This window comes from Hordeum vulgare, chromosome 2H (assembly GCF_904849725.1).
Source record: "Hordeum vulgare subsp. vulgare chromosome 2H, MorexV3_pseudomolecules_assembly, whole genome shotgun sequence".
Taxonomy (NCBI): domain Eukaryota; kingdom Viridiplantae; phylum Streptophyta; class Magnoliopsida; order Poales; family Poaceae; genus Hordeum; species Hordeum vulgare.
This window is the reverse complement of record NC_058519.1, coordinates 531,238,655-531,310,743: the sequence shown is the minus strand read 5'-3', so window position 1 is coordinate 531,310,743 and position 72,089 is coordinate 531,238,655. Positions and strand designations below refer to the sequence as shown.

At 45.8% G+C, this 72,089-nt stretch overlaps 1 protein-coding gene across 3 annotated transcripts; it reads left to right on the top strand.

The window, feature by feature from the left end:
• Positions 1-29,846: 29,846 nt before the first annotated feature.
• Positions 29,847-51,261, top strand: LOC123427033. Of its 3 annotated transcripts, none has more exons than XM_045110965.1 (10): positions 29,847-30,075; positions 38,885-40,072; positions 40,166-40,845; positions 44,871-46,143; positions 46,270-46,607; positions 49,127-49,315; positions 49,840-49,949; positions 50,171-50,262; positions 50,356-50,411; positions 50,832-51,261. In XM_045110965.1, exons 1-9 carry the CDS (start codon positions 29,913-29,915, stop codon positions 50,382-50,384), a joined length of 4,062 nt encoding a protein of 1,353 aa, XP_044966900.1. In that variant the 5' UTR covers positions 29,847-29,912; the 3' UTR covers positions 50,385-50,411; positions 50,832-51,261. The 3 variants fall into 3 exon arrangements, with proteins under 3 accessions (XP_044966900.1, XP_044966901.1, XP_044966899.1); XM_045110966.1 differs by lacking the exon at positions 50,832-51,261 and having other exon boundaries at positions 29,848-30,075; positions 38,885-39,274; positions 39,359-40,072; positions 50,356-50,703; XM_045110964.1 differs by lacking the exon at positions 50,832-51,261 and having other exon boundaries at positions 29,848-30,075; positions 50,356-50,703.
• Positions 51,262-72,089: the final 20,828 nt, after the last annotated feature.

Sequence of the window (72,089 nt, the reverse complement as noted above, 5' to 3'; positions counted from 1 at the left end):
CTCTTAATTCTTGTCACTTTGGGCCCGAGTGCCATGATTTCAGATCTGAACCCATTATGTTTTCATGAATATATCTGTGTTCTTGATCATATCTATGAGTAGTATGCACCTATTATAGTCCGGAACTGGCAATCCCAATGGTGACAGCTTGGGACACCAAAGGGGATAGACTATAATTTGAGGATTCCATGTATCCATTGATTGTTAATGCTTTGTTCTGGTGCTCTTTGACAGGAGCACCTTAATCTCCATAAGTTCCTTTTGGCCCCGTTGGTAGCGGGATGGTAGGACAAAAGATGTTGTGCAAGTTCTTATTGCAAGCACGCACGACTAACTTGGGATACATGCCTACTGTTTGATGTTTTCCTAGATGATCATTACTTTTCTGTGTGCCTTGCCCCAAGTTAAATACATGATATTTCTCATCCATGACCAACCATCCATCTCCCTAGCCTACAGTGTTTTAATCCCACTGGTTACAAGTTGCTTTGCTTTTGCTATTTTACTTTCGTTGCTTTGCCACCATTATTCCCGTTGCCACCATCACTTCCATATCACCGTTGCTACTAATATTTCATTGCAAAGCAAGTATCTTTCACGTGCGGTTGAATTGACAACTCAACTGTTAAAGCTTATAAATATTCTTTGGCTCCCCTTGTGTCGAATCAATAAATTGGTTTATCCTACCCGCGAAGACTGTTGCGATCCCCTACACTTGTGGGTTATCACCAGTATGGCTACCATCGCTGCCTGATCGGCGGGACCTTTCCATTTGTAACGGGTCGTGTCGTTTGTCCCATTATAACGCCATAAGGGGCGTGTCCTTTGTTGAAGAGGTTGGACACATCGAGTGATAGCAGCGGCCATGACGTCAATGATGGTCAACTTACTATGAGATGACAGCCTCACCTTGGTAGCGAGGCCCTTTACCTCGACGCTCTCTTCTTGGGAAGGGCTCTTCGGTCGCTAGTTACATCGTTTCTTTACAAGAGGAATTGAGTATTCGGTAGACCACTCCGAGCTAGATTGAATAGGGGGACGCACTCAATATAAAAACATTCAAAGGTCCACTCCTCGGAATCCTTCTTTGGGGTCCCAATGAGGTACCCGTCCCGGCTATACGCCATACTTCGGCTCCGCCCACCCCCCGGGTACGGGGAACAAGGCTGGTTTTTTCTGTTGGAATTATGCCCTAGAGGCAATAATAAATATAGTTATTATTATAATTCCTGTATCAAAATAATCGTTTATTATCCATGCTATAATTGTACTGAATGAAGACTTATATACATGTGTGGATACATAGACAAAACACTGTCCCTAGCAAGCCTCTAGTTGGCTAGCCAGTTGATCAAAGATAGTCACGGTCTTCTGATTATATACAAGGTGTTGTTGCTTGATAACTGGATCACGTCATTAGAAGAATCACGTGATGGACTAGACCCAAACTAATAGACGTAGCATGTTGATCGTGTCATTTTGTTGCTACTGTTTTCTGCGTGTCAAGTATTTGTTCCTATGACCATGAGATCATATAACTCACTGACACCGGAGGAATGCTTTGTGTGTATCAAACGTCACAACGTAACTGGGTGACTATAAAGATGCTCTACAGGTATCTCCGAAGGTGTTCGTTGAGTTAGTATGGATCGAGAGTGGGATTTGTCACTCCGTGCGACGGAGAGGTATCTCGGGGCCCACTCGGTAATACAACATCACACACAAGCCTTCCAAGCAAGGTGACTTAGTGTAAGTTGCGGGATCTTGTATTACGGAACGAGTAAAGAGACTTGCCGGTAAACGAGATTGAAATAGGTATGCGGATACTGACGATCGAATCTCGGGCAAGTAACATACCGAAGGACAAAGGGAATGACATACAGGATTATATGAATCCTTGGCACTAAGGTTCAAACGATAAGATCTTCGTAGAATATGTGGGATCCAATATGGGCATCCAGGTCCCACTATTGGATATTGACCGAGGAGTCACTCGGGTCATGTCTACATAGTTCTCGAACCCGCAGGGTCTGCACACTTAAGGTTCGACATTGTTTTATGCTTATTTGAGTTATATGGTTGGTTACCGAATGTTGTTTCAGTGTCCCAGATGAGATCACGGACGTCACGAGGGTTTCCGGAATGGTCCGGAAATGAAGATTGATATATAGGATGACCTCATTTGATTACCGGAAGGTTTTCGGAGTTACCGGGAATGTACCGGGAATGACGAATGGGTTCCGGGTGTTCACCGGGGGGCAACCCACCCCGGGGAAGCCCATAGGCTTTGGGGGTGGCGCACCAGCCCTTGGTGGGCTGGTGGGACAGCCCAAGAGGGCCCTATGCGCCAAGGATAGAAAATCAAAGAGAAAGAAAAAAAAGGAGGTGGGAAAGGAGAGAAGGACTCCACTTTCCAATCCTAGTTGGACTAGGATTGGAGGAGGACTCCTCCTCCCCTTGGTGCGCAGCCCTTAGGGCTCCTTGAGCCTCAAGGCAAGCCTCCCCTCGCTCCTCCTATATATATGGAGCAATTAGGGCTGATTTAAGACAACTTTTTAAAGGAAGCCCAACCACATACCTCCACGGTTTTACCTCTAGATCGCGTTTCTGCGGAGCTCGGGCGGAGCCCTGCCGAGATCAGATCACCACCAACCTCCGGAGCGCCGTCATGCTGCCGGAGAACTCATCTACCTCTCCGTATCTCTTGCTGGATCATGAAGGCCGAGATCATCGTCGAGTTGTACGTGTGCTGAACGCGGAGGTGCCGTCCGTTCGGCACTAGATCGTGGGACGGATCGCGGGACGGTTCGTGGGACGGACCGCGGGACGGTTCGTGGGACGGTTCGCGGGGTGGATCGAGGGACGTGAGGATGTTCCACTACATCAACCGCGTTCACTAACGCTTCTGCTGTGCAATCTACAAGGGTACGTAGATCGGAAATCCCCTCTCGTAGATGAACATCACCATGATAGGTCTTCGTGCGCGTAGGAAAATTTTTGTTTCCCATGCGACGTTCTCCAACAGTGGTATCAGAGCTAGGTTCATGCGTAGATGTCTTCTCGAGTAGAACACAAAAGTTTTTGTGGGCGGTGATGTGCGTTTTGCTTCCCTCCTTAGTCTTTTCTTGATTCTGCGGTCTTGTTGGATTGAAGCGGCTTGGACCGACATTACTCATACGCTTACGAGAGACTGGTTTCATCGCTACGAGTAACCCCCTTGCTCAAAGATGACTGGCAAGTGTCGGTTTCTCCAACTTTAGTTGAATCGGATTTGACCGAGGAGGTCCTTGTATAAGGTTAAATAGCGATTCATATATCTCCGTTGTGGTGTTTGCGTAAGTAAGATGCGATCCTACTAGATACCCATGGTCACCACGTAAAACATGCAACAACAAAATTAGAGGACGTCTAACTTGTTTTTGCAGGGTATGCTTGTGATGTGATATGGCCAACGATGTGATGTGATATATTGGATGTATGAGATGATCATGTTGTAATAGATAATATCGACTTGCACGTCGATGGTACGGCAACCGGCAGGAGCCATAGGGTTATCTTTAAACTAACGTTTGTGCTTGCAGATGCGTTTACTATTTTGCTAGGATGTAGCTTTAGTAGTAATAGCATGAGTAGCACGACAACCCCGATGGCGACACGTTGATGGAGATCATGGTGTGGCGCCGGTGACAAGAAGATCGTGCGAGTGCTTTGGTGATGGAGATCAAGGAGCACGTGATGATGGCCATATCATGTCACTTATGAATTGCATGTGATGTTAATCCTTTTATGCACCTTATTTTGCTTAGAACGACGGTAGCATTATGAGGTGATCTCTCACTAAAATTTCAAGACGAAATTGTGTTCTCCCCGACTGTGCACCGTTGCTACAGTTCGTCGTTTCGAGACACCACGTGATGATCGGGTGTGATAGACTCAATGTTCACATACAACGGGTGCAAAACAGTTGCACACGCGGAACACTCGGGTTAAGCTTGACGAGCCTAGCATAAGCAGACATGGCCTCGGAACACATGAGACCGAAAGGTCGATCATGAATCATATAGTTGATATGATTAGCATAGGGATGCTTACCACTGAAACTATACTCAACTCACGTGATGATCAGACTTGAGCTAGTGTAAGTGGGTCATGAACCACTCAAATGACTAGAGAGATGTACTTTTTGAGTGGGAGTTTAGCAAGTAATTTGATTAAGTTAAACTCTAATTATCTTGAACATAGTCTAAGTCCACTTTGAATATATTTGTGTTGTAGATCATGGCTCACGCGACAGTCACCCTGAATTTTAATACGTTCCTAGAGAAAGCTAAGTTGAAAGATGATGGAAGCAACTTTGTAGACTGGGCTCGTAATCTTAAGTTGATCCTACAAGCTGGGAAGAAGGATTATGTCCTTAATGCTGCGCTAGGAGATGAACCACCCGCTACGACTGACCAGGATGCTAAGAACGCTTGGTTAACACGTAAGGAGGACTACTCAGTAGTTCAATGTGCAGTCTTGTATGGCTTAGAACCGGGACTTCAACGTTGCTTTGAGCGTCATGGAGCATATGAGATGTTCCAGGAGTTGAAGGTTATCTTTCAGAAGAACGCCCGGATCGAGAGGTATGAGACCTCCGATAAATTCTATGCTTGCAAGATGGAGGAGAATTCGTCTGTCAGTGAACATGTGCTCAAAACGTCTGGGTACTCAAACCGTCTAGCTGAGCTAGGGATTGAACTCCCGCAAGAGGCTATCACTGACAGAATTCTTCAATCACTGCCGCCAAGCTATACGGGCTTTGTGTTGAACTACAACATGCAAGGGATGAACAAGTCACCCGGCGAGTTGTTTGCGATGCTGAAAGTCGCAGAGTCTGAACTCCGTAAAGAGCATCAAGTGTTGATGGTGAATAAGACCACTAGTTTCAAGAGAAACGGCAAAGGCAAGAAGGGCAATTCAAAGAAGAGCGGCAAGCCTGTTGCCAATCCGACGAAGAAACCCAAAGCTGGACCTAAGCCTGAAACAAAGTGCTATTATTGCAAGGGTATGGGTCACTGGAAGCGCAACTGCCCCAAGTATCTGGCTGATAAGAAGGCGGCCAAAGAAAAATCAGGTATATTTGATATACATGTTATTGATGTGTACTTAACCGGCTCTCGTAGTAGTGCCTGGGTATTCGATACCGGTTTTGTTGCTCATATTTGCAACTCGAAATAGGAACTGCGGAATAGGCGAAGACTGGCGAACGATGAAGTGACGATGCGCGTAGGAAATGGTTCCAAGGTTGATGCAATCGCCGTCGGCACAGTTTCACTTCAGTTACCATCGGGATTAGTTATGAACTTGAATAATTGTTATTTAGTGCCTGCGTTGAGCATGAACATTATATCTGGATCTTGTTTATTGGGAGACGGTTACTCTTTTAAGTCAGAGAATAATGGTTGCTCTATTTCTAGGAGTAACATCTTTTATGGTCATGCACCCAATGTGAGAGGATTGTTCATATTGAATCTTGATAGTGATACACATATACATAACATTGAGACCAAAAGAGTTAGAGTTAACAATGATAGCGCCATGTTTTTGTGGCACTGCCGCTTAGGTCATATTGGTGTAAAGCGCATGAAGAAATTCCATACCGATGGACTTTTGGAGTCACTTGACTTTGATTCACTTGACACGTGCGAACCATGCCTCATGGGCAAGATGACTAAAACTCCGTTCTCCGGAACAACGGAGCGTGCCAGTGACTTATTGGAAATCATACATACCGATGTGTGCGGTCCGATGAGCGTGGAGGCACGCGGAGGATATCGTTATTTTCTCACCTTCACTGACGATTTGAGTAGATATGGTTATGTCTACTTAATGAAGCACAAGTCTGAAACATTTGAAAAGTTCAAGCAATTTCAGAGTGAAGTTGAAAATCATCGTAACAAGAAGATCAAGTTACTACGGTCTGATCGTGTGGGTGTATATCTGAGTTTCGAGTTTGGTGCTCACTTAAGACAATGTGGAATTGTTTCACAGTTGACACGGCCCGGAACACCACAGCGTAATGGTGTGTTCGAACGTCGTAATCGTACTTTATTAGAGATGGTGCGATCTATGATGTCTCTTACCGATTTGTCGTTATCGTTTTGGGGTTATGCATTAGACACAGCTGCATTCACTTTAAATAGGGCACCATCAAAATCCGTTGAGACGACACCATACGAACTGTGGTATGGCAAAAGGCCAAAGTTGTCGTTTCTTAAAGTTTGGGGATGTGATGCTTATGTCAAAAAGCTTCAGCCTGAAAAGCTGGAACCCAAAGCGGAAAAGTGCATCTTCATAGGTTACCCAAAAGAGACAGTTGGGTACACCTTCTATCTCAAATCCGAGGGCAAAGTGTTTGTTGCTAAAAACGGAGCTTTTCTCGAGAAGGAGTTTCTCTCGAGAGAATTGAGTGGGAGGAAGATAGAACTTGAGGAGGTTGTCGAACCTCTCATCCCTCTGGATGGTGGCGCAGGGCAAGGGGAAACCCCTGTCGTTGCGACGCCGGTTGAGGAGGAAGTTAATGATGATGATCGTGAAACTCCGGTTCAAGTTCCTATCGAACCACGCAGGTCGACGAGACCACGTGCTGCTCCAGAGTGGTACGGTAATCCCGTTTTGTCAATCATGTTGTTAGACAACAATGAACCTGCAAATTATGAAGAAGCAATGGTGGGCCCAGATTCCAACAAATGGCTAAAGGCCATGAAGTCCGAGTAGTCTGGACTTTGGAAGTACTACCTGAGGGCCGCAAGGCTATTCAGAACAAGTGGGTCTTTAAGAAGAAGACGGACGCTGACGGCAATGTGACCGTTTATAAAGCTCGACTTGTGGCAAAAGGTTTTTCACAAGTTCAAGGAGTTGACTACGATGAGACATTCTCACCCGTAGTGATGCTTAAGTCCGTCAGAATCATGTTAGCAATAGCTGCATTTTTCGATTATGAAATCTGGCAGATGGATGTCAAAACGGCGTTCCTTAACGGTTTCCTTAAGGAAGAGTTGTATATGATGTAACCAGAAGGTTTTGTCGATCCTAAGAATGCTAACAAGGTGTGCAAGCTCCAGTGATCCATTTATGGATTGGGGCAAGCATCTCGGAGTTGGAACAAACGCTTTGATGAGGTGATCAAAGCATTTGGGTTTATACAAGTGGTTGGAGAATCTTGTATTTACAAGAAAGTGAGTGGGAGCTCTGTGGCGTTTCTAATATTATATGTAGATGACATATTGATGATTGGAAACAATGTAGAGTTTTTGGAAAGCATAAAGGATTACTTGAATAAAAGTTTCTCTATGAAGGACCTAGGAGAAGTTGCTTACATTCTAGGCATTAAGATCTACAGGGATAGATCGAAACGCGTGATAGGACTTTCACAAAGCACATACCTTGATAAAGTTTTGAAAAGGTTCAAAATGGAACAATCCAAGAAAGGGTTCTTGCCAGTTTTACAAGGCACGAGATTGAGTAAGACTCAGTGCCCAGCAACTGATAAAGATAGAGAGCATATGAGCACCATCCCCTATGCTTCAGCCATAGGATCTATCATGTATGCAATGCTGTGCACTAGACCGGACGTTAGCCTGGCCATAAGTATGGCAGGCAGGTTCCAGAGTAATCCAGGAGTGGATCACTAGACGGCGGTCAAGAATATCCTTGTTGGAATTATGCCCTAGAGGCAATAATAAATATAGTTATTATTATAATTCCTGTATCAAGATAATCGTTTATTATCCATGCTATAATTGTATTGAATGAAGACTCATTTACATGTGTGGATACATAGACAAAACACTGTCCCTAGCAAGCCTCTAGTTGGCTAGCCAGTTGATCAAAGATAGTCAGTGTCTTCTGATTATGAACAAGGTGTTGTTGCTTGATAACTGGATCACGTCATTAGGAGAATCACGTGATGGACTAGACCCAAACTAATAGACGTAGCATGTTGATCGTGTCATTTTGTTGCTACTGTTTTCTGCGTGCCAAGTATTTGTTCCTATGACCATGAGATCATATAAGTCACTAACACCGGAGGAATACTTTGTGTGTATCAAACGTCGCAACATAACTGGGTGACTATAAAGATGCTCTACAGGTATCTCCGAAGGTGTTCGTTGAGTTAGTATGGATCAAGACTGGGATTTGTCACTCCATGTGACGGAGAGGTATCTCGGGGCCCACTCGGTAATACAACATCACACACAAGCCTTGCAAGCAATGTGACTTAGTGTAAGTTGCAGAATCTTGTATTACGGAAGGAGTAGAGAGACTTGCCGGTAAACGAGATTGAAATAGGTATGCGGATACTGACGATCGAATCTCGGGCAAGTAACATACCGAAGGACAAAGGCAGTGACATACGGGATTATATGAATCCTTGGCACTGAGGTTCAAACGATAAGATCTTCGTAGAATATGTAGGATCCAATATGGGCATCCAGGTCCCGCTATTGGATATTGACCGAGGAGTCTCTCGGGTCATGTCTACATAGTTCTCGAACCCGCAGGGTCTGCACACTTAAGGTTCGACGTTGTTTTATGCGTATTTGAGTTATATCGTTGGTTACCGAATGTTGTTCGGAGTCTCGGATGAGATCATGGACGTCACGAGGGTTTCCGGAATGGTCCGGAAATGAAGATTGATATATAGGATGACCTCATTTGATTACCGGAAGGTTTTCGGAGTTACCGGGAATGACGAATGGGTTCTGGGAGTTCACCGGGGGGGCAACCCACCCCGGGGAAGCCCATAGGCCTTGGGGGTGGCACACCAGCCCTTAGTGGGCTGGTGGGACAGCCCAAGAAGGCCCTATGTGCCATAGGAAGAAAATCAAAGAGAAAAAAAGGAGGAGGTGGGAAAGGAAAGAAGGACTCCACCCACCAAACCAAGTTGGACTCGGTTTGGGGGGGAGACCTTCCCCCCTTGGCTCGGCCGACCCCCTTGGGGCTCCTTGATCCCCAAGGCAAGGCCCCCCCTCTCCCACCTATATATACGAAGGTTTTAGGGCTGATTTGAGACGACTTTTCCACGGCAGCCCGACCACATACCTCCACGGTTTTTCCTCTAGATCGCGTTTCTGCGGAGCTCGGGCGGAGCCCTGCTGAGACAAGATCATCACCAACCTCCGGAGCGCCGTCACGCTGCCGGAGAACTCTTCTACCTCTCCGTCTCTCTTGCTGGATCAAGAAGGCCAAGATCATCGTCGAGTTGTACGTGTGCTGAATGCGGAGGTGCCGTCCGTTCGGCACTAGATCGTGGGACTGATCCCGGGACGGTTCGCGGGGCGGATCGAGGGACGTGAGGACATTCCAGTACATCAACCGCGTTCACTAACGCTTCTGCTGTACGGTCTACAAGGGTACGTAGATCACACATCCCCTCTCGTAGATGGACATCACCATGATAGGTCTTCGTGCACGTAGGAAATTTTTTGTTTCCCATGCGACGTTATCCAATAGCGGCATCATGAGCTAGGTTCATGCGCAGATGTCTTCTCGAGTAGAACACAAATTTTTTTGTGCACGATGATGTGCGTTTTGCTGCCCTCCTTAGTCTTTTCTTGATTCCGCGGTATTGTTGGATTGAAGCGGCTTGGACCGACATTACTCGTACGCTTACGAGAGACTGGTTTCATCGCTACGAGTAACCCCGTTGCTCAAAGATGACTGGCAAGTGTCAGTTTCTCCAACTTTAGTTGAATCGGATTTGACCGAGGAGGTCCTTGGATGAGGTTAAATAATAACTCATATATCTCCGTTGTGGTGTTTGCGTAAGTAAGATGCGATCCTACTAGATACCCATGGTCACCACGTAAAACATGCAACAACAAAATTAGAGGACGTCTAACTTGTTTTTGCAGGGTATGCTTGTGATGTGATATGGCCAACGATGTGATGTGATATATTGGATGTATGAGATGATCATGTGGTAATAGATAATATCGACTTGCACGTCGATGGTACGACAACCGGCACGAGCCATAGGGTTGTATTTATACTAACGTTTGTGCTTGCAGATGCGTTTACTATTTTGCTAGGATGTAGCTTTAGTAGTAATAGCATGAGTAGCACGACAACCCCGATGGCGACACGTTGATGGAGATCATGGTGTGGCGCCGGTGACAAGAAGATCGTGCCGGTGCTTTGGTGATGGAGATCAAGGAGCACGTGATGATGGCCATATCATGTCACTTATGAATTGCATGTGATGTTAATCCTTTTATTCACCTTATTTTGCTTAGAACGACGGTAGCATTATGAGGTGATCTCTCACTAAAATTTCAAGACGAAATTGTGTTCTCCCCGACTGTGCACCGTTGCTACAGTTCGTCATTTCGAGACACCACGTGATGATCGGGTGTGATAGACTCAACGTTCACATACAACGGGTGCAAAACAGTTGTGCACGCGGAACACTCGGGTTAAGCTTGACGAGCCTAGCATGTGCAGACATGGCCTCGGAACACATGAGACCGAAAGGTCGATCATGAATCATATAGATGATATGATTAGCATAGGGATGCTTACCACTGAAACTATACTCAACTCACGTGATGATCGGGCTTGAGCTAGTGTAAGTGGATCATGAACCACTCAAATGACTAGAGAGATGTACTTTTTGAGTGGGAGTTTAGCGAATAATTTGATTAAGTTAAACTCTAATTATCTTGAACATAGTCTAAGTCCACTTTGAATATATTTGTGTCGAGATCATGGCTCACGCGACAGTCACCCTGAATTTTAATACGTTCCTAGAGAAAGCTAAGTTGAAAGATGATGGAAGCAACTTTGTAGACTGGGCTCGTAATCTTAAGCTAATCTTACAAGCTGGGAAGAAGGATTATGTCCTTAATGCTACGCTAGGAGATGAACCACCCGCTACGGCTGATCAGGATGTTAAGAACGCTTGGTTAGCACGTAAGGAGGACTACTCAGTAGTTCAATGTGCGGTCTTGTATGGCTTAGAACCGGGACTTCAACGTCGCTTTGAGCGTCATGGAGCATTTGAGATGTTCCAGGAGTTGAAGTTTATCTTTCAGAAGAACGCCCGGATCGAGAGGTATGAGATCTCCGATAAATTCTATGCTTGCAAGATGGAGGAGAACTCGTCTGTCAGTGAACATGTGCTCAAAATGCCTGGGTACTCAAACCGTCTAGCTGAGCTGGGGATTGAACTCCCGCAAGAGGCTATCACTGACAGAATCCTTCAATCACTGCCGCCAAGCTATAAAGGCTTTGTGTTGAACTACAACATGCAAGGGATGAACAAGTCTCCCGGCGAGTTGTTTGCGATGCTGAAAGTCGCAGAGTCTGAACTCCGTAAAGAGCATCAAGTGTTGATGGTGAATAAGACCACTAGTTTCAAGAGAAACGGCAAAGGCAAGAAGGGTAATTCAAAGAAGAGCGGCAAGCCTGTTGCCAATTCGACGAAGAAACCCAAAGCTGGACCTAAGCCTGAAACAGAGTGTTACTATTCCAAGGGTATGGGTCACTGGAAGCGCAATTGCCCCAAGTATCTGGCAGATAAGAAGGCGGCCAAAGAAAAATCAGGTATATTTGATATACATGTTATTGATGTGTACTTAACCGGCTCTCGTAGTAGTGCCTTGGTATTCGATACCGGTTCTGTTGCTCATATTTGCAACTCGAAACAGGAACTGCGAAATAGACGAAGGCTGGCGAAAGATGAAGTGACGATGCGCGTAGGAAATGGTTCCAAGGTTGATGCAATCGCCGTCGGCATAGTTTCACTTCAGTTACCATCAGGATTAGTTATGAACTTGAATCATTGTTATTTAGTGTCTGCGTTGAGCATGAACATTATATCTGGATCTTGTTTATTGCAAGACGGTTACTCTTTTAAGTCAGAGAATAATGGTTGTTCTATTTCTATGAGTAACATCTTTTATGGTCATGCACCCAATGTGAGAGGATTGTTCATATTGAATCTTGATAGCGATACACACATACATAACATTGAGACCAAAAGAGTTAGAGTTAACAATGATAGCGCCATATTTTTGTGGCACTGGCGCTTAGGTCATATTGGTGTAAAGCGCATGAAGAAACTCCATCTGATGGACTTTTGGAGTCACTTGACTTTGATTCACTTGACACGTGCGAACCATGCCTCATGGGCAAGATGACTAAAACTCCGTTCTCCGGAACAATGGAACGTGCAAGTGACTTGTTGGAAATCATACATACCGATGTGTGTGGTCCGATGAGCATAGAGGCACGCGGCGGGTATCGTTATTTTCTCACCTTCACTGACGATTTGAGTAGATATGGTTATGTCTACTTAATGAAGCACAAGTCTGAAACATTTGAAAAGTTCAAGCAATTTCAGAGTGAAGTTGAAAATCATCGTAATAAGAAGATCAAGTTCCTACGATCTGATCGTGGGGGTGAATATCTGAGTTTCGAGTTTGGTGCTCACTTAAGACAATGTGGAATTGTTTCACAGTTGACACCGCCTGGAACACCACAGCGTAATGGTGTGTCCGAACGTCGTAATCGTACTTTATTAGAGATGGTGCGATCTATGATGTCTCTTACCGATTTTGCCGTTATCGTTCTGGGGTTATGCATTAGAAACATCTGCATTCACTTTAAATAGGGCACCATCAAAATCCGTTGAGACGACGCCATACGAACTGTGGTATGGCAAAAGGCCAAAGTTGTCGTTTCTTAAAGTTTGGGGATGTGATGCTTATGTCAAAAAGCTTCAGCCTGAAAAGCTGGAACCCAAAGCGGAAAAGTGCGTCTTCATAGGTTACCCAAAAGAGACAGTTGGGTACACCTTCTATCTCAAATCCGAGGGCAAAGTGTTTGTTGCTAAAAACGGAGCTTTTCTCGAGAAGGAGTTTCTCTCGAGAGAATTGAGTGGGAGGAAGATAGAACTTGACGAGGTTGTCGAACCTCTCATCCCTCTGGATGGTGGCGCAGGGCAAGGGGAAACCCCTGTCGTTGCGACGCCGGTTGAGGAGGAAGTTAATGATAATGATCATGAAACTCCGGTTCAAGTTTCTATCGAACCACGCAGGTCGACGAGACCACGTGCTGCTCCAGAGTGGTACGGTAATCCCGTCTTATCAATCATGTTGTTGGACAACAATGAACCTGCAAATTATGAAGAAGCAATGGTGGGCCCAGATTCCAACAAATGGCTAGAAGCCATGAAGTCCGAGATAGGATCCATGTATGAGAACAAAGTGTGGACTTTGGAGGTACTGCCTGAGGGCCGCAAGGCTATTCAGAACAAATGGATCTTTAAGAGGAAGACGGACGCTGACGGCAATGTGACCGTTTATAAAGCTCGACTTGTGGCAAAGGGTTTTTCACAAGTTCAAGGAGTTGACTACGATGAGACATTCTCACCCGTAGCGATGCTTAAGTCCGTCAGAATCATGTTAGCAATAGCTGCATTTTTCGATTATGAAATCTGGCAGATGGATGTCAAAATGGCGTCCCTTAACGGTTTCCTTAAGGAAGAATTGTATATGATGCAACCCGAAGGTTTTGTCGATCCTAAGAATGCTAACAAGGTGTGCAAGCTCCAGCGATCCATTTATGGACTGTGCAAGCATCTCGGAGTTGGAACAAACGCTTTGATGAGGTGATCAAAGCATTTGGGTTTATACAAGTGGTTGGAGAATCTTGTATTTACAAGAAAGTGAGTGGGAGCTGTGTGGCGTTTCTAATATTATATGTGGATGACATATTGTTGATTGGAAACAACGTAGAGTTTTTGGAGAGCATAAAGGATTACTTGAATAAAAGTTTCTCTATGAAGGACCTAGGAGAAGCTGCTTACATTCTAGGCATTAAGATCTATAGGGATAGATCAAAACGCCTGATAGGACTTTCACAACGCACATACCTTGATAAAGTTTTGAAGAGGTTCAAAATGGACTAGTCCAAGAAGGGGTTCTTGCCAGTTTTACAAGGTACGAGATTGAGTAAGACTCAGTGCCCTGCAACTGATGAGGATAGAGAACATATGCGCTCCGTCCCCTATGCTTCAGCCATAGGTTCTATCATGTATGCAATGTTGTGCACTAGACCGGACGTTAGCCTGGCCATAAGTATGGCAGGTAGGTTCCAGAGTAATCCAGGAGTGGATCACTGGACAGCGGTCAAGAATATCCTGAAGTACCTGAAAAGGACTAAGGAGATGTTTCTCGTGTATGGAGGTGACGAAGAGCTCGCCGTAAAAGGTTACGTCGATGCAAGCTTTGACACAGATCCGGACGACTCTAAGTCGCAAACCGGATACGTATTTATTCTTAATGGGGGTGCGGTAAGCTGGTGCAGTTCCAAGCAAAGCGTCATAGCAGATTCTACATGTGAAGCGGAGTACATGGCTGCCTCGGAGGCAGCTAAGGAGGGTGTCTGGATGAAGCATTTCATGACGGATCTTGGAGTGGTGCCAAGCGCACTGAATCCAATAACCTTGTTCTGTGACAACACGGGTGCCATTGCCTTAGCAAAGGAACCACGGTTTCACAAGAAGTCCAGACACATCAAACGACGCTTCAACCTCATCCGCGACTACCTCGAAGGAGAGGACGTAAATATATGCAAAGTGCACACGGATCTGAATGTAGCAGACCCGCTGACTAAACCTCTTCCACGGGCAAAGCGTGATCAACACCAGAACTGTATGGGTGTTAGATTTATTACAATGTAATTCGCATGATGATGTGAGGGCTAGATTATTGACTCTAGTGCAAGTGGGAGACTGTTGGAATTATTCCCTAGAGGCAATAATAAATATAGTTATTATTATAATTCTTGTATCAAGATAATCGTTTATTATCCATGCTATAATTGTATTGAATGAAGACTCATTTACATGTGTGGATACATAGACAAAACACTGTCCCTAGCAAGCCTCTAGTTGGCTAGCCAGTTGATCAAATATAGTCAGTGTCTTCTGATTATGAACAAGGTGTTGTTGCTTGATAACTGGATCACGTCATTAGGAGAATCACGTGATGGACTAGACCCAAACTAATAGACGTAGCATGTTGATCGTGTCATTTTGTTGCTACTGTTTTCTGCGTGTCAAGTATTTATTCCTATGACCATGAGATCATATAACTCACTAACACCGGAGGAATACTTTGTGTGTATCAAACGTCGCAAAGTAACTGGGTGACTATAAAGATGCTCTACAGGTATCTCCGAAGGTGTTCGTTGAGTTAGTATGGATCAAGACTGGGATTTGTCACTCCGTGTGACGGAGAGGTATCTCGGGGCCCACTCGGTAATACAACATCACACACAAGCCTTGCAAGCAATGTGACTTAGTGTAAGTTGCGGGATCTTGTATTACGGAACGAGTAAAGAGACTTGCCGGTAAACGAGATTGAAATAGGTATGCGGATACTGACGATCGAATCTCGGGCAAGTAACATACCGAAGGACAAAGGCAGTGACATACGGGATTATATGAATCCTTGGCACTGAGGTTCAAACGATAAGATCTTCGTAGAATATGTAGGATCCAATATGGGCATCCAGGTCCCGCTATTGGATATTGACCAAGGAGTCTCTCGGGTCATGTCTACATAGTTCTCGAACCCGCAGGGTCTGCACACTTAAGGTTCGACGTTGTTTTATGCGTATTTGAGTTATATGGTTGGTTACCGAATGTTGTTCGGAGTCCCGGATGAGATCACGGACGTCACGAGGGTTTCCGGAATGGTCCGGAAACGAAGATTGATATATAGGATGACCTCATTTGATTACCGGAAGGTTTTCGGAGTTACCGGGAATGTACCGGGAATGACGAATAGGTTCCGGGAGTTCACCGGGGGGGAAAACCACCCCGGGGAAGCCCATAGGCCTTGGGGGTGGCACACCAGCCCTTAGTGGGCTGGTGGGACTGCCCAAGAAGGCCCTATGCGCCATAGGAAGAAAATCAAAGAGAAAAGAAGAAAAAAGGAGGAGGTGGGAAAGGAAAGAAGGACTCCACCCACCAAACCAAGTTGGACTCGGTTTGGGGGGGGGAGACCTTCCCCCGTTGGCTCGGCCGACCCCCTTGAGCCCCAAGGCAAGGCCCCCCCTCTCCCACCTATATATACGGAGGTTTTAGGTTCGACGTTGTTTTATGCGTATTTGAGTTATATCGTTGGTTACCGAATGTTGTTCGGAGTCTCGGATGAGATCATGGACGTCACGAGGGTTTCCGAAATGGTCCGGAAATGAAGATTGATATATAGGATGACCTCATTTGATTACCGGAAGGTTTTCGGAGTTACCGGGAATGACGAATGGGTTCTGGGAGTTCACCGGGGGGGCAACCCACCCCGGGGAAGCCCATAGGCCTTGGGGGTGGCACACCAGCCCTTAGTGGGCTGGTGGGACAGCCCAAGAAGGCCCTATGTGCCATAGGAAGAAAATCAAAGAGAAAAAAAGGAGGAGGTGGGAAAGGAAAAAAGGACTCCACCCACCAAACCAAGTTGGACTCGGTTTGGGGGGGGAGACCTTCCCCCCTTGGCTCGGCCGACCCCCTTGGGGCTCCTTGATCCCCAAGGCAAGGCCCCCCCTCTCCCACCTATATATACGAAGGTTTTAGGGCTGATTTGAGACGACTTTTCCACGGCAGCCCGACCACATACCTCCACGGATTTTCCTCTAGATCGCGTTTCTGCGGAGCTCGGGCGGAGCCCTGCTGAGACAAGATCATCACCAACCTCCGGAGCGCCGTCACGCTGCCGGAGAACTCTTCTACCTCTCCGTCTCTATTGTTGGATCAAGAAGGCCGAGATCATCGTCGAGTTGTACGTGTGCTGAACGCGGAGGTGCCGTCCGTTCGGCACTAGATCGTGGGACTGATCGCGGGACGGTTCGCGGGGCGGAGAGGGACGTGAGGACGTTCCACTACATCAACCGTGTTCACTAACGCTTCTGCTGTACGGTCTACAAGGGTACGTAGATCACACATCCCCTCTCGTAGATGGACATCACCATGATAGGTCTTCGTGCGCGTAGGAAATTTTTTGTTTCCCATGCGACGTTATCCAACAATCCTGAAGTACCTGAAAAGGACTAAGGAGATGTTTCTCATGTATGGAGGTGACGAAGCGCTCGCCGTAAAGGGTTACGTCGATGCAAGCTTTGACACAGATCCAGACGACTCTAAGTCGCAGACCGGATACGTATTTATTCTTAATGGGGGTGCAGTAAGCTGGTGCAGTTCCAAGCAAAGCGTCGTAGCTGATTCTACATGTGAAGCGGAGTACATGGCTGCCTCGGAGGCGGCTAAGGAGGGTGTCTGGATGAAGCAGTTTATGACAGATCTTGGAGTGGTGCCAAGCGCACTGAATCCAATAACCTTGTTCTGTGACAACACGGGTGCCATTGCCTTAGCAAAGGAACCACGGTTTCACAAGAAGACCAGACACATCAAACGACGCTTCAACCTCATCCGCGACTACGTCAAAGGGGAGGACGTAAATATATGCAAAGTGCACACGGATCTGAATGTAGCAGACCCGCTGACTAAACCTCTTCCACGGGCAAAGCATGATCAACACCAGAACTGTATGGGTGTTAGATTTATTACAATGTAATTCACATGATGATGTGAGGGCTAGATTATTGACTCTAGTGCAAGTGGGAGACTGTTGGAATTATGCCCTAGAGGCAATAATAAATATAGTTATTATTATAATTCCTGTATCAAAATAATCGTTTATTATCCATGCTATAATTGTATTGAATGAAGACTTATATACATGTGTGGATACATAGACAAAACAATGTCCCTAGCAAGCCTCTAGTTGGCTAGCCAGTTGATCAAAGATAGTCAGGGTCTTCTGATTATATACAAGGTGTTGTTTCTTGATAACTGGATCACGTTATTAGAAGAATCACGTGATGGACTAGACCCAAACTAATAGACGTAGCATGTTGATCGTGTCATTTTGTTGCTACTGTTTTCTGCGTGTCAAGTATTTGTTCCTATGACCATGAGATCATATAACTCACTGACACCGAAGGAATGCTTTGTGTGTATCAAACGTCACAACGTAACTAGGTGACTATAAAGATGCTCTACAGGTATCTCCGAAGGTGTTCGTTGAGTTAGTATGGATCGAGACTGGGATTTGTCACTCCGTGGGACGGAGAGGTATCTCGGGGCCCACTCGGTAATACAACATCACACACAAGCCTTGCAAGCAATGTGACTTAGTGTAAGTTGCGGGATCTTGTATTACGGAACGAGTAAAGAGACTTGCCGGTAAACGAGATTGAAATAGGTATGCGGATACTGACGATCGAATCTCGGGCAAGTAACATACCGAAGGACAAAGGGAATGACATACGGGATTATATGAATCCTTGGCACTAAGGTTCAAACGATAAGATCTTCGTAGAATATGTAGGATCCAATATGGGCATCCAGGTCCCGCTATTGGATATTGACCGAGGAGTCACTCGGGTCATGTCTACATAGTTCTCGAACCCGCAGGGTCTGCACACTTAAGGTTCGACGTTGTTTTATGCGTATTTGAGTTATATGGTTGGTTACCGAATGTTGTTCAGAGTCCCGGATGAGATCACGGACGTCACGAGGGTTTCCGGAATGGTCCGAAAACGAAGATTGATATATAGGATGACCTCATTTGATTACCGGAAGGTTTTCGGAGTTACCGGGAATGTACCGGGAATGACGAATGGGTTCCGGGTGTTCACCGGGGGGGGCAACCCACCCCGGGGAAGCCCATAGGCTTTGGGGGTGGCGCACCATCCCTTGGTGGGCTGGTGGGACAGCCCAAGAGGGACCTATGCGCCAAGGATAGAAAATCAAAGAGAAAGAAAAAAAAGGAGGTGGGAAAGGAGAGAAGGACTCCACTTTCCAATCCTAGTTGGACTAGGATTGGAGGAGGACTCCTCCTCCCCTTGGTGCGCAGCCCTTGGGGCTCCTTGAGCCTCAAGGCAAGCCTCCCCTCCCTCCTCCTATATATATGGAGCAATTAGGGCTGATTTGAGACAACTTTTTAAAGGCAGCCCGACCACATACCTCCACGGTTTTACCTCTAGATCGCGTTTCTGCGGAGCTCGGGCGGAGCCCTGCCGAGATCAGATCACCACCAACCTCCGGAGCGCCGTCACGCTGCCGGAGAACTCATCTACCTCTCCGTCTCTCTTGCTAGATCAAGAAGGCCGAGATCATTGTCGAGCTGTACGTGTGCTGAACGCGGAGGTGCCGTCCGTTCGACACTAGATCGTGGGACGGATCGCGGGACGGTTCGTGGGACGGTTCGCGGGGCGGATCGAGGGACATGAGGACGTTCCACTACATCAACCGCGTTCACTAACGCTTCTGCTGTGCGATCTACAAGGGTACGTAGATCGGAAATCCCCTCTCGTAGATGAACATCACCATGATAGGTCTTCGTGCGTGTAGGAATTTTTTTGTTTCCCATGCGACGTTCTCCAACATTTTTCTCCATAATTCAAAATGGGCCTCGCAACCTAGAAACATCTCGCAAAGGGCAACGTAGCCCGAGATATGCATAATAGATCGAGGGGTAGGATGATGGAATTGGATCTCGTAAAACTCTAGCAAGCCCCTTAGGAAGGGGTGAATGGGGAAGCCCAAGCCTCATAAGAGAAAGGGCACGAAGCATACCCTCTCTTCCTTGCATTGATCAAGTAAGTTCTCCGCAAAAGCCTCGTTGTTTACGAAAGTTAATCCAGGACGAGTAGATGCAAGACCTTAAGCAGGAGATATCCTTGTGCTTCAAGGTCGCTCAATCAAAGACGGGAGTCTGAACAGCTTGCCCAGTTGCCTGGGAGGGGGCATGAGGAGGAACTTGGGACGCTTTCCATGTCTCCGAGCTCTCTAGTTTTTGGTCTCTTGAGGGTTGGGGAACAGGGTGCGTTGCTCATGGCATGCCCCGCATATTTATTGAGCATTTTCATTTTGACCCATGAAGGGGATTTTTGTAAAAAATATTGGACCGCTCGCGTCCTGTTGGCACGCGGGAATCAAGAGGTGTCATTAACCTTAAGCTATAAAGTTGATACTAGGGGCCCCGCGATGTTTCGTCAATCAGAAAATCATCAGTGGTCGAACTACTAACTACATTACATAGGAGAATCAAAGAACTCGCCCCGCAAGCCGGAGAATTTAGACATGTGGAGCTGCTGGGGATCATGGACCCCAGTGTTGGAGGCTAGTTCCGGGGCTACTGAGCGAGTCCAGGACTAAGGGTCCTCGGGCCACCGTCCTATCTCTTATGGGCCGGACATGTGGGCCCCTCTTTGGCTTTTACTTGAATACCGAGCTATAAGGCAACCCCGTATTCAGGAAGGAAATCTTTGTTGCCTTGGTGTCTCCTCCAAGTCAAGATGGAATAATAGGCGTGTTTATCTCCTGATGGCAACCAACCATGTGTAACCCCTACATACCTCTAGTCTCTATATAAACTAGAGGGTTTTAGTCTGTAGGACACAAAACCATCATTTAGGGTTTAGTTCATCTGATCTCGTGGTAGATTAACTCTGTAATCATCATACACACATCGATACAGTCAAGCAGGACGTAGGGTTTTACCTCCTCGAGAGGGCCAAACCTGGGTATACCGTCCATGTGTTTCTCATTCCCCATTGATCCAAGATCCACAGCTTAGGACCCCCTACCCGAGATCCGTCAGTTTTGACAGCAACAGTGAGCATCAAATGATACATGGTGATAAAAGAGCATATCCACACATGAAAAACCTGCATTGGTGCAATAAATGGGACTCACAATAGAGCTTCTATTCCGAGAGACAATCAAATTAGGTATATTAGAAGAACATGTGTTGTCACTCGGAATGTGATGGCAATTTGTGACTTTGATATGCATTTTCACATATGCTTTAATTGGACAACCTGGTTCCATGCATGACACAATGTCTATTTCATGAAATGAACATGGACAAGGACACATTCCACATCTTCCAAATGGTGAGCGTTTCTATTAGTTACAACTCATTTCATTTATGCTACAACTAACATTCATTGTTTCCTTTGTTCTTCTTAGACAAGTACTATCTTGTAGATGGTGATTATCCTAATAGGAAAGGATATCTTGCACCGTACAAAGGCGAAAGATACAACATTCCTGACTTTAATAGAGGTGTCACTCCCAATACCCCTAAATAGAAGTTCAACAGGATCCACTTGTCCAAGCGCAATTGCATAGAGAGAACCTTTGGAGTGTGGAAGATGAACTTGTAGATTCTGCTCAAGATGCCAAGCTACTCTCATTGAAACCCAAAGATGATTGTTGTCACTACTATGACAATACACATTTATGTTCACTTTCATGATGAAGAAGATATTCACTTTCTTCGATGTGACAGGGACCTAGACTATGTGCCAACAATTGTAGAATGATACATGAAATATGTTGTTCCTCCAAATGCATTTTATACATTGACTATAACTAATATTGACAAAAACATGGATGTGTTTAGACAAGATCAAGCTACTTCCATTGCTCTACGTTGTTAATGCATGGTTGATGTTACATACATGTATGAGGCCCTTTTGATTTGCAAACTTTATGGAAAATGTGAGACTGTTGTTCTATGAAATGCGTGTGAGACTTGATGTTCAAACTGTGATCCAAATTTTCATATTTGTTTAAGAATTTATGTAGTTGCAGAACTGTGATTTCCCCTTATGAATGTTCCCTATACATGCTAAAATTGCTTCTGTAACACACAAATCAAAATGTGTGATGATAGTCGCATCAGCCAACTCAAATTTGGGCCGGTTGTCGTGCTATCATGTGATTTGGCCAACTACAACTGTCAGATCTGATCCCTTCTCATTTCTCCATCCATTTTGTTAACACACGCGTTTGAAAAAAGGGAGTCCCCGTGTTTATCGGTCGCCATGTTCACCTCCTTGCCGCCCACGCTCGCTAGTGACTGATACGTCTCCAACGTATCTATAATTTTTGATGGTTTCATGCTATTATCCTGTCAAACTTTGGATGTTTTGTATGCCTTTTATATCTTTTTGGGACTAACTTATTAACTCAGTGCCAAGTGTCAGTTCTTGTTTTTCCGTGTTTTTGACCCTTTTTAGAGGAGGATTTTAAACGAAGTCCAAACGGAACGAAAATTCCAAAAAGATTTTTTCCGAAACAAAAGAAGATCGGGGAACTTGAGAACCAAGGCAGGGGGCCACCAGGGACCCCACAAGCCCCCTAGCCGCGACCAGGGGGGCCGCGCCTCCTAGGCTTGTGGGCTCCCTGGGCCACCTCTGCCCTAGGTCTTTCGCCTATATATTCCCAAAAATTCCAGAAAAAATCAAGAGATCATCGAAAGTACTTTTCCGCCGCCGCAAGCTTCTGTCTCCGCAAGATCCCATCTGGGGCACGTTCTGGTGCCCTGCCGGAGGGGGGATTCAGATACGGAGGGCTTCTTCATCAACACCATGACCTCTCCGATGATGCCTGAGTAGTTCACCATAGACCTACGGGTCCATAGCTAGTAGCTAGATGGTTTCTTCTCTCTCTTGGATCTTCAATACAAAGTTCTCCATGATCTTCATGGAGATCTATCCGATGTAATCTTCTTTTGCGGTGTGTTTGCCAAGATCCAATGAATTGTGGATTTATGATCAGATTATCTATGAATCTTATTTGAGTTTCTTCTGATCTCTTATATGCATGATTTCATATCCTTGTAATTCTCTTCGAGTTGTGGGTTTTGTTTGGCCAACTTGATCTATGATTCTTGCAATGGGAGAAGTGCTTGGTTTTGGGTTCATACCGTGCGGTGACCTCACCTAGTGACAGAAGGGGTAGTGAGGCACGCATCGTGTTGTTTCCATCAAGGGTAAAAAGATGGGGTTTTCATCATTTGTTTGAGATTATCCCTCTACATCATGTCATCTTGCTTAAGGCGTTACTCAGTTCGTCATGAACTCAATACACTAGATGCATGCTGGATAGCGGTCGATGTGTGGAGTAATAGTAGTAGATGCAGAAAGTATCGGTCTACTTGTCTCGGACGTGATGCCTATATGTATGATCACTGCCTTAGATATCATCATGACTTTGCGCGGTTCTATCAATTGCTCGACAGTAATTTGTTCACCCACCGTAATTTTGCTATTTTGAGAGAAGCCTCTAGTGAACACTATGGCCCCCGGGTCTACTTCACACCATCTTTTCAGCCTTACTCTTTTACTTCGTTGCACTTTCCGCCTTCAAATCTCACTTTGCAATCAATCTTGAAGGGATTGACAACCCCTTTAGAGCGTTGGGTGCAAGCTCTTTGTGTTTGTGCAGGTACTCTTGACTTGACGAGATTCTCCTACTGGATTGATACCTTGGTTCTCAAACTGAGGGAAATACTTACCGCTCCTGTGCTGCATCACCCTTTCCTCTTCAAGGGAAAAACCAACGCAAGCTCAAGAGACGACAGAAGGTTTCTGTCGACGTAGCAGTGACCCCGAGCCATTCATGCTCGCCATTTTGCTGCTTGTTCTCTCCGTTCACCCGTCCCAACCACGCTCATCCCTACTGCTCCCCCATGCAGCTCACCTGTCGATTGGTTCCAATGCGTGGTCTCCATGGTTGCAACATCCCCGTGTTGCCGCTTCCACTCGTCGTCGTCATCCGCTCACAACACCATGATACCTAGAAAAAAAACCTAGTCCAAAGACAAAACTCCATTAGTTTGCCATCAACATTAAAAACATGGTGGATCCAACAAAAAAATCCCCGGTTCCAGCAAAAATTACGCTGCAACCACCGGTTCAACATAAACTCTAACCTATCCTCGTAGCAAAAAGTCTTACCAGTTCCAAAAAAATATATTATCAGTTCGAGCAAAAACTATGTCGACGTCATCTAGTTCCAGCATTGGTCACTAGCGGTTGCAGCTCTTTCACCACCCGGTCCCAACAAAAATGATCTATTGTTGCTGTTGGGGAACGTTGCATGGGAAACAAAAAAATTCCTACGCACACGAAGACCTATCATGGTGATGTCCATCTACGAGAGGTGATTAGATCTACGCACCCTTGTAGATCGCTAAGTGGGAAGCGTTAAGAAACACGGTTGATGTAGTGGTACAGCTTTGTGATTCAAATCACCGTCATCCCACGATCCCTCCCGTGACCCGTTCCGATCTAGCGCCGAACGGACGGCACCTCCGCGTTCAGCACACGTACAACTCGATGACGATCTCGGCCTTCTTGATCCAGCAAGAGAGACGGAGAAGTAGATGAGTTCTCCAGCAGCGTGACGCGCTCCGGTGGTGGTGATGATCTACTCCTGCAGGGCTCCGCCCGAGCTCTGCAGAAATCCGATCTAGAGGCAAAACTATGTGGAATAGGTTTGAGTTGCATGTGGAAAAGTTGTGTCTCAAAAGCCCTAAAACCACCAATATATATAGGAGGAGGGGAGGGGCTAGCCTTGGGCACAAGGGCCCCAAGGGTTCACCGGCCGAAGGGGGAGGAGGACTCATCCTCCAATTCGGTTTGGGAAGGAGGAGTCCTCCTCTTCCTTCCCACCTCCGTCTTTCCTTTTTTTTTCTTTCCTTTGGTTTTTTCACTTGTGGCACCATAGCCCTCTTGGGATGGATCCACCAGCCCACTAAGGTCTGGTGTTCCCCCCTAAGCCTACTGGGCTCACTCCCGGGTGGGTGGGCCCCTCCCGGTGAACACCCGGAACCCATTCGTCACTCTTGGTACACCACCGGAAATGCCCAAAACTTTCCGGTGACCAAATGAAACCATCCTATATATCAATCTTCGTTTCCGGACCATTCCGGAAACCCTCGTGACGTCTGTGATCTCATCCGGGACTCCGAACAACATTCGGTAACCACACATATAACTCAACTATACTAAAACATCATCGAACCTTAAGTGTGCAGACCCTGCGGGTTCGAGAACTATGTAGACATGACCCGAGACACTCCTCGGTCAATATCCAATAGCGGGACCTGGATTCCCATATTGGATCCAACATATTCTCCGAAGATCTTATCGGTTGAACCTCAGTGCCAAGGATTCATATAATCCCGTATGTCATTCCCTTTGTCCTTCGGTATGTTACTTGTCCGAGATTCGATCGTCGGTATCTGCATACCTATTTCAATCTCGTTACCGGCAAGTCTCTTTACTCGTTCCGTAATACAAGATCCCGTGACTTACACTTAGTCACATTGCTTGCAAGGCTTGTTTGTGATGTTGTATTACAGAGTGGGCCCCGAGATACCTCTCCGTCAGACGGAGTGACAAATCCCAGTCTTGATCCATACTAACTCAACAGACACCTTCGGTGATACCTGTAGAGCACCTTTACAGTCACCCAGTTACGTTGTGACGTTTGATACACACAAGGTATTCCTCCGGTGCCAGTGAGTTATATGATCTCATGGTCATAGGAATAAATACTTGACACGCACAAAACAATAGCAACAAAATGGCACGATCACATGCTACGTTCATAGTTTGGGTCTAGTCCATCACATGATTCTCCTAATGATGGGATCCAGTTATCAAGTGACAACACTTGCATATAGTCATAAAACTTTGACTATCCTTGTTCAACTGGCTAGCCAACTAGAGGCTTGCTAGGGACATTGTTTTGTCTATGTATCCACACATGTATCTATGTTTTCATTCAATACAATTATAGCATGGATAATAAACGATTATCTTGAAACAGGAAATATCATAATAACTATTTTATCATTGCCTCTAGGGCATATTTCCAACAGTTGCAACACGGAAACCCGTTGTCTTCACCGTCGGTAGCTACTGGTTGCAACAAGCATGGCCTCTGGTTCCAGCATCTTCGGACTATGGTTCCAGCAAAAAAACTTCTAGTTGTAGCACCCGACCCGTCTCCATCGCTGACAACTCCTAGTTGCAGCAACATGGTTGTTGGTTCCATAATTATCGGACCCCCGGGGTCGCAAGCTCCCTGGCAGGCAACACCGCCGCCCCTGTTTCCCCCTAGCAGAGCCTCCTCCTTAGCTGGTCGGCGAAGTAAACCAAGCAACACGAAAAAAGCAACGGCCATGGCCGAGCCTCCTATCATGTCTCATTGGATAAGAAAAAAGAATGAAGGGGAAGAAAACGACATGTCATGCGAAGGAAGGAGAGGCTGGAAGGAGATAAGGTCGGGGGAGTTAAGCAGCGTGTGGGGCCAAAACGACGGGGCCAACGTGGCACAACAAAAAGCGTCAAGTCCGTGTAGATCATGCGTTAGCCGACCGAAGCTTCGGCCGACCAGGCGATGGGAAACGTTTCCCAATCAGAATAGTAGTGGGAAAAGGCCATCTCTATCACTTGAAGGACCCAACAATGGGAAGAAAGCAAAGAAGAAGGGAGGATTCTCTATTACCAACTTCCCCCATTATTCTATCCACATTGGTTCATTCATATTTCCCGATTTAGTGCCATCGTTCTTCAAGGTGCGAGAGGATTTGAAGCATACCTACTACCCCCTCCACAAAGCTTAGTTCAGAGTTGCCTCAACGCGCTCGAGTAATATGGGAAAATCAAGGCTAGAGAGGTCTTCGAGCCAACTTCAGGAAGAAAAACCAAGTGAAAGAAGGAAATTCCAAGGTGAACGATGCGTGCTCGGGTCATGATATCACCGATTTGAGAAACGTGAGTCTAGCATGACATAAACCCAAACCCTGACACTTTTGATACTTCTCATCTCGGGAAAAGTCACAGAAGAAAAGAAAAATGAAAGCCTTTACTCGTGAGTCCACCAGTGGGTTGGCCATAGACAAACAATGCCAATCACCGAACAGATTGTTCGCTATCCAAGGAGACCTCCTATTGGGCGCATAGGCGTTGGGAAGAGTGGTAGCGCGCACCCCTCGCTCCGTGAGAGCGCCCGTTTGGGCCGGCGTATGTCCGAGCGCTCTATTATTTATTTATTTTTATTTTTTGGTATTTGTTTTTTCTATTTAAATATTTCATGATTACAAAAAGTTCTAAAATTTATAAAAATATGCATTTTTTAAAAATAATTATCAAGAAGTGATAAAAAGTTTGCAAATTCAAAAAAAGGTTTGTAATTTTAAAATATATTCATGAATTCAAAAGATGTCCACGATTTCAAAAACATGTTAAGAAATTAAAAAAATCACGGTTTAAGAGAATGTTCATGAATTTGTAAAAGATGTTCACGAATTTAAAATGTGTTCATCAAATATAAAAAATTCTCATGGTTTTAGAAAAGGTTTACGATTTAAAGAAAAATATTTTGTGAATTCAAAAAAAATGTTCACAGTTGAAGAGAATGCTCATGAAGTTAAAAAATGTTCACTATTTTGACAAATTGTTCATGAATTTTGAAAAAACACGATTATTAAAAATATTCACTAATATCTAAAGAATACACAATTTTGAAAAAAGTTCGTGTATTTAAAAAAAATCATGATTCCAAAAAATATTCACAATTTTAAAACAACTACACGAATTTAAAAGGTTTTACCAACTTGAGAAAAACAACGAATGTAAATGAAAAAGTAAAAGAGAAAACAAAACAAAAACAAAAACAAAAACAAATAAATAAATAAATAGAAAAATAAACATAAAAGAAAAACATGAGCCATCCTCTCCAGGTCCACTAAAAAAAAAGAAATCGCTCGCTCCACGAGTCCACGAGAGAAGCTGGCTGCCGGAGCTTTCACTTTTTCCCTTTTTGTGTGATGAAATTAAAGGGGCCGAACGAAGTTGAGGATCTAGCAGTCGTAGGCGACTACTGAACAGACCCTCACGCCAACTCATAAGCAGGTGATGGGGTCGTGTCCGAGCATGTTCTGGGATGTGGTGGTCATGCGCCCAATGCGCGGACGCATCCTTCCGCCACATCCTGTTCGCCATGGTCAATATGCTCATATATTCATATTTATCAATGTTTTAGATAAGTTTGCACGTCCAAATATCAATTGTCTCGAATAAAAATAATTTTACAACCCAATCGAAATTGTTTCGAATAAAATATTTTTACAACCAAATCGAAATTGTCTTGAATAAAGATAATTAACCAATACATCTACTGGTTTTCAATGTGATCCGACAAGTACTTAACCAAGTCATTAGAGTTGCAAATGAGTGTGACAATCACGGATTTCATGATGAAATTGGATAAACTGCTCAAACGTGGCCGGCTCTTGGTGCAGGGGGCTCAACATTGTTACCTTGAAAATCAAATCCTTGGTCGAAAATGGAGTCATCATGATCGTCGAGGGTGCAGGGGCTCAACATTGTTACCTTGAAAATCAAATCCTTGGTCGAAAATGAAGTCATCATGCTCGTCCTCGACGATCATGTTGTGCATGATCACACAAGCAGTCATCACCTCCCAAAGCTTTCCTTCATCCCATGTCAATGCAGGGTTTCAAACGATACCCCACCGGGATTGAAGCACACCAAAAGCACGCTCCACATCCTTTCTAACACTCTCTTGCATTTGGGCAAATCTCTTTCTCTTCTCTCCTTGGTGGTTTGAGATTGTCTTCACAAAAGTTGACCACTGAGGATATATACCACGAGCCAGGTAGTATCCCTTGTTATAGTGGTGGCCATTGATCTCAAAGTTGACAGGTGGGGAGTGGCCTTCTGCAAGCCTAGCAAACACACGGGAAAGCTTTAGCACGTTGATATCATTGTGAGAATCGGCCATGCCGAAGAAAGAATGCCATATCCAAAGATCGTGCGAAGCCACCACTTCTAATATGACAGTGCACGCTTTCACATGCCACTTGTACTGGCCCTGCCAAGCAAATGAACAGTCCTTCCAATCCCAGTGCATACAATCTATGCTGCCAATCATGTCTGGAAAGCCTCTATCGGTGTTGATCACCAATAGCCTTTCTGTGTCAGTGCCATTTGGCTGCATCAAGTACTCGGGGCCAAACACCGTTACCTCAACCTTGCAAAAGTTGTACATTGACAACAAACATGTGAACTCGTTCATGCGCACGTGCTCATCCACAAGATCGCCTGGAATTCCATATCCAAGCATGTGACTGGCGGTGGTGCGTTTCTAATAAGAGGAGAATCCAAGCTTGTCAAGGGCATCCGTTTTGCACTCAAAGAATGGGTCATGCTGAACCACTCCCTCATGGATGCGATTGAACACATGCCTTGACATAAAAAATGGCGACGAAATTTCTCCGGTTTGAAGAGTGCGGTATTCTCAAAGTAAATCAACATAGAGCAAGGCGTGGCCTCTCTTTCTCTCGCGGTTCAGGTTGGATGCACGGCTAGACAGTGACCCATGTACCGAGGCCGTTGCCTTTGAATGTGGTCATGAACGACTAGTGCAGCCACCACAAGTTTGTCATCCGAGGACGAATCATCTGATGAACAAATGAATGGTTGAAGAAAAAATCATCTCTATTGTTCATACCTCTGTGAGCAAAATGTCAAATACCTTGCGGTCGTGATGACAAAGAGGCCAAGAATCACCTCGAGGCAACGGGGCGGATGGCAGCCGACTACAACGAGGAGGCGGATAGGCGATGGACGTCGGATGGACAATGTCGAGCAGCGACGATGCGGCCGGATAATAATGTTGGCGCCGACGGCGGGGTTGGGCGGGGAGGGGCCGATGAAGGCTTGGAGGGAATGAATCGGCAAAGTCCCTGACACGCGCGCAGGGGAGGAAAAGGACATGCGTCTCCGTTTCTCCCAAACGTCGCACACGGGCTGGGTCGCGCGCTGAGTTTGGCCTCAGATCTTCAAAATTTTCGTTGGCTGTCTCTCTTCCCACGCTGCTGCCGACCCACCTCCATGCCCAAACCCTAGACCCCCCCCCCCCTCTCTCTCTCTCCATCCCCGGCCACCTCCGCGACCGGCCGTAGCCGGCCATGGAGAGCCTCTTCATGCAGGTCTTCGAGCGCCGGGACTGGGTCATCGGGCAGATGCGCCAGCAGGTCGACTCCCACGCCGAGTCCCTCGCCTGCGCCTTCCTCGCTGCTGGCCACCGCCCCCCGCCGTGGCTCCTCCCCTCTTGCGCCGCCGGTCTGCAAGGTGCTTATCCTCCTCCCCTCCCCCCCACCCTCCCTCTTCCCCTGTTGGAGCCTTTTTCCTCCTTGAACAATGATTTGACCTCACAGAGGACATCAGGAGCTACTCCAAATTTGCTCATAAACTGGGTCAGTATGTCGTATGGAAACTTCTTACCTAATTTTGAAAGGAATTTCATATCAACATAGGCTACTCAGTTGTCATGCTCAACAACCGAATGCAGCAAAGTAAAAGAAAAAAAAACAATTGATGCCTACTTACTGTTATCCGGATTTTTTTGTCCCACGCTGAAAAAGCTCACATAAATAGCTCTTCAAAACCAAGTAGTGCTCTAAAAACTGAAACATTTTGTGTGTTTTCAGAGTTGATGACTTGCTAACATTTCTCTGTGATCTAATTGCTGGCCACATTAGCCTACTGGCATGATGAAGGCAGAGTCACTTCGCTTCAGTTAGCTATGTTGCTTGCTTGGATCTTCCGATCTGTGTTGGCATTAGCAAACTTTTGATAAGTGTTGTCGATAAGCAAAACACATTTTGTAAGAAATGTAGCGATGTCTTAAGAACCTGATGCGTTGGTTTTACTGCTGAGAGCCATTCCTCAACAAAGCTGCTTCAGAGTATTGCTTATTTGTTGTGTATAGATTGAAGAGCAGCAGGTAGTAGCTAGTGTAGACACACCATCAGAAACACAAACGGACAGACAATGCTATGTATATCTCACCCAAATCACACGATGCACCTGCTCCAGCGCGGCTGCTGTCTCCCATGCCTCTCGGGTTGCAGTTCCTAGTATTGTAGGTGCCACAAAATGCAAAGATCCCTTGGAACATGGACAGTTACATTAAACATTAATCAAACATGGATGGTCAAGTCAAATGTAGGTGGCTGGGTTGTTTCTCAGCAACTAATATGCAAGAACATATTAAAAAAGAGATCAATGAATACACTTCAATGTGCAAATGTTGATTCTTGAACAATTAAGATTGAGACAACAGTTTGGTAGAGGCTACGGTTCTACCAGGTCTCGGACGTAGGTTGTAGGGGTGGAAGTGCGGGCTGCGAGGTTGGGAACGCCGGCGCCGGCGGTTGGGTGCCGTCGCGGCGTGAGAGAGAGAGAGAGACGGCTAGGGTTTGGGGCTCCCGTCTCCTGAGGGAGACGACAACAGAATACTGTTTATTGTCTGCTTAATATCGAAGGGGTACATGTGTTTATATAGGAGGACAACCTCCACTAAACCCTAGATAACTTGGACTCTAATATAACTTGGACTTCTAATATAACTTGGACTCTAATATACCTAAGATAACTAGGGCTAAGACCGTAACTAACCCTGCCCATTGGGCCTCCTCCGTTGGTACGTTGTACCGGTCATAACATCTCTCCCCGCCTTCTCAAACAGCTCGTCCTCGAGCTGAACATCTGGAAACTGCTGGCGAAAATCGTCGAGCTTCTCCCAAGTCGCTTCCTCCTCTCGCAAGCCGGTCCACTGTACCAAGACATGCCAGACGCCGCGACGCTGCTGTGCCTGCAGCACCTTCGCCACCTATGCGGAAGCTGGAAGGAGGCGGCCATCCGAAGTAGGAGGAAGGGCCCACGTCGCTGCAGGAGGGTCCCCGCGGTAGGCCTTCAGTAAGCCGACATGGAAGACGTCGTGGAGGCGAGAACCAGCTGGCAGCTCCAAGCGGTATGCGAGTGTGCCGACACGCTCCAGCACACGAAAGGGACCGGCGTAGCGAGGTCCCAATTTGCGCTTGGAGTGCGGGTCTAGAGACTGCGTGGTCCTGTGGAGGAGGTGCAACCACACCCAATCGCCCACCGTGAACTCCACCTCGCGATGATGAGCATTGTAGTACTTCCGAGCCAGCTGCTGTGCTTGGAGAAGACGCTGGCGCGCCTCAGCCAGAATGTCGTCGCCGGTGCGGAGTAAGTCGCCCGCCGTCTTGGACCGAGCCGTCCCAGGCTCGTAAGGGAGCATCGCCGGAGGTGGGCGCCCGTAGACCACCTCGAAAGGCGTGGTGCGCAGGGCGGAGTGATAGGAGGTGTTGTAGGAGTACTCCGCCCACGCCAACCAGTCCACCCAAGCTCGTGGACGATCACCGGTAACACAGCGAAGGTACATGACGATCACCTTGTTCACCACCTCGGATTGGCCGTCTGTCTGAGCGTGGAAAGCCGTGCTCATGCGGAGCTTCACGCCCGCCAGTCGAAAGAGATCCTGCCAGACATGTCCCGTGAACACGGGATCACGATCGCTGACGATGGATGAAGGAAAACCGTGGAGGCGGACGATGCCGTCGAAGAAGGCCCGCGCCACGGAGGCGGCTGTATATGGATGACCCAGGGCAATGAAGTGCGCGTACTTGGAGAAGCGGTCAACCACCGTGAGGATGACAGACTTGCCGCCCACCTTGGGAAGACCCTTGACGAAGTCCATGGAAATATCCGCCCATACCTGGGAGGGTACGTCCAGCGGCTGCAGTAGACCCGCGGGTCGTAGTGTCTCCGTCTTGTTCCGCTGGCACGTCACGCACGACCGCACCCAGTCGCGGACCATCGCGCCATCACCGGGGATGTAAAAATCAGCACGGAGACGATGGAGAGTCTTCTGCACGCCCTCGTGCCCTGCAGAGTGCGCCAAGGTCAGGACCTGGTGGCGCAGGTCGCCATGGTCGGGCACGAAGATGCGGCGGCCATGTAGGAGCAGCCCCTCGTCCAAGCGCCAGGGCGCGTCCAGCTCGCCGGCGTCAAGGCGCTGGCGCAGGCCCTGCGCGTCCGCGGCCGTCGAAGTTGCCCGGCGAATGTCGTCGATGAAGGCAAAAGATGGCCCGGAGCGGATGCACATGATAGTGCCAGCCATGGCGAAGTCGTCCGCGACATCCTCAGTGTCGCGGCGGGACAAGGCGTCGGCGACCGTGTTGAGACGGCCGGGGCGGTACTCGATGGTGAAGTCGAAGCCGAAGAGCTTGCTGATCCACTGGTGTTGCGGAACGGTGGAGAGGCGCTGGTCCAACAAGAACTTGAGGCTGTAGTGGTCCGTGCACACACGGAATGACCGGCCCCAAAAATAAGGCCGCCAGTGGCGCACCGCCTGAACCAGCCTAATAAGCTCGCGCTCGTAGGCCGCGAGCTTGTGATGGCGAGTGGCGAAGGGGCGGCTGAAGAAAGCGAGCGGTCCCTCGCCCTGGTGGAGGACGGCGCCGAAGCCGATGCCAGAGGCGTCGCAGTCCACCACGAACGGCCTATCAAAGTCCGGCATCTGGAGGACGGGTCCCGTCGTTAGCGCCTGCTCGAGAGCCTCGAATGCCGTAGTTGCCTCCTTGTCCCAGGAGAAGGCGTCGCGTCGAAGGAGACGCGTCAATGGCGCGACGATGAGGCCGAAGTCCCGGATGTACTTCCGGTAGTAGCCGGCGAGGCCCAAGAAGCCGCGGAGCGCCCGCGGTGACCGCGGGGTCGGCCACGCGGCGACGGCGGCCATCGCTACCCCGTCCGCCGAGATGACGTGCCCCAGGTACGCGACGGAGGTCGTGCCGAACGAGCACTTCGAGCGCTTGAGGTGAAGACGATGCGCTCGAAGCTCGTTGAAGATGATGGCCACGTATTGTAGGTGCTCTGCCCAAGATGCACTGTAGATAAGAATGTCATCAAAGAAAACAAGCACAAAGCGGCGCAAGTATGGGCTGAACACGTCGTTCATCAGGGTCTGGAAGGTTGCCGGCGCGTTGGAGAGGCCAAACGGCATCACCAGGAACTCGAAGTGGTCATGGTGAGTGCGGAATGCCGTCTTCTCGATGTCGTCAGGTGCATGCGCACCTGATGGTAGCCCGAGCGAAGGTCGAGCTTGGTGAAGAAGCGCGCTCCGTGTAGCTCGTGCAAGAGCTCATCCACGACGGGGATGGGGAACTTGTCCTTGGACGTCAGGGCGTTGAGGGCGCGGTAGTCGATGCAGAAGCGCCATGTGCCGTCGGGCTTGCGCACAAGGAGCACCGGGGCGGAGTACGGCGATGTCGAAATCCGGATGATGCCCAGCGCGAGCATGACCGCCACCTGACGCTCGAGCTCGTCTTTCTGCAGCTGAGGGTACCGGTACGGGCGCACGGCGACAGGTGCCGTGTCCGGCAGCAAGTGGATGCGGTGGTCACAGGGCCGCGCGGGAGGGAGGCCCTGTGGCTCGTCAAAGATGTCGCTGTGCTGCTGCAGGAGGTCGGCCAGGAGGGGATGCGCCTCGTCTAGTGCGGCCGCCATCAACTGGAGCTGCGGAATCGCGGCGCCAGAGCCGCCGATGCCTGTCCACTGAACGCGACGGCCCCCTCGCACCAAAAGATGAGGGACAACACATCGAGGTCCCAAAGGATGGGACCGAGAGTGAACAGGAAGTCGATGTCGAGGATGAAATCGTAGCAGCCCAGGTCGATGCCGACGCAGTCGATGGAGAACGGCTCGTCGCCGATGAGGACGGGAACCTGCCGCGCCACCCCCTGGCAAGCAAGGTGGTCCCCGTTGGTGACGGTGACGCTGAACTTCTCCGAGCCTGCCGGTTGGAGTGCGAGGCGGCGCATGGCATCCCCGGGCAGGAAGTTGTGCGTCGACCCCGTGTCTATGAGCGCGGTGAGACGCTCCCCGTTGATCGTCACCGGAAGCAGCATCGTCTTTGCCGTCTTGATGCCAGCCATGGCATGAAGGGAGGCGACGAAGGCGGTCGCATCGACCGGCCCGTAGGTCGTGACGCCGGCCTCGGAGAGTGTGGTGGCGTCGAGCTCCGCGGTGAGGGCCTCCACCTTCGCGTCGTCGACGGTCTCCAAGTAGAACAGGCGGGCGCACGTATGACCCGGCGTATACGTCTCGTCGCAGTTGAAGCACATGCCCTTGCGGCGCCGCTCGAGCTGCTCGGCCGACGTCAAACGCCAGAAGGTGCGTGTCGGCGCGGGGGCAGTCGCAGTAGTGGCCGGCAGGGCGGGGCGGGTCGGGGGACGCTTGCCGCGGCCCGGGAACGCCTGCTGCAGGGCGTTGGCGCGCTGCTCGTACGCGCGTGCGCAATACATGGCCGTCTACAGGTCCTGGGGGTCGCGCATCTCGACGTCGATGCGGATGTGGTCGGGAAGGCCGCCGACGAAGAGCTCGACGCGTTGGCGAGCTGTGACGTCAGGCGCATGGCAGGCCAACGTCTGGAAGCGGTCGGCGAAGTCCTGCACCGAGGTGGTGAAGGGAAGGCGACCGAGCTCGGCCAGGCGGCTCCCACGTATGGGGGGGGGCCGAACCGGAGGAGACACAGGTCGCGAAAGCGCTCCCATGGAGGCATCCCGCCCTCGTCCTGCTCGAGGGCGTAGTACCACGTCTGGGCGGCGCCACGGAGGTGGTAGGAGGCGATCCACGTGCGGTCGGACGCCATGGTCCGCTGCCCCCTGAAAAACTGGCCGCACTGATTGAGCCAGTTCAGGGGGTCGACGATGCCGTCGTAGGTGGCGAACTCCAGCTTGGTGAAGCGGGGTGGCTGCTGCACGTGTGGCGAGGCCGCGTAGGCGCCCTCGTGACGACCCAACGCGGCAGAAGGAGAGTGCTGCGGCACCACGGAGCGCCCGACGTACGGGTCAGTGGACCCGCCGAACCCCCCGAAGGTGGGGGCGGGTGGCTGCAACACCGTCGGCTGTAGCGGCGCCGTCGTGTAGGTCGGCGTGTCGATCCACGTCGGTAGCGGGGACGGCGACGATGGCCACCGGACCTGGGTGATCGGCAGGCCCTGCGGCGTGACGGTGGCCGGGGGCGGTGGTGGCGGGGTTGCGTATAGACCCTGGAGGAAAGTCTGGAGGTTCGAGACCGCCAGGGTGAGGTCGCGGATCGCCGGTGACATCTTCGCCGGGGAGAGGACGGAGGCGGCTTCGGCCGCCAGGGCCGCGGTACCGGAGGCGGCCGAACCTGAGGTGGCCAGCGACGGGTGCGGCGGCGGCGGCTGTTGCGAGGTGGCGGGGAAGGCGGTGGTGGTGGGAAGGTCCGATAAATTCATCGAACCCAAGCTACCTGATACCAAATTGGTAGAGGCTAGGGTTCTACCAGGTCTCGGACGTAGGTTGTAGGGGTGGAAGTGCGGGCTGCGAGGTTGGGGACGCCGGCGCCGGCGGTTGGGTGCCGTCGCGGCGTGAGAGAGAGAGAGAGACGGCTAGGGTTTGGGGCTCCCGTCTCCTGAGGGAGACGACAACAGAATACTGTTTATTGTCTGCTTAATATCGAAGGGGTACATGTGTTTATATAGGAGGACAACCTCCACTAAGCCCTAGATAACTTGGACTCTAATATAACTTGGACTTCTAATATAACTTGGACTCTAATATACCTATGATAACCAGGGCTAAGCCCGTAACTAACCCTGCCCATTGGGCTTCCTCCGTTGGTACGTTGTACCGGTCATAACACAGTTACTATCAGGATGAGCTTGCAAACATCAATTGGTTGGCCAGTAACGTCAATTGCTTATCCATTGATATGCGTGTCTTGTCATATGCAGATTTTACCTAGCCATATCACACACAGCAAGGGAAGCTTAAGATATAAACTGTAGGCAAGGAAGATGAAGCATCACAACCACATGTTCTTGATCGCCTAACTTTCGGTGTCACTACCAGAAAAAACCTACACATACAAAAAAGCCGCTACACGGCTGCCGCCATGTCCACACAGCCATGGATGCTCTAGATCTCAGGCTCAGCTCACCTTCCTCCTGCTTAACCGTCCAGTTGCAGTGCCGGCCAGGCAGCATGACACTGCCAATGCGTGCTGGTGATCAGCATCAGGGTGAACTCGCCGTCAACAAAATGATCTTTCCCCTGTTCTTTCAGCGGGAGGTATACTTTCCCAAAACTGAACATGCAGACTTCTCATGTCAAAATATTTGGACCCACACAAGGATTATTTTTTGGACTTCATTGGCGCATGTATACATTTTATTTTTCGTCAAGTAGCTGGTGGAATCAGGTTCCTTTAATCTGAATAAGAAAAATACAAAAGTCGTTTATCACTCTATCCAATTTTTCACCACAACTATATGGTTCCTGTAGGTTCGGGCTTATTTTGAAAATAGTAGCATCATTATTTGCAACGTTCAGTAGCTCATTGCCTCTATATGGATTGGTCTTTTGGATATGTTTTCTGCTCTTTAAAATTTATTCACTATAACCCTCATATAATGTGTGAGAAATCAGACAAAATATTTTTAGACCTTGAGAAGCATATTAACAAATAGGTGGCTAGCACAAACTTGCAGAACAGAACATAATGTATGGGAGAGTATTTTTAGACCTTGAGAAGCATATTAACAAATAAGTGGCCAGCACAAACTTGCAAAACATATCATACTGTATGAGAGAGAGAGAGAGAGAGATGGTGCTGCAACGTTCGTTACACATGAATATTTCTTGTGGACATTCTATCAAATAGATGTCCTACAACTTGATGCAAAAACAAATCTCTTATGAATGGGTAGAATAACGAACAAAAGGAGCAGCCGGAGCTTTCACCAGCAGGAGACGGGGAGGAGGAGCTGCGCTCGTCACTGGGGTGGAGCCGGGAGGTGTGTATGCCAACGTGGTTGGGGCGGCGCGACGCGACGCAGGGAGTGGAGCCAGGGAATCGTGTGGACAGGAGGAGGCGCACATCGCCGGCCGTGGTGGGTTAGGCGTCGGGGCAGGGAGATGAGGTAGGTGGGGGATGGACGGGTGCGGGGTTGGGGATTTGGGTTGGGTCTTCTTTTCTTCCACCACAAAACGTAGTTTTACTTACCACGGGCAATGTGGGGGGTAAAATTTTCCAACTTCAAGGGCAATTTGATGACGGACGAGCAGAAGCACTAATCCCTTTATTAGTAGGTATATATATAGATATAGATACGTTATCTTGGCAACATATACTGCAGTTGCACGGAGCAGAGTGGAAGATAAGTACCAAAAAGAAAGAAGAGAAAAACTTGCCAGTAATTGTAATATTATTGGCTTATTTGATAAATAGTGAAATGTATGCTTGGTCACTATTAGAAAAATACTATGCTATAGTGTACTGCAACTTTGCAGAATGTAATTAAAACACTTTGAAGGCAAATATGTCTACCTGAAAAGACAACTAAAGGAAGCAAATCTATGTGGAAAGAAATTCCTGTTGAGATTCAGACATCTTTAGACAGGTTCATCACTGATCCCAGTATTTTAAACCCATCACAAATCTCATTTTCAAGGAGTTCTCTTGGTCATTTGGGTTACTGAGAGGGTGTTTGGTTGGGCTTCCAGCCAGCTTTCGTCTACCGGCTTCTAAGCCAAAAGCTCCTATTTAGGGGCTTCGGGCTGCAGCTGTGGCTTTCGGCCTTGTCACAGCCGGAGCCGAAAGCCACAGCTGCAGCCGGAAGCCCCTAAATAGGAGCTTTTGGCTTCGAAGCCGGAAGCCGGAAGCTGGCTGGAAGCCCAACCAAACACCCCCTGAGTAGTCACCGTAAATCCTGTGAATAGTAGACAGCATTGTTTTCGTCCAGGATTAGCCGTTCTGTTTTGCTGGACATTTTTTTTTATGTGTTGCATTGGGGAATTTCGAGAGTGCCAATTTGGTGCTGTTGATCCTACCTCTTGTTTGTTTATTAGAACCCGAGAGGGGCACACCTGCAGGGTGTGGGCTATAAACGTTCATGAGTTGCTTACTGATTGGCCAGTGATTCAGAAATTCACCGATTCGTTGATTATTTAGCCTTTTGTTCACCATTAATATCTGATTTTTTACTCCCTTGCACATTGCTTTTGACATCTTTTATTCGTCAACTGAACTGCTCGTTTTCTTGTAGAGCTAAATGGCAAACCGATTGTTCCGGGGTTACTTTTCGCTGGAAGCCAGATTACTACACCAGCAACCAACAGAACCGTCTTTCAGCCACCAGCTGTTCCTTGTACTTCACTCAGAAACGTGGGGGTTCCAAATGGATATGCTGGTCTAGACTCTATTTGTGATACCATGGATACTAACCAACATGAAGTGTCTCAGCAAAAGCAGGTTTCAGTTGGCCAGGAGACTGTTGAGCCTAGTTCTGAAGTCAACATGTTCTCTGTGGTAAAGCGTTCCAGGTCAAGACAGCGTCATATTGAAGATCGCTCGCGTGAGAAGGGTCAAGCGACAAATAGTGGAATCAGGGATGTTATGCAAGACATGATGCAGAGTTCTGAACTTGCAACTGCAGGTTTGAACAAAACAACTGCATCATTATCCTCCAAACCATGTGGTGACGGTGAAAACAATGCTATAACAACGGCCTCTTTGCCAGGTCAGGAAAAAGGTTTTTATGCCAATCAGGATAGATCAACTGAATTTGTCAAGTGCAGTAAAGATGGTGATCTTGGAAATCAAGGAGTTAAGTTAGATTGTTCTCAGAACCAGATTGTAAGTTCTGATAATAATGTCAAGGTTTCTGTTAGAAGTTCTTTCGGAGTGCAAGTTACAGGCACTGTGTGCCATGCACTCCCTGAAACTTATCTGTCGGTTGAGCCGAAAAAACTTCAATTCGATGGTGTCGAATCAGTTTGCATGAATCCTGCAAGTGAACAGACGATGCAGCAACCAGTATGTGCCCTGGAAGGTGCCAATCTTGATCTTGCTGTGGCACATCCCTTAAATGAAGACCCATCTTCTACCAGCTATTCTCAAGTTCCTCAGGAGCAACATCTGTTGGCCAGAACATCTTTAGAATTCAAGGAGACTGATATGGAGACTCCCATGAGCCCCACTTCCCCGGTTACACAGAATGAGACGCTCAATGGAAAGGCAGCATATGATGCGGTCAAATGCCATTCAGGAAAGCTGAGCGATGTGCAGATAAAATTCTCAGCTTTGACCAAAGCATGCAACATTTCTGTCAGCAACAAAAAGGCTGAGTCTGAAGTGCCAGAAGTTATGAGCAGTGTTTCAGCTAGAAGAACCAGCGAAATGCACTCAACTGAAAGGAACAGTATGACTTCAGCCGAAGATCTGCAACAAAATGGTACCATGCTTGCTATTTGTAGAATATATTTGCTAGTTTTTTTTGCAGCACAAGTTATTGTGCCATGTCCTTACATCGTTTCTTATCTTGCAGGAACGGAACAAGACACCTGTCTTATTGAGAATGTTGTTAAAGAAAATGTTAATTCATGTACAGCAGAAAACGATAAACGGAAATCTTCACAGCCTTCTGTTCAATACTTACCTAGTGCATCACATGAGAAAAACATTCTACTCGGGTCAGACAGAAGCAGTGTTGCTTGTGACCAGAAGAGGTCACTTCAAGATGGAGTTGAAGCAAGTGATAGTTTGTCATCTAAAAGGAGAAGAATAAGGCGCCGATCAGACTTTGACCTTTCCGGGACTCCTTGCACAAATTCATCGTCTCTGAACCACCAACATGACATTTCTGGTCATATGTTAACCTCGACAAATTTCTCAGAGAAATCCCATCCTTCAGGTCCTTACTTCACAAGGAGTTCAGGATCCTGCAAGAGCATGTCTCTGGTGTCAGAGGGGGAGAATGCTGCAAGTGATGTTTATGGAAATGGGAATTTTTCATGTGGAAGAAGAAATAAAACTAGTCTATTAAATGGCGTTCTTGGTAACTCTCCAACCGCAAGCACTAGCAGGAGTGCACTGGAAGGACTGGTCTTCAAAATTTCTCAAGAACAGAAACAAAATAAGTTGGAAGTTGAGTTTCTGACAGCAACTGCTGCTTTGCCTTATTGCTCTGACATCCTATCTCATAATGAGGAAAACTGCACACAGCAGGTATGTGCTCAGCAAGTGTACCAGACTACCAGTTCCCTTTCCTCTCTGATTTCTTTATTCTGGAAGAACAGGTTGTATTTTTCGTTGCAAAATTGTATGTCATGAAGTAGTAAACTAGTGGTAATGCTTAGTCTGGCTGCATTATTGGTGGAGCCTTTTCTTTGGAAGCTTTGTTCTGACAAATTCGAATCCAGTCACGTAGCTTCTCTATCTCCTGTTTTTATTTATGGGATAGCCGATAGGAATATTCATGGGTATTTTGTCACCATTTTGTACTGATGAGTGATTAACATACAAACTAGATTACCCTTTGCGTCAAATGGCGCAAGGCTCAAATTTGACCCAGAGTTATTTGAAACAATTTGACTTTCTTGGTTACATTTGGGTTTAGCAATCACTTAGGTTCTGGTACTTGTAACAACATTTTATTATCTCTTGTAGTTTACACATTAAGAAAACTCTTTGTCAAATGGCGCGAGGTTTCAATTTAGACCCATAGATATTTGCAGATGAAGGCTTAGTAGTGTGAACAATACTTTGAAGATGGTAAAAAATAAAGACACTTTAATTTAAATAGTAAATTTGTGCCTAATGTAAAACTGTGGCAAATCATTCTTTTGAACCAGTTTAAGGCGTGGAATCCAAGCTCCAAAATAGAACATAGCTGAATACTTAATGTATAGCAATACTCTACAATAGGAAAACAAATAGAACCATGCAGGAGAGTTTCATGTGTTGTAGACAACCCCCAATTACAAATAAACTAAAACAAAACACTGAAAGATACAACCAGAAAATTACATTATGAACAAACAGCCAGCAGGCACCTCAATACAGCACTTGCAGGAATATTTTACAAATAATCAATTCCTTGTATCTACCTTGATTCGACAAAAGATTGTCTGAACTAAAGTGTAGTTGTTCTGAAGAATCAATTCCTTTTTATCTCTAGCAAGTTTTTGCCTGAAAGATCGATGACCACCATTGCGAATCCTACACAGTTGGGTAATGTGTGAGTTAAACTGAAAGATTTGTGGTGATTCTTAAAAAGGAACACATAACAGAATATGGAATTTTAAATAATGGGTAAACATCCGTTTAAATTTACTTTCTGCATAAAAGAGCTAGTGTTTACAATAATAAGAAGTAAAGATCCCCCCTGGTAAAGAAATATAAGTGTTTAGATCACTAAAGTAGTGATTAAACGCTCTTATATTTCTTTACAAAGGGAGTACATATGATGTTCCAAAAATGCATGGGTTACTTATCAGTCCCTTAGTCAATGGAAAGGAACCAATATAAGGTTAGACTTTTTGGTGACCTGTTTGCACCTAAGATATATAAACGACAGATGCTTAAGATGCCCATGTATATTTGGAAAATCACAAAAGCTATGTTTGAAGGGTTAGTGAGAAAAGAATCTTACCTTCTATCACTGGAACATGCGGCGATCCATAAATATATTAGATGTTCTCTGAATCCACTGGTTTAGAGGCAGTTGCTCTACAGGGAGGTGCTCCAGCAAATGATAAAGTTGTTTTTCTTTGTCCAGAATTTGGTACAAACCCGGACTGTACCGTAATAGGAATAGCAGTTGTAGCAACCTTGCAATGCAGTAAAAAAGATCAATTTAATACAAAATCTATAATGGAAGCTTCAATTATATTTTGTATCAAGGAAATGATTTATATAATTTGGCATCCCCTAATTTATTGGAGTACTAAACAATACTACCTCTGTAAACTAATATAAGAGCGTTTAGATCACTAAAATAGTGATCTAAACACTCTTATATTAGTTTACGGAGGGAGTACAATGTAGGGCACTGAGAATTGTATTAACTCAAAAACTGAAACTCATAATGATAGGCATGCACTTACTTAATATGTCTCCAATGCCACCTGACTCTGAATGTTTTTTCAAACCTTAGCAACATGTGTGCTTAACAGAAATGAATCTACGGCAGCAACAATAATCAGTTATGTTCTTCTTAGAAATGTTTGCTTACAAAATAGTTCCAAGAAAACCTAATATGTTGGAGGAACGAATGCGCCTTCGACAACGCGCGACCCTCAATCGATGCATTAGTGGATAGGATCAGAGATAAGGCCAAGTGTTGGGCACTCGCTGGGGCGCAGGGCTTACGGGTTGTTCTGCCCACATCCTGGGATGTCCACTGACCGGGCACATGGCCCATGTATCACCAGTCTCTTAGGAGGATTGTACTCCCCATCTTTTCAATGAAATGAAACGCAAATATCCTTTTGCATTTTCTCGAAAAAAATAAATATGTTGGAGGACTCCATGTCAACGTTCTGATAATGGGTGAACAAAAGTCTATAATGCTAGTCCCTCCGTTCCTAAATATAAGCCTTTTTAGAGATTCCAATATAGACCACATGCGGAGCAAAATGGGTGAATCTACACTCTAAAATGTGTCTACGTACATCCGTATGTAGTCCGTATTGAAATCTCTAAAAGGACTTATATTTACAAACAGAGGGAGTACATGCTTCTTATAAACTGTATGTTTCTGATTTAATAGTTTAGAACCCACCTAAACGCAAACGCTCTTTGCGTTTTCTCAAAAGAAAAGAAAAAAAGAACCCACCTAAAAAATAGAAGCAACACATAAAAACCAGACTATAAAATGCAGTTCTTATAAACCAAACAATAAGCAGCAATGAGGAATTAAACAAAACAATAATGTGGCAATATTATTGGAGCAGCTAAGGATTGCATTTGCAAAGTGAGTGGTTGTGTGTCTTCTCAGTAAAGTTTCAATGGCAGAGATATTCAACCTGCAATCATCTATCTAAAATAAATTTAATCCAACAAATCAAACAATCGGATGTACCTTGGATTATCTTAACAGGGTATAATGGGCAAGCTGGCCTGTGAAGATTCATGTGAGATGTTGCAGTAAATCAGTGAGAGAAATAAGCCCAATAACCTTTTAGAGCAGCGAGCGATTTTGTCAGTGAATCTGGAGTGGCAACCTAGTGTTACTGTACAAAAAAAAGGTGTTATCTATGTGTGCATATATTAGGTGAAGTTGCTCCAGAAGAGCATAATGGCAGTGAACAGAAATGCATCCATAGATCCATTTAGAAATGACAACTGCAGCTATGTTGCCACTATTTTCCAGCGGTTCTGAGCATGACGTGGACATGTACACATGATAAGGGAAATGGGGTCTCTGGAATTAAACAAACAGTAGAAACACACATGGATAAGAATATTCTTTTTAGCAACTGCCAAACTAACAACAAATCAAGTCACCAAATAAATCTGCAGTACACCGAAACCTTATGATTGGTACAAAACTAAGCAACCGAGAATAGATAAATTATAATTTCTACTATTCTTTGATTCCATGTGGGCCATCCCTTTGGAGATGAGGCATAGAATGTCTTTTATAAAATTTCAAGATAATGGGACATGTGTTTGCAACTTTACGCTCAGCATCACCTACAGCCCGACGTAGCTGGTGCCTCGACCAATGCAATTGCCACTGAAAAAACATAGCTGTGAAGGAGGTGAGCCCACAAAGAAATGATGAGAGAACATAGGACATCACTCAAAATGTTTGTTATTTGGATTTGGGTTTCTAACATATCCAGCAAAAGAATCAATAGTGCAATCAAGATCTGTAGGTAAAGAAAGAAAGAAAACTCTTATCTCCCTCATGTTTACATCATCACAAAATAATAGCATCAAAATGAGAGAACAAAGGTTAACAGGAGGGAGAAAAATCACCTCGATCTTCTTCAATTCTCTAACAGGAGAGAGAGAGAGAGGGAGGGAGGGAGAATGGTTGTGCCACTGCAAGCTTAGCTGCCGGGACTCCGGTGCGGTGGCCGGAGGAACAAGCTACCTGTTAGTATTAGAAATGACTTTATTGACATCTATAATTGGTAGAGTTGGGTAATGTCCACTTTTCAGTCTATATTGCACTTGCTATTTTATGCGTGTTAGTGAGTCCTAGCATATTTATTGTTGTTCTTTCTGTTGGCACTTGGCAGGAAGGTACTTGCTTTGAAGGTCAGGACCTAAATGTCACTGCTGCAAGTGTGGCAGGCCAGGAAATGGCTCCTGAGATGGATAACTTATCATCTCCAATTGCAATATTAAATCAACAAAATTATTCTGGAATGGGACTGTTTACTCGATTCCCGAGTTATGAACAAGCATCTGCTCCTAATGCACCGTTTCATGAGAAATTATGGTATGACTCGAATGTATGTGGTAGGAAATATAAAAGTTGTGATCCAAAGGGACAATTGGGTGATGAATCGTTTGATTGTGATGGTTCAATGCCAGTAATGGAGATCTTTGATGTCTCTGACCATTTGGACAGCCCAATTATCGGAAAAAGGTCATTTGAGTCCCTTCACGATTGTCACCAACTAGGCACCATTTGTTCAGATCCTCCAAACAAGCATAATACTAACACAACTAGTTTGCATCTGCCATTGACAACTACTATGTCTGGTAAACCCAGAAAGTGTCGCCTCTCTGATGATCTGCAATACAGTGCTAGTAACAGTCACAGTGGTCTGGACTCCTTTGGATATGAACTTGATTCGTTTTTTATTTCTGATGGCATAGCCTCTTGCTCTTCAAATACCAGCAGCAGACAAGAGATTAATAAAACTCATTTGACTCCATCTGTTGAAAAATATTGCCAGAAACTTTCATTAAGATCTGGATCTGGTTCAGAACATATGGGTTCTATTCCTGAACTTGAAGTCTTTCGAATTGATGAAGACAACAGCATTCCGGAAGAAGATGAGTACCAAGACATGGCTCCTGGATCTGTAGATGTGAATTACTCATGCCAGCGACAATCTGGGGGAACAGCACTTCAGGATATGACTGGATTATGTCAAGACAATGGAAATTCTCCGTCTCATTTGATGAGAAGCATGGATAAAGGTAACATAGACTTGAGTGCAGAATCTGTCAGTAGTGAGCTCACTCATCATTCAAATATCAGAAATAATAGCAGTAAGCCAAGATACAATCACCCTACTTCAGTTAAGAGAGTAGGAAAAGTATCCTGTTCTCTTCATGACAGATCAGGTACGACAGAAATAATCAAAAACAGAAGTGGAAGACATAGGAGTGAAGCAAATATTGACAAACAAGGCACGGCAGAGATAATCGATAGCAGAAATGGAAGACACAGGAGTGAAGCAAATGTTGACAGACAATCTAAGCCTAGCAATATTGTTGCCAATGTGACATCTTTTGTACCTCTTGTAAAACAAAAGTTGCAATCTACAACAGTGTGCGGTAAGTGTTATTTATTTAGTTGTATTATTTATTTCGAACTACATTCTAAATCCACTAATGATGTTTATAGAAAATGTTAGATGGTGCTCATAAATGGCCTCTACAAATGGGGTTGCTGTCTTGCAGTTAAAAAAGATGGTAAGGTGAAGGCACTCAAGGCAGCTGAAGTTGCAAAACGTCTTGAAGAGAAGAAACAAAAGGAGCAAGAAAAGCGCAAAGCGGCTGCAAAAGCAGAGCGTGAAAGACTGAAGCAAGAGAAGGAACAAAAACAAAAACTTGAAGAGGAACAAAAGAAGAGACGAGAAGTTGATGCGGCTGCTAAGAAGCGGCAGAGGGAAGAAGGGGAAAAGAGGGAAACGATGAAAAGAAGAAAATGCATGGATGAAGCTCGAAAGCAACAGAAGCAGCCTATGGATAGACAACGAGGCATGAAGGATGAGAAAGATGCTCGTCAAAAAGCTTCTGTGAGTATAAGCTACACACACACACACACACACACACACATATATATATATGACAAATTTTATCTACAAGCAGTGGTAGTTACCACCTAATTCTTTGGTCTCCGCGTGTCCCTCACCTTACCACCAAACAAACCTGGTGAATGGGCGTATGCTGGGTCATTCTAAACCCGCTAACTCTCATCCCACGTGAAGAGTACTTAAGATAATTGTTGGCGCTAATTTCTTGGGATGGTAGGTACTCTAGCTTGGCTGGGTAAAATAAATCATGTGATTTAATAATCTAATAACAAATGTACGTGCTAGTTCAATTTTCTGCTTGATTTTTGTCTAGATGGAACTTATATAATTTGTATATTTTACTTTGTTTAGATAGGATACTATGCACGTACACATCACTTTTAATAGGGTAGTATAGAGTATCATAGTATGGTAGCATAGACCAAGAGTATGGAGTATGTATGTACATGTCAGTTTAGATAAGGTAGTATGGAGCTGTTTTTTCGTGGGCGAGTAGTGCAGATTTTTTTTATTATTAACATGCTAGAATATATATTCCTGTAATTCTTATAGAAGGTGTTATGGAGTATGGTCGTATGTAGTATTTGCTATGAAGTGCATATACTTCAAAATTGTGATATTAAATAGGGGGTAGATATACTTCTAACTGAAGCTAGCACGAAGTACATATACACACGTCTAATTGATGTGTCAGAAGGATACATGTCAATAGGAAGAAAATAGCCAGTATGACGTCAGCCAATGAATCATGCATAGTTTATATCTGTATGTTTTACATATGACATTACGACTCAGCCGGTAGACGAAACGGAGTAGTATGCTACTCCAGCCGCATTGGAGGTGATAGCTTGTGAGCCGTCGCAGGCCGGTGCTGCCGTCGCAGTTGCCGCAAAACAGAGAGAAAGAAAATTGTTTTCAAGGGACACATTGGGATGTATAATACAACTTGGCATTAATCAATGACAATGCCGTCGTGGTGCTGCACCTGCACATTGAGGCTAAGTAAAGTTAGTAGTTGTGCCACACACAAAAAAAAGAATAAAGTATTGTAAAAGGGAAGTACGTAGTATGAAGTATATACAAAGACAATAGTATGGTGTATTAACTTAAGTATATTGTGTGAAAAGGAAGTATGTAGTATGTGGGAAAAGTAGTATGGCGTATCATGCATGCAAGGTCGTTATCATCATCAAATCGTAATCCACCATGCACCATCTTCTTATGTATGTACTTTGTTTAACTAGATCTTTTTTTTCATGCCTTCCTGGTAGTATCCACTGCCGTTACCGTTGCAGTCACCGCGTCAGATTAACCTGGTATCATAGCCTTTTGATCTACATGAACCAGATGAGAGTTCAAACCTCAAAGAGAAGCGATGTATCATTGGAACATGTAGTAGAATGAAAACTCAAGTGCATAGTTTCATGCATATATGCTTTTCGATGTATTCCTAGTAGTAGATGTGCGTGGCACAGATCAGTTTGCCTCTGATCTATGGTGACGACATGGCCAGAACTCTGAATCAAGAAATATCCGTGCATCCAGAGAGAAAGAGTCTGTTAGCCATTTGCTTATCCAATTTTCCGTCCAGATAGATATCCCTAGAATAGGGGGGGGGGGGGATATCTAGGGATATCTAGGACAGCTATCCGACCTGCGATGTTGTATGGCGCGGAGTGTTGGCCAACCAAGAGACGACATATCCAACAGTTAGGTGTAGCAGAGATGCGCGTGTTGAGATGGATATGTGGCCACACAAGGAAGGATCGGGTACAGAATGACGATATACGAGAGAGACTTGGGGTAGCACCGATTGAAGAGAAGCTGGTCCACCATCGTCTCAGATGGTTTGGACATATTCAACGGAGGCCATCGGAAGCGCCGGTGCATAGCGGACGGATAAAGTGTGCTGAGAATGTTAAGAGGGGTCGTGGTAGACCAAACTTGACATGGGAGGAGTCCGTTAAGAGAGACCTGAAGGTTTGGAATATCGACAAAGACTTAGCCATGGACAGGGGTGCGTGGAAGTTAGCTATCCACGTTCCAGAGCCATGACTTGGTTTCGAGATCTTATGGGTTTCAACTCTAGCCTACCCCAACTTGTTTGGGACTGAAAGGCTTGGTTGTTGTTGTTGTTGTTGTTGTTGTATAGATATCCCTAGAATAGAGGCAGAGTATTTGGCCCTTGCGGGTTGGATTTTTTACTTGAACCCGCTTACTTCATGCTCTCCAAAAGGGTAATGAGGTTGCATGAATCTTGGAATAATGCATGGTGGATGAGGTGGAGGTAACTACCACCTAGTGGTAGGATATATTAATCCCCCGCCCCCCTATATGTATATTTTTTGTAATTTTAGTGGTAAAATTCTCTGGTTGATCATATGAAAACTGTAATATTAGATATGCGTAGGGCTTTCAAAATGTATGGTTCCCAAGCGTCATATGTGATATATGCTCGAACAGAGGGGGTGTTTGTTTTTTGATATTTAATATCATGGCAGGATAATATGGAGCCAAGGAAGAATTTGGTTGATGTAGGCAAAAACCAAGTTAAACCCGATGAGACTAACGAACATGCCCTTCGATCCAAGGCCAATGAAAGTAAGGACGAGAAACGTGTTGCAGTAGATGACAGGAATGCAAGTTTTGGATCTGATGCTAAGGAAAATACCCTGAACAGTCTCGAGGAGGTATGCCATTTTATTTAACTTCATCATGCAGAATGTTGTTGTCTGTAAATCTGCATATGTTGGTACTACTCATTCATCTTTAATATTGACACGTCTGTTATGTTACATGTCTGCAAATAATAAACAGTATTACAAGTCAATATACTCGTATACCGATATACTAATGGAAGTTCATTTGGAATGGTCACATGATAGTGGCTTCTACTCCGTAATGCGTGCTCATCAGTTTGTTATTAACATGCTAAGAGAAGACTTTGGAAGACATGAGTAACAGCACCCTAAATATTTTTCTCTCCATTTGGGGCCATAATTCTTAGAATGCGGCAAAACTGTTATAACGCACAAGCATCTGTAGCGTCATTGCAGTTGGGACAAAGCAAAAATAGGTTGTCAACTTGAGCTGTTTTGATTTCTCGTTTGGCATTAGTATCAGTTTGTAGTGCTTTTCATTGATTTCACTCTAGTATCAGCAACCACTTTAATTTTTGAATCCTCTGCTCCGATGTTAATGAAATTCTTGCCAGTCCTACACAATGACTCCGTATAAAGACTCTGATGATGAGGATGATGATGATTACGACGGACATGTACAAGAAGCAAGGCGCAGAAGGAAATTTGTTCCTTCTTGGGCTCGGTATGTGAACTGACTATGGAATTGCACATAATTGACAGGTGGATTTTCGATGTGAAGGACAAACTGAAAGTATTTTTCGCTGTGGTCCTTGAATAAATAGCGTACTACCGTTTGCTAACCTTTTTTTAATATATAAAAATGTTTTTTGGGGGTTCCAATTCGCTTGGCATTGCATATTAAGTCAGCCTATTAATGACATAGTCTTCATGTTCAATTTGCAGAAAAGAAAACCTGGATAACATCTTACTATCCAATAAAGCATTAAACCCTAGAGAGATTTTTGCACGGAAGCTGTCCTTCAACATATCTGAAGGTAACATCCAGTTGATAGCTTTTTATTTTGCCAACAAATTTACTCATATAATTGCCAGTGTTGACTCCTTCCTGCCTGTTTTGTTGTGTGCAGTTCTTTCGGCCCAGCGTGTCGAAAGATAGCCTTCCATTCCATTTGATGAAGTAGCGGTAATATACTAATATGTCATTGCTGTTCTTCTGGTCTCTGTTTTGCCTCGGCAGCCAGTGATGTGTATAAGCTGACCAGTAGGGCCGGGCCAGAAAAATCGGAGGCCCTGTGCTAAACTCTAAAATGGGGCCTACTACAATAGAGAACTTTATACTCTCTCTGTTTTTACATATAAGCCTTTTTAGAGATTTCTCTCTTTTGTAACCTGTAAGCTAGGAAAGATGTATGTAGGGGAACATTGCTGTATCACTTGGCTATTTACTTACCTACCATCGATCATTGCTTGGCCAAGTTATAGTTTGTTTATAACGGCTCCCGTCACATTATTTGGCCAAGTTATAGCATGCCTAAGGAGAGTAGGCAGTAGCAGTAAAGATAGCTCTTGTTTCCGATGAGTAAAGCTGGACTGTTTTTGTCAGCACTCCGGACTATACTATACCTGAAGTGAGCTGGCGTGGCGCTGCTGCTACTGAACTACTATAGGCAAGGCGGAGGCGGGTGAAGAAGAGGTCTAGGTCCATGAGGCCCAAGAATCTTTCTCAGTGGCTTGTGCTGCTGCTATTGAACTACTATAGGCAAGGCGGAGGCGGGAGAAGAAGTGAAGAAGAGGTCTAGGTCCATGAGGCCCAAGAATCTTTCTCAGTGGCTTACAAGCCCAAACTGGGCCTGTTAAGGTCTACTGTTATATATAGATTAGGGCTCTTTGTGTAATAGATGGCGAGGATTTGAACGGTTAAGGCCGAAGCTTGGACACGAGAGAGGATAGAGGTGCGGGTGGCTGGAAGGAATTCCTCTATTTGTCCTCAAATTCGAACTTGATTTCAATCCACCATGAAATTTGCAAGTCCAGCAGCTAGCTCGTAGCATCATCCTTACATCTGGTATCAGAGACACCGATCAGGAGCTTCCACGGCATCGCTATGCGACGCGGTTTGACGAATGGCGATGACAATGAGCCATGGAGGAGCTCAACGTCGAAGGGCGCGTTGTGTAGACATCCTTTGTCATGAGTTCAACAACAACATGGAGGACAAGCTTTGCTCCCATCGTGAGTCCCTCCTCTATTCGATGAGCAAAATGTTGGAGGCCAACAACACCATGTTCGACAATCTCATGTCTGCTCAGGCTGATGGGATTCAGGGAGAGCTTGCCTGTAACGGCCAAGATGTGATCCTATCCTTATTTTGGCACGAGGGTCTCGACAGGGATAGAAGCGCATCTCGTCGTTTTGTAAAATGGATATCGTTACAAGTACATGTACTGAAAAGATGAGATATATAGAATTGGCTTACACTCGCCACAAGCTACATCAGAGTCACATCAGTATAATACATAATTATCACGAAGAAGAGCAGGGTTCGACTACGGACGGAAACAAACGAGAAAAGAAAACGACGTCCATCCTTGCTATCCCAGGCTGCCGGCTTGGAACTCATCCTAGATCGACGAAGAAGAAGAAACTCCAAATGAACAATCAACGCGCTCGTGTCATGTAATCATTACCTGTACCTGCAACTGGTATTGTAGTAATCTGTGAGCCACAGGGGACTCAACAATATCATTTCCAAAGGTATCAAGACTAGCAAAGCTTAATAGGTGAGATATGGTTAAGTCGTGAGGCTGCAGCAAGTGACTAATCATTTATTTGGTGGCTAACTTACGAGTACAAGAATAAAGAGGGGGATGATTTACGCATAGTGGACGTGAACTACGGATGATCAAATGAATAATCCTGAACACCTACTTACGTCATACATAATCCACCGTGTCCTCGATCGGAGAAGGAACTTGTGAAAGAGACAGTCACGGTTACGCACTCAGTTGGCATATTTTAATTAAATTAACTTTAAGTTATCTAGAACCAGTGTTAAACAAAGTTTCCACGTTGCCACATAACCGCGGGCACGACTTTTCGAAAGATTTAACCCTGCAGGGGTGCTCCAACTAGCCCATCACAAATTACCACAAGCCGCATAGAAATCCTCGATCACGAAAATCGCGATCTCGTCGGACTCCTTAGTAGAAAACCTCAACGCTGAGTTTACCCAAAGCATCATCGAAATCCCGATGCACAAGACATTCGTCAAAGGTAAAACTAATATAGCAAGGCCGCCCGACGTGTCGGCGATCCCGATAGGAGTCGCGTATCTCGTTCTCAGGACACGAAGGATGAGCGATGGTTACCACGCCAAACGCTGAGTTGCCCCGGGTAGCGTTAATAAGCTCCTCTGTTTTGGACCAGCACCATCAGCACTGACCCTCCCTGTATTATGAAGAATTACTCCTCGGGTTCATGACGCCCAATGCTTTTCAGTATTAACAATATTATTATGTTGGGCAAATATAGTACCAATGTTGGGCCTTGCTAGACCAGCTTTAATCTAAAACGAATTATCAAGGGGGTCCCCATAACGACCCCGATCGTGTTAGGAGCGCTCAATTATGGAACATAACACCGGTAGCCGAAACTAAGGGGGCAAAGGTGGAACAAAACACCAGGCTAGAAAGGCCGAGCCTTCCACCTTTTACCAAGTATATAGGTGCATTAAATTAAATACTATTTAATAGGGTGATATAACAAGGAACCCACGTTATCACATGGAAGCAACTGCACCTGCAACTAGCAACGCTAACACATGGTTAAGCAAGCGGTAACATAGCCAATCAGTGGTTTGCTAGGTTATGAACAGGTTGAAGGTTTTCATGGCAATGTTGAGATGCTGATATTTAACAGGTGGTAGGCAACGAGACATAGCGACAGAAACGATAATACTAGCATGGCAGTGATAGTAATGGTATCTGGGAAATGGTCATCTTGCCTGAGATCCCGTTTGGAAGAAGAACGACTTCGTGAAGCACACGAACCGATGTACTCGAACGGGTCCTCACTTTCCGACACACTTGCGGAACTCTACCGAGACTAAGCAAGCCGGAAACAAGAATCAACACACGACATTCACCATGGCACATGCACGACAATATGCAATCCACATATGATGCATGATCAGTTGAATATATGCAAGACATGGCATGCCAATTCACAACAATCAAGCACTACACATTAAGTGAAGTTCAATATGCAACGAGTTGCATATTGACGAAACTCCACATACGAATTATTTAGTTCTATCCCGATTAGGTACACGTCAATATTAAATGTTGGTAAAACATGGCAAGAGGTGAAGCGTAACTAAGCTATCTATCTAGGCATTTTAAATGAGGTCGGAAACGACATATAGCATCTCCGAGATGACCTCATGCGTTAATTTATAATTCTGTCCAGATCTAAAATAACATGTTTTAATATTTGTTAAATAGCAAAATAAATAGGTTCACGTGATTCTACGCGTCGTTTCAATCAATTTACACATACAGAACATCTCTAACGGAGCTACGGTTCAAAAGATACGAACACCGCAAGATATGATGACATGAATGCAATATGTGTACAATGACAGTCACAAGCATTCAAAATATACAATCAGCAAGATATTACGAAACTACACAAGATTCTAAGCAAGTTTCATATAGGACACGATCAAAACGGAGCAACGGTTCAACAAATACAAGCTAAACAAGAAATGACTACAATCCGTCCAAAACAGCCACATAGCATTTTCTACACCCTCGGACAACTAGCTACACAAATCGAAAATGCTCAAACAATGCATGAGATAGTAGAGGGCAAGATGCACTACAACATACTACTAATAACATTTAGCATGGAAGCATGAATCACTAGGAAAAGAACTCACAAAATGGCATCTCACACACAGTTTTAGACTTAGTGAAAATATCAGTTTTGACAGTGCAGTTTTCGATCTGAAGGCATACTGACAGTAGCAAAACTATAATCTACAGGGCACCAAATGACATGAAAATTCACAACATGCTAGATAATCTTAAGGACTACAACTAACTCTATTGCACCAACCTCGAAAGAGCTACAAATCACCAGATAAACTCATGGCAAGACATCAACAAAATATAACAGATTTTAGACTTAAAAATATTTCAACATCTCCAAATCAGCACTATTTTCTAGCATGTTGAGAACAAGCAAACAACACCTAAACATGGATTTCTATTGCAACCAAAATTACCAGAGCCTAGCCTACACATCCAAGGGCATATCTCTAGTTGATATCTCATTCAAATCATGCACGGATTAAATCCCATAAAATAAACAAAAGGACAACATGGCAAATTATCACGCGCACTAACTTGCTCAAAAGCTAAAACTAAATGCACAGTTAAATTCTATGGATTTTTATACCCCGAAAACATGTATAATGTGTGGGGTTGCAAAATAATATTAACGCCACACGTATATGCGAGAATATGTCCTAAACACGTTATAACAAACTAGCGACGGAAACTTCATGCAAAAATGCAAACAACTGCTTTGAAATACATGGCAAAGGGTCCCGAACAACATGAACATTTCATCTATGGCATTTGAACAAACCGAACACACGCAAAAATAAATACGGGATAATGCCCTATTCGGACAGCACGCAAACCTAGGCATACGTTGGTTCAAACTACTCCAAATATGCATGCAAATTGTAGAATCATAATCTACGCGAAATTCTACACGAGTTACATATATAAATCATCGCGATCCGATGCACGGTTTGAAATCTACGAGCATTTTAAAATTACTCTAATTCCTGAAAATACTAAATCGTAGGGATTTTTTTTTAAAATACCTAAACTACTATGGGCCGAATCTGGTAAGCATAAAATAACTAAACCTTGTCGGGGCGAGGGATAGCGGTAGGGGGGGGGTGCTCACCTCGGCCTCTTGGGCCGGCTGGAGAGGTGCGCGAGCTGGGATTGGTCGGCGCTGGCTCGGGGTCGCGGGATGGGCTGCGGAGGAGCCGCACTAGGCCGGCTGCCTTGGGCTTGGGCCTTGCGTGGGGAAGGGGGCTGGCCTGGCCAGGCGAGCGAGCTTCTCCTCGTGCTCGCTCCCGAGCGGGAGCCCCTGGCGGTGCGGCACAGGTCGCGGAGGTCGTGGCCTCCGGCGAGGCGGGAGACGGACACGGCGGCGCGGGGAGAAGGGCTTGCCAGACCGGATCTGGCCGGATCCGGCCGGTGGCAGACTGAGGCGGCGACGCATCGAGGCCAAGGCGGCGGGAGGGCGCTCCGGCGCGGCGGGCTAAGCACGGCGAGCCGCTGCAAGGAGCTCGGGGAGATCGCATGGGGAACTGGGGAGGCGCGCAGGAGGTCCGCGACGGCGGCCTGCGGGCATGGGCAGGCGCGGCAGAGGAGGCGCTCAGCTCCGGGCGGCTCGGGGCCAGGGCGAGCAGGCGGTGGCGCGGATACGGGCCTTGGGCGGGCCTGCTGCGGGCCTGGTGGGCCCTGGCGGCTGAGGAGAGAGAGGAGGGAGGCGGCTAGGGTTTCGGGGTGGCGTGGAAAACGAGGAACTAGGGATGGCTGTCTAAAATGGCATGGGAGGCTTATTTATAACAATGGGGGGGGGGGGCTAGGTTTAGCAGTTTTTCGCCCCGGTTTCAACCGCGCGATCGAAATCGAACGGTCTCGCACACGGGGACGGCTAAGTGGCTGTGTAGAGTAGGCTAGCCGGAGAAGAGAGGGAAAACAGGCACCCGGCAACGCGATTTAAAATACCGAAAGACGTCTGACGACAGACCGAATACGGTGCCGCTACGGTCGACCGTTCGGGTACGAGACGGACTCCGATTGCAACAAAAATTGGCGGGCGGCCTACCTACAACTAAATAAAACCGCACGTCAAGTTTCAACCCAATCAGAGAAAGTTTTACACGCACTTTTAAAAACAAGGTTTTGACGATGCCGCGGGCGCGTGCGAGTGTGGTTGGGCTCAGAACGGGCAACGACGAACACGGAGAGAACCAACAACTAATAACGGATGCAACTTTTGAAAACTGGCGGCAGCGGAGTGCCGATGCAATGTGGATGATGCGAATGATGCGATGATGAATGCGGCAAACAAAATAATAACACGGCGGCAACAGAAAAGAGGGGAATCTTCTAGAGCGTCGATCTCGGGCTGTCACAACTCTCCTACACTACAAGAGGATCTCGACCCGAGATCCAAGAATGAAAGGGGGAAGAGGAAGAGAAAGAGGTAAAACTTAGTTGCTTATGTTACAAACGAGTGAAACCAACGATCCTTGAAGGTTGCAAAGAGATGAGGAATGATACGAGAAACAAGCAACAATTCACAAAAAATTTTGGCAGCACTTCGGTAGGAAAAGGGGACAAAAATTCAATAAGATAGGAGAACTGGACAAGATTCACAACAAACAACTAAATTGAACAAGGGAACAATATGATCTTGAAAAGACAAACTGATAGATTGAAGATAGCAACATCACAAAGCCTCCGTTAGAAAGAATAGAAATTAGCTCTTGGCAAGAAAAGAACGAAGAAGAAATTGAGAACTACTACCACAAGAATCTTGAAGAACACCTTGAGAATGAAGAGATCTTGAGCCGCCTAATAGAAAACTGAATAAGGCACCGAAATAATAAAGAGACGAATGAAGAGACAACAATTGAGAAGAATTTGAGAACGAAAGCTGAAAGCCGAGAACGAAGAATCTTGTGAAACGATGACCTTCGGAGGATCAAGAATGAAAACAACTCAGAAATGCACCGGATAGCAAGAAAGGGATTACTCATGATTGGAACAATTCAAGATGATGCCACAAAGCTGAAATGATGACTCTTGAAGAGAATGGACCAAAATTTGAGAGAAACACTCCTTCGGTCTTGAAGCTGAAAATGATGAGGAGAACACCACCAAGAATAACTGAGACACTCCGGAATAAAGAAGAATGAAAGGTTGAGCCAAAGACGAGAAACAATTCAAATTGATCTTGAAGAAGGAATATGACTGACGAAATTCATACTTACGTCATAGTTGAAAAGAACAAGAGAACTCCGGAAAGATTACAAGAGCCAGATAAGATCCTGGGAAAAACCTGTGGGTTATGGGCTCACTCAAAGAAACCACCGTTGAAACAATTGAATAGAAAGAGAGATTGCACCGGTACAAATGAAAACTAGATGAGGTTAGCACCTCGAAATAATTGAAAGAATTGAAAGCAAGAACCTTCTGAGATATATTCAACACTCCAGATAGAATAGAGAGAAATGACAACAAGAAGATAGACTCATAAGAATTTCCAACACAGGAAAGAATTTAAAGGATGAAAATGATATGATGACACGGATAACTGAATTCAATTCACCGAAAAAGGTAACAAGACTGAATAAAGATGAACACAAAGCTCGTGAGAATCTTCACAAAGAATCATTGGTTACAAAACGAAAGAAGATAGCAGAAGCACTGCTGAAAAGAAAGGCACTTGGACGATAATTGCATCATTGAAGAAAAGGGCGGGAGAGCGGGGAAAACAAAGACCACTGGGAAAAATGATATGAACTCCGGAATAAAATGAGAGAATGATCTTACGAATCTTGGATAGGATTGAATAACTTGAAGAGAAGCACACCGGTTGGAAAAGAATTGATATGACGACTCCGGTTGACAAGAATTGAAAAGACACTTTGATTGAGCAAAAGAATTTGCATTCCCATAAAACATGAGAACACCTCTTGGAAGGAAATGAATTCACCACTTGACATCGAAGCAACTCGAATTACCGTATCAAAACAAAGGATGAGGCTTACGAAACAAGCCACAACAAATTCATGAGAGAGATTCCGTCCGATATTTCCGTGGATAGGATCACACGGGCTCGATCCTTACAGTAGCCATCCTGTGCAAGGCTGTGCACACAACATACGAAGCGTCCCCGAGTCGTAGCAAGCTACAAGGACTCATTAAGACACAACGAGAACCGCGGTAAGTTGACCGTGAACAAACGAATCCACTAGATGTCGAACCCCAACCTAACATCATGCATTTGTTGGAAGATTGTCCTATAAGTGACTACTTGAATTCCCACCTAAGAACTCCCGAAATTTCTGGTCATGCAATCTGGTGCACGGATACAGGGAGTAATATATCACTCAACTCCTATACTAACCCGTCCAATGTATCACATCCGTCAACACATAACCAGAACCTCGGAAACTCATCTATCTCAGACACTCGTAATCACAATGATACTAAGTATGACGATACATCCGGAACTCTCTGCACCAGTACTGGGGAAGCCGGACTCCTCTCGCCATTACTAGTATTGGAGCAATTTCGAACATCCTTCGTCGTGAGATACTAAGAAATCTGAATGATAACGATGCGCTCAAGAATCCCCTGGAGCTCAACTCCCTCGGAGAAATCAAGTCACACAGGAGGCACCAAGACAGAACTCCATCACATCGGCATCATATAGATTCCAAAAATATCCGCGTGATCCTAATTTTTTTTGAGTGAGAAGAGGAGTAGAATTAAAATCTTATGTCGAGATTCCTCACCAGAGCATAAAAGAGGAGAAAAAAGAATCCTACTCTCCGATATAACTAAGACTCAAAATAGTTTTTCACTAGACTCGACTCGGCCAAGTTCGATCAATCAAAGGGGCTCCTAGGTCGGTACTGCTCTAATACCAACTTGTAACGCCCAAGATGCGATCCTATCCTTATTTTGGCACGAGGGCCTCGACAGGGATAGAAGCGCATCTCGTCGTTTCACAAGAATAGATATCGTTACAAGTACATGTACTGAAAACATGAGATATATAGAATTGGCTTACAGTCGCCACAAGCTACATCAGAGTCACACCAGTACAATACATAATTATCACGAAGAAGAGCAGGGTCCGACTACGGACGAAAACAAACAAGAAAAGAAAAGGACGTCCATCCTTTCTATCCCAGGCTGCCGGCTTGGAACCCATCCTAGATCGACGAAGAAGAAGAAACTCCAAATGAACAATCAACGCGCTCGCATCATGTAATCATTACCTGTACCTGCAACTGGTGTTGTAGTAATCTATGAGCCACAGGGGACTCAGCAATATCATTTCCAAAGGTATCAAGACTAGCAAATCTTAATAGGTGAGATATGGTTAAGTGGTGAGGCTGCAGCAAGCGACTAAGCATTTATTTGGTGGCTAACTTACGAGTACAAGAATAAAGAGGGGGATGATCTACGCATAGCGGACATGAACTACGGATGATCAAATGAATGATCCTGAACACCTACTTACGTCATACATAACGCCACCGTGTCCTTGATCAAAGAAGGAACTCGCGAAAGAGACAGTCACGGTTACGCACTCAGTTGGCATATTTTAATTAAATTAACTTCAAGTTATCTAGAACCAGTGCTAAACAAAGTTTCCACATTGCCACATAACCGCGGGCACGGCTTTCCGAAAGATTTAACCCTGCACGGGTGCTCCAACTAGTCCATCACAAATTACCACAAGCCGCATAGAAATCCTCGATCACGAAACTCGCGATCTCGTCGGACTCCTTAGTGAAAAACCTCAACTCTGAGTTTACCCAAAGCATCACCGGAATCCCGATGCACAAGACATTCGTCAAAGGTAAAACTAATCCAGCAAGGCCGCCCGACGTGTCGACGATCCCGATAGAAGCCGCGTATCTCGTTCTCAGGACACGACAGATGAGCGATGGTTACCACGTCAAACGCCGAGTTGCCTCGGGTAGCGTTAATAAGCTGCTCTGTTTTCGACTAGCACCATCAGCACTGGCCCTCCCTGTATTATGAAGAATTACTCCTCGGGTTCATGACGCCCTATGCTTTTCAGTATTAACAATATTATCATGTTGGGCAAATATAGTACCAATGTTGGGCCTTGCCAGACCAGCTTTAATCTAAAACGAATTATCTAGGGGGTCCCCATAACAAACCCGATCATGTTAGGAGCGCTCAATTATGGAACATAACACCGGTAGCCGAAACTAAGGGGGCAAAGGTGGAACAAAACACCAGGCTAGAAAGGCCGAGCCTTCCACCTTTTACCAAGTATATAGGTGCATTAAATTAAATAATATTTAATAGGGTGATATAACAAGGAACCCACATTATCACATGGAAGCAACTGCACCTGCAACTAGCAACGCTAACACATGGTTAAGCAAGCGGTAACATAGCCAATCAGTGGTTTGCTAGGTCGTGAACAGGTTGAAGGTTTTCATGGCAATGTTGAGAGGATGATGTTTAACAGGTGGTAGGCAACAAGACATAGCGACAAAAACGATAATACTAGCATGGCAATGATAGTAATGGTATGTGGGGAAATGGTCATCTTGCCTGAGATCCCGGTTGGAAGAAGAACGACTTCGTGAAGCAGACGAACCGATGTAGTCGAACGGGTCCTCACTTTCCGACACGCCTGCGGAACTCTATCGAGACGAAGCAAGTCGGAAACAAGAATCAAAACACGACATTCACCATGACACATGCACGACAAGATGAAATGCACATATGATGTATGTTCAGTTGAATATATGCAAGACATGGCATGCCAATTCACAATAATCAAACACTACACATTAAGTGAAGTTCAATATGCAACGAGTTGCATATTGACAAAACTCCACATACGGATTATTTAGTTCTATCCCGATTAGGTACACGACAATATTAAATGTTGGTAAAACATGGCAAGAGGTGAAGCGTAACTAAGCTATCTATCTAGGCATTTTAAATGAGGTCGGAAATGACATATAGCATCTCCGAGATGACCTCATGCGTTAATTTAAAATTCTGTCCAGATATGAAATAACATGTTTTGATATTTGTTAAACAACAAAATAAATAGGTTCTCGTGATTCTACGCGTCGTTCCGATCAATTTACACATAGAGAACATCTCCAACGGAGTTACGATTCAAAAGATACGAACACCGCAAGATATGATGGCATGAATGCAATATGTGTGCAACGACAATCACAAGCATTTCAAAACATACAACCAGCAAGATATTATGAAACTACACAAGATTATAAACAAGTTTCATATAGGACACTATCAAAACAGAGCAACGGTTCAACAAATATAAGCTAAACAAGAAATGACTACAATCTGCCCAAAACAGCCACATAGCATTTTCTACACCCTCAGACAACTAACTACACAAATCAAAAAGGGATATTTAAATTAGTGCCCCTGGTTCCTTAGTTGTGCTCACTTTTCCCCACGCTCCAAACGTTTGCTCACTTTTCCCCTCTTCCTTAGCTGAAACTCTCACAAATGCTCATAGCGGCCGTTTGTTGTCTTGACCGTCCATTGACCGTTAATTGCTGACGAGTGGGGCCGAGTCTTTGGCTGACTGTTGCTTGCTGACGGGTGGGACCGCAAGGAGACACGCATTGGGCAGCTTGTCTGAATCTGAAACATATCTAGACAGGCCGCACTGCACCGCGCCGCACCGCCTCCTCCGCCAGCGTCGTGCCGCGTCCACCGCAGTTGTTTCCTCCACCCTATGCCCCTATTCCGTTCGTCGGCGACGTCGCGTCTCCGCCAGATATAGCCCACCTCCCCATCTAGGATTACATGGCGATGTTGAGTGAGGACGCCCGGAATGCAGTCGCCCGTGGAGAGGATTGGGTCGAATCTGCGGTAGATAATTCATGGATTAAACCTGGATAAGCATTGTTTCCTCTCGGCTTGACGTTCTAAGTCGTATTGTAGGCCGTATTTGACTTCTGTTTGCTTCAATCGTTCGAATTTGTGCTCGACTTTACCCGGCTAACTGAAGCCTTTATTTCCTTCAACAAAATAGGATTGATCCCGCGCTGGCTTTCCGGCTGGCGATTAGAATGGAAAGTAGTGTGCTGCGTGGTACTAAACCGTATTTGATCTCATCATTTTTCTATCCCAAAGTGGTAGAAACCAGCATATCTTTCAAAGATTTGCAAGCTGAGCTAAGAAACACCTATCCCTGGAGTGATGCCGATGCTGTTGAACTGAATTACTTCAGCAGTGACGAGCAAAGATTTCTCCCACTAACTTGCGACGATCATATGCCGTAGCTTTTTGCTGGGATTGCTGGCTGCCAATTCGGTAAACTCCAAATCGATGTGCTCCAGCCACACGCAGAACGGGTGAAGGGGAAGGGAGTTCAGACATCATCTGTCTGTGCTAATAGCCAGCACCCCGGCACTCCTTGTAGGTCGACACCAAGTAAAGCAAGTGGTTCATGGAGCCACAACATGCCTGCTGCCAATTGTGGTTCCGATTCAGCTGCTACTTCTCGTGTACCTTCTGCAGTTGGTGTAGAAGAGGATGCAGAACCTGACGAGGCAGTGCCTACAAATGATGATGAAGACGAGATGATGTTTCCTGAACTGGTCGATGTAGCCAGTCAGCAAGCAGTGGATGACGAATATATGGAGGAGCCCATCAGCCAAGCTAGGTTTGATGACACTGACGATGAAGAGAAGGTGGAGAACATGGACAGCTTAATCGAGGATGAATACGATGGCGATGACATGCCAACAATTGAGTGGAACAGGGAAAAACCTGAGCTTAGTGTAGGTACCATTTTCCAATCAATGGTGGACTGTCGGAATGCAGTGACAACATGGTGCATTATATTTGAAAACACCTATAAGATTAAAAGGAGTGAGCCAGCAAGGTTCACGGTTTTTTGTCCATATCCTAGGTGTAGGTGGAAGTTGCATGCATCTCGTATGAGAAAGAGCAAATATATTCAGGTAATCCAAGTTCAGTTAGTAATTTAGTTTCAGATTGTTGAGTAAGGTTTCTTAACTGTTTTTTACCCTTTTATTTTGTTTCAGATAAAGAAAAACCCACACAAGCACACCTGTCCACCTGGGGGGGGGGGAGGGGGGAAGGCCAAAACCAAGCTAGCAAAAACTAGGTGGGTGGCAGATGCTATATTGGATTGGTTGAGAGAAGAACCTGGACTTGGTCCAACAACACTCCATGGGAAGCTTTTTGAGAAGTACAAGATAGAAATTCCTTACATGAGAATTTTCAATGCTAGGGAAAAGGCTCTTGAAAGAATTAATGGTAAATGGAATGACAGTTTTCAGCTGCTTTACACTTTCAAAGCTGAAGTGGAGATGGCAAGTCCAGGGAGTGTTGTAGAGATTGACAAGCATACAGTTCAATTCAAAATAAAAGGGAAGTCATTTCAGAAGGAGTGCTTCAGAAGAGCTTTTGTTTGTTTCAAGGCTTGCTGGCAGGGGTTTCTAGATGGTTGCAGGCCCTATTTGGCTGTAGATGCTACACATTTGACTGGAAGATGGAGAGGACAGCTAGTAGCAGCTTCTGCAGTTGATGGACACAACTGGCTATTCCCAGTTGCATTTGGTGTGGTGGAGGCAGAGTCTGAGGAAAGTTGGGTCTGGTTTCTGCAGCAGTTGCGCAACATTATAGGCACACCTCCAGGTTTGGCTATACACACAAATGCTTGCAAGGGTTTAGAGAGTGCAGTGGAAATTGTATTCCCTGGAGTGGAGCATAGGGAATGTATGCGACACCTAGCGCATAATTTCAAAAAGAAGTTCAAAGGTAAAGTTTATGATGAGAACTTATGGCCAGCATCATACACATGCAGCAAAAGGAAGCATGAACACCATTTGAGAGTGTTGTATGCTCAAAATCCTCTTGTGAAGGAGTACATGGATGCACATCATGGTAAGGTGTGGTCAAGAAGCAAATTCAACGAAATCTGCAAAGTAGATTATGTGACCAGTAACCTTGCAGAGTGCTTCAATTCAAAGTTCATGTGAGTGAAAGGGCTCTTGTTGTGGCAAGCATTTGACAAGATGAGGCAAATGATCATGATAAAGATGGCTCTTCGCAAAAGAATTGCAGAAACATAATATGTTGGTCATCAAATGCTCCCATCACTGATTAAGGCATTGCACTTGAAGGCAAGAAGCCTGAAGATGAAATGTATTCGATCTGGTACATATGAGGGAGAGGTTACCTATACTGACACTAAAAATAGGGTATGGAGGTATCCTGTGAACCTAAGTACTAGAGAATGTACTTGTAGGCAATGGCAGATCCGTGGGAAGCCATGCATACATGCCCTACATCTGATGACCGTTATCGGGGGTGCAGATGGTGAAGTTGATCAATATTGCTCTGAATATTTCTCTGTTGCCAAATTTATGGCTTCTTATGCTGACAATGTGCCTGCACTATTGGGGAAAGATCAATGGAACATAGTAGATCCAGGGTTCAAACTCCACGCTCCTGTCATTACTAGACCACCAGGAAGACCAAGGAACCAGAGGATTAGAGCAGGTGAGGAGGGTCGTCTACCAAAGAAGCGTGCTTGCAAAAAGTGTGGAGTTCTGGGGCATATTGCTAGGATTTGTACCAATGCAGTGGATGCATCATTTGGAGAGGAGGAAAGATGGACATCAGCCAATGCTGAGGAGAATGCAACAACAATGGAGATTGAAGATGCAGTGGAGAATGCAGCAGCAATGGAGATTGAAGATGCAGTGGAGAATGCAGCAGCAAATGAAGCAGAAGATTTTGAAACCATGGCCTTTGATGGTTTTGAAGCTATAAGAGAGAAAGAGGAGGGGGTAATTGTTCCAATTGTGCCTTTAAAGAATACTGAACCCATAGATGACCGTCAAATGGTCGTCAAGTGCTCGGCGAGTGGAACTACTGCATCAGCACCTCCACGGGGAAAACACCAAGTAAAGCCCAAGATCAAAAGGAACAAGAGTCTGAAAGAAAAGAGCATCTCAACTAGGGAAACCAGGGGCAAGACGGTGAAGCCAGCTGCAAACACAAGGAGCAAGTCAAAAATTTGAATTAAGTTGTTGGAAAATGTTTGTGTTGTCTATTTGAGGGCGAGTCGATCGCTTAAAACTTGGTAGATTTGTATTAAGATGTTGGCATCTTAAAACTTGGTAGCTTTGAGCTACTGTAATAATGTTGGCATCAGTTGTAATAATGTTGCTTCTACTTTGGTTCCTTATTTGAGTCAAAATTCAAATTTCCATCAAAATTTGAATTTAAATCAATATTTGAATTTGGGCCAAAATTTGGATTCGAGCCAAAGTTGAAGTTGAACATTGGAGGTTCATTGCTCTGTGCGGTGTATTTGATCGAGCATTTCAAGTCCAATATTCTTAGGTGAACAGTCCGAATGAGAAATGTGCTAGAAACGAGCTCGAAAGCTAGGGTAAACAACCCTATTTGAAATCAAGTTTTTTTTGACCTTCCCTAAATGAGACATATATATATTTTATTAACACTTGTTCCATATATATAGGGTAAAAACGAAGTCTCACTATTTATTGATTAATATTCATATTACTACATTTTTTTTGAAAAAAATATGCTTTTAATTCAAAACCGTCAAATAACACGTTTTAGATATGAAAATGAAAAAGTAAGTTCAGATCCTTCTTATTCACTCCTAAATGAAGCTATGGAGATTTTTCTGATTTTTTCTTTCGAACCCTAAACCCTCTCTCCCTATTCTACGAACTCTGAAAATGTTCATAGGTGATAGCTCATTTTTGTGAAGGCTTTTTTCATGAAAATGACCTACACCAAGTTTATATTTTTTCTCATAACCTTGTCACATATGACGGCTATGTGCGCAAGAATTACAACATTTTGATTTTTTTTTCAATTTTTTAAAAACATTTGAACTTGATTTCGATAGGTCACTTCAAAAAATGAATTTTCAAAAAAACGCCCCTGTACCGAGTTTATATTTTTTTATGGTAACTAGGTCTCCTAAACAGACGAACTACGTTTGTTTTATATTTTTGCAATTTTTTCTAATTTAGTTATGTCCATTTGAAATCTGGTCAAACCCTAATAACCCCGTTGACTTGCTCATAACCCCGCAGAAATGCTCCAAACCCTAGCGTCGAACGTCCGCCGTCGGATCATACCCTAGCGCCAAACACCACCCGTCAGATGTGGGCAGGCATGCGCGATCAGCGTGATGCATCCTGATTGGCTACTGCACTGTCCTTCTCGGGTTTTTACGATCTGCCCCACTTTACATATGAAATTGTATTTTTCGCACATGACCACCACATGTCAGTGTTAAGAGTTGGTTCAAATATTCAAACTGCAAAATACAATGTGGCAAATCGTCAATATAGCTTCCCCTTCTCCTCTTCTCCATGTGACATACAAAGGCATCGAGCAGATCGAGCAATTCCTCTGTTTCTTTCCCCATCTTCTCGTTCTTCTTCCTCTCGGCCAATTCCTCTGTTTTTTCCTCTCGGGCGATATGTCGACCTCCTCGTCAGCCCCCTGTTCCACGTGGCCGGTGTATGGTCCAGTGCCGATGACTCGATGCACTGACTGCCCATGGATTGCACCACTGAAGCGGTTGACTTCGAAGGAGGAGAAGAATGTGAACTTTGGGCGCGAGTTCGTCAAATGCGAGAGCAAGCCGGAGGGGCAGGTTAGATCTGAGTTTTCCTCGCATCCTTTATCTCTGTCAGATTTGGATTTAGGTTACATGATTTTGTTTTCAGATCGTGAAGAAATGCCACCATTTCGAGTGGATGGATGATTACATCCAGAGGCTTCAAGGGTTGGGCTTGCTGGATTCGAGGGGGGATGCAATCCGCGAGTTCAATCTGCCCCATGACAGTGCCGCTCTGGCAGCAGCAGCGCGTCCGGAATACCCGACGGTGGTAGATGTCGAATTGAATACGGAATTGAAGAAGATGAACAAGAACTTCAAGCAGCTGATTGAGTTGAAGAAGCAATCCAATCTGATAGTTTTCGGAATACTTGCTCTAGGAATTTTTTACTTGGTGGCCATCTCTCGTTAGAGATGTTTGTCTACTGTTGTTGCCACTGTTTAGCAATCCTCGTCTGTTTATCTCAAATGCAACTCTGTTTAGTGCAACTGTCGATCTCTGAATGTATGCAGTTTACTGTTAAGTTTTGACACTTTCAGTTTCGACTGAAGACAACTACCAGTTCAGTGATAGGATTATTTTGTTAGCTAATAACCTCGAGTGTTGGGTCATACCCTAGCTCGTCAGATGACAGTAAGCAGTACTTGAGCAGCACGAGGGATATACATCAAGTTCATCTCTTCTCTCTCGCACTTGCCAAACTTTTGTCCTCGAGTTCGTCACTTCTGCTAGAAAAAAAACCTAGTTTGCGGGCCCAAAGAGAATCAAGCTGCAATAGGCCCACAAAGGATAAATGAGGCCCAGAAACAAGTGATGTTTCTTTTTTTGTTTAGGAACGATTGCTTTGTTCTTTTTTGTTTTTGATTGCTTTTTTCATTAATTTGATTGCCCAATCTCTTCTATCTCATTGCGGAATTTTTTTGGCTTTCCTTTATGGGTCCCTTCATTTATCCTTTTGACTAAAGCCAAACATTTCAAAGTGTAGTTTTCTACATAGTGTAATTTATACTTCATGATTGGAAAAAGAGGTCCAACCATACTTCAAACATAGTGTAGTTTTCTACATATTAAAGTAGGGATTAAAGTATATAAAACTACACTTTTGACTAAAGCCAAACATCTCAAAGTATTTGATACTTCAATATTTCTGAAAACCAAAGTATTCTTGGAATACCTAAAAAATACAGAGCTCAGCAAACCAAAGCCGTGTACAAATGTACAATATGTTCTTATTTTTAGAAGGCATCTATAAACACATCATTTTTAGTTAGTTTGATTAATTTTTCCCACGCCAATTAGCCGTGTCTAAACTTGGGATAAACAAAATACAAACATAACAAAGCATTAATATAACACACATAACTTAACTTAGATAGGGTTGCTAGGGCAACATAAGTTCTTGGGACATATAACATGACACCAATTTCTTACATAGATAATAATAATTAGGGTAGCTAGGTCGGGCAACACACACACCAAACTAATACTACATACTAGATAGGGTAGCTAGGGCAACACCGCCATGTCTTCACCGTCGTCTTCACCTTAACCGTCGGCTTCACCGTCTTCTTAGCCGCCGGCTTCAGTACTCCTCCTCCTCAAGGCCGTTGTCGCCGAGGTAGTACGGGAGGCTGTGCATGCGGTCGCGAGCGGGGAAGATGCTCTCGAAGTCGGTGAAGATGTTATAGGTGGTGAATGCGATAAACTCGCACCCACACCAATACACCTTGCTGAGCAGGTGGTAGGCATCGAACCTGTTGGTGAAGTGGACGACGAGCCCTACCGGTGGAGCGTTGGCGTGGGGACGCTGCTCCACGAGGTTGAACATGGGCGGCGAGCCCCCCGGGAGGTGGTGGAAGCCCGCACGGAGGAACCCCCGTGCAAGCTCAGTGCTACCCCTCCAGCGTGAGAATGCCCACCCGCGGAGCGATTCCTCGACGACGACGTTGGCGGGGTACCGCCGTTCCGGCACGGTGGGAGGCTCTTGGAATGTTGGGCCGTAGAACTGCATCTTGAACGCTTCGCTGAGTGGAACCGCTCTGGCTTTTGGGGGAAGAAGAGAAGTGGGAGGCGCAGATGGATCTGTAGAAGAAGAGGAAATGAAGGGCGGTTTAAATAGCTGGGGGAGACGAAGTGGGTACACGCGCAAACGGCGTAGATCGTGACTCAGTGCTGCTGTGTGAACCGATGTGATCATCAATGTGTGAACGTGAATCGAAGCGAGCATGCTCTGCGTTGGCGGCTGCCTCCCCGTGCTGCGTTGGCGGCTGCGTGCCTCCCCCTTCTGCGTGCTCTGCGTTGGCGGCCGTCCCTTCTGCATGCCCCTTCTGCCACCGGCACAACTGAAACGAGCGGCAGCCGTGCGGCGTGAACTGATGCCTCGACATATGGACGCGAGCATGTGTGCAGCCTGCCCCTTCTGCCACCGGCACGTATGCGTGCGACGCGTGAAACGACGTTGCAGAGCGACTGAATCCACTCGCAACCGTGCAGCACGGATCAATGTGTGCGTGTCGGCGTGCATGCATGCGTTTAGGTCTAGGTCACTAGATGCGTGCGTGGCGGTGTTCGCATGCATAGCAGGCTACATCGATGCCAAAGACGGGCATGCATAGCAGGCTGCATCCATCGATAGTAGGCTTTTTTAATTTATTACCAACAAACTAACGGGCCCGTCCTATGAACACAAACACGGCCCAACCAGCGAAGCCATAGCCACAATCAACAGAGTTCAACATGGCCCCACAAGTCAGTTAACGGCCAAGATGGCAAACGCCTGTTATCAACATTTGTGAGAGTTTGAGCTAAGGGTGAGGGGAAAAGTGAGCAAAAGTTTGAAGCGTGGGGAAAACTGAGCACAACTAAGGAATTGGGGGCACAGATGGAATAATCCCAATCAAAAATGCTCAAACAATGCATGAGATAGTAGAGGGCAAGATGCACTACAACATACTACTAATAACATTTAGCATGGAAGCATGGATCACTAGGAAAAGAACTCACAAAATGGCATCTCACACACAGTATCAGACTTAGTGAAAATATCAGTTTTGACTGCAGTTTTCGATCTGAAGGCATACTGACAGCAGCAAAACTATAATCTACAGGGCACCAAATGGCATGAAAATTCACAACATGCTAGATAATCTTAAGGACTACAACTAACTCCATTGCACCAACCTCAAAAGAGCTACAAATCACCAGATAAACTCATGGCAAGACAACAACAAAATATAACAGATTTCAGACTTAGAAATATTTCAACATCTCCAAATCAACACTATTTTCTAGCATGTTGAGAACAAGCAAACAACACCTAAACATGGATTTCTATTGCAACCAAAATTACCAGAGCCTAGCCTACACATCCAAGGGCATATCTCTAGTTGACATCTCATTCATATCATGGACGGATTAAATCTCATAAAATAAACAAAAGGACAACATGGCAAATTATCACGCGCACTAACTTGCTCTAAAGCTAAAACTAAATGCACAGTTAAATTCTATGGATTTTTCTACCCCGAAAACATGTATAATGTGTGGGGTTCCAAAATAAAATTAACGCCACACGTATATGCGAGAATATGTCCTAAACACGATATAACAAACTAGCGACGGAACCTTCATGCAAAAATGCAAACAACTGCTTTGAAATACATGGCAAAGGGTCCCGAACAACATGAACATTTCATCTATGGCATTTGAACAAACCGGACACGCGCAAAAATAAATACGGGATAATCCCATATTCGGACAACACGCACACCTAGGCATACGTCGGTTCAAACTACTCCAAACATGCATGCAAATTGTAGAATCATAATCTACGCGAAATTCTACACGAGTTACATATAAATCATCGCGATCCGATGCACGGTTTGAAATCTACGGGCATTTTAAAATTACTCTAATTCGTGAAAATACTAAATCACACGAAAATAAGAATAAAAATACTTAAACTACTACGGGCCGAATCTGGTAAGCGCAAAATAACTAAACCTCGCCGGGGCGAGGATAACGGCAGGGGGGGGGGGTGCTCACCTCGACCTCTTGGGCCGGCTGGAGAGGTGCGTGAGCTGGGCCTGGTCGGCGCTGGCTCGGGGTCACGGGATGGGCCGCGGAGGAGGCCGCACTAGGCCGACTCCTTTGGGTTTGGGCCTTGCGCGGGGAAGGGACCGGCCTGGCCAGGCGAGCGAGCTTCTCCTCGTGCTCGCTCCCGAGCGGGAGCCCCTAGCGGCGCGACACAGGTCGTGGCCTCCGGCGAGGCTGGAGACGGACGCAGCGGCGCGAGGAGAAGGGCTTGCCGGACCGGATCTGGCCGGATCCGGCCGATGGCGGACTGAGGCGGCGACGCATCGAGGCCAAGGCGGCGGGAGGTGCTGGTGGCGGGAGGGCGCTCCGGCGCGGCAGGCTAAGCACGGCGAACCGCGGCAAGGAGCTCGGGGAGATCGCACGGGGAACTGGGGAGGCGCGCGGGAGGTCCGCGACGGCCGCCGGCGGGCATGGGCAGGTGCGGTAGAGGAGGCGCTCGGCTCGGGACGGCTCGGGGCCAAGGCGAGCAGGCGGCGGCGCAGATACGAGCCCGGGGCGGGCCTGGCGGGACCTGGCGGTTGAGGAGAGAGAGGAGGGAGGCGGCTAGGGTTTCGGGATGGCGCGGAAAACGAGGAATTAGGGATGGCTGTCTAAAATGGCATGGGAGGCCTATTTATAATAATGGGGGGGGGGCTAGGTTTAGTAGTTTTTCGCCACGGTTTTAACCGCGCGATCGGAATCGAACGGTCTCGCACGGCGGCTAAGTGGTTGTGTAGAGTAGGCTAGCCGGAGAAAAGGGAAAACGGGCACCCGACAACGCAATTTAAAATATCGAAAAAGTCCGACGATAAACCGAATACAGTGCCGCTACGGTCGACCGTTCGGGTACCAGACGGACTCCGATTGCGACGAAAATTGGCAGGCGGCCTACCGACAACTAAATAAGACCGCACGTCAAGTTTCAACCCAATGAGAGAAAGTTTTACACGCACTTAAAAAAAGGTGTTGACGATGCCGCGGGCATGTGCGAGTGTGGTCGGGCTCAGAACGGGCAACAACGAACACAGAGAGAACCGACAACTAATAACGGATGCAACTTTTGAAAACTGGCGGCAACGGAGTGCCGATGCAATGCAGATGATGCGAATGATGCGATGATGAATGCGGCAAACAAAATAATAACACGGCGGCAACAGAAAAGAGGGGAATCTTCTAGAGCGTCGGTCTAGGGCTGTCACATTGCCCTCGACCTCGACCAAATTCGGACGGATCTCAGCAATCTAGAAGCCCCGGATCCAACCAACAAGGTGGATG

Coding starts and splice junctions, on each gene's coding strand:
- LOC123427033 (XM_045110965.1), top strand. CDS start 29,913: ATGGAGAGCCTCTTCATGCAGGTCTTCGAGCGCCGGGACTGGGTCATC. Junction 46,608..49,126: donor ATGCTCGTCAAAAAGCTTCT/GTGAGTATAAGC, acceptor ATATCATGGCAG/GATAATATGGAGCCAAGGAA. Junction 50,263..50,355: donor GTCCTTCAACATATCTGAAG/GTAACATCCAGT, acceptor TGTTGTGTGCAG/TTCTTTCGGCCCAGCGTGTC.